This window comes from Rhinatrema bivittatum, chromosome 8, assembly GCF_901001135.1.
Source record: "Rhinatrema bivittatum chromosome 8, aRhiBiv1.1, whole genome shotgun sequence".
NCBI classification, from domain to species: domain Eukaryota; kingdom Metazoa; phylum Chordata; class Amphibia; order Gymnophiona; family Rhinatrematidae; genus Rhinatrema; species Rhinatrema bivittatum.
In genome coordinates, this window is record NC_042622.1 from 219,757,592 (window position 1) to 219,826,749 (window position 69,158).

Sequence of the window (69,158 nt, forward strand, 5' to 3'; positions counted from 1 at the left end):
TGACCTGTTGTCACACTATCACACAAGTTATCATGTAAACCGATGTGATACCCATGTTTGAATGTCGGTATATAAAAAACAAATAAATAAATAAAAATAAATGAATAAAACATATCATAGACCCGGCTCGATTCATCCTCTCTGCTGCTATTACAGTCCCACCTGGTAAAACTGTGGTGCCGAAGAGGCTTCGTAGCAAGATGCTAGCCTGGGCTCACGACTCCCAGTTGGCCGGACATCCTGGACGAGACGGCGGTATTATTGGTGGCCTGAGAAGCGCAAAGATATACGAGCGATTGCCGATTCACGCCCAATCTGTGCTTGGCACAAGATTCCAGCAGGAAAAACCTGGGGGCTATTACCACCTCTTCCAACTCCCACGAAGCCATGGACACACATCTCCACAGGGCAACACAGTGATATGGGTAGTATTTTTATTTATTTAAAAACTTTTTTTTTTTATTTATTTAAAAAAAAATATATATATATACCAGGTTCGTGAGGCCCTTGATGTCCGGAGACGAGGCACAAAATGAGAATACCTCCTAGCTTGGGAAGGATTCGGGCCTGAGGAGAATTCTTGGAGCCTGCTACGAACATCCTAGATAAGGATCTTTTCAAAAGCTTTCACACTGATCACCCAGGAAAACCCAAGCCTTCTAGGGGGAGGCTTAAAGGAAGGGGTACTCTTATGGCCGCCGGCCGCAGTGGTACGCGACCCGGGACCGGCCACTCACCCACACCGGCGGGCCGCTCCCGAAGTGCCTGCAGGAGCAGGCAGCCGTCCCCGACGCTCTCTTCGCGGCAGGTGCCGCTGCTGAAACTTGGCCGTGTCTTGGCCCGCTGTCCTCCTGCGTGCTGACTCCTCCCCCGCCGGGCCTTCCTAGAGCCGCGCGCGCGGCTGTAACATTGGATTTAAAGGGGCCACGACAGGAAATTGTCGCGGCCCCTCCCTGGGGACTCCTCCTTCCGGAATGCTATTTAAAGCAAGGTCTACCCCTCAGACCTTGCCTTGCTTTCTTGGCTTCTGGTCCTGAGTAGTGTCAGTGCTCCGAGTTCCAGTTCCGTTCCTGTGCTCCGCTACCTGTCCTCCTCGGTCCTGTTCCTGACCTTCCGGTCCCTGTTTCTGCTCCTCTCCTCGTTGGACGGATTCTTCTGGCTTCAACCCCTGGACCAGCGTCCGACCACTCTTCTAGTTTTGACCCCTGGACAGGCTTCCGACCATTCTCCTGGCCTCGACCTTGGACTGTACTTCAACCTTTCTACCTTCTTGAGGGGCTCACCTAAGTCCAGCTGGCCCCACGCACCCAAAGGCTCAACCCGCAGGGAACGGGGCTGGTATTGGTGAAGCTGCAGTTGGCCCCTGCTTCAGTCCAGTCTCACCTTCCGACACTAGGGACCTAAGAGGGTTTACTCTCTCAGGTAGCACTAACTCTACCTCGGACAAAGGGTCCACCTTCAGAACCGTAACATTAAGTGTATGTCTAGAACAGTGTGAGTCACTGTGACTCACACTGTTCTAGACACACTGAGTGTGTGTCTGGATAAATTTGAACCTCTGCTCTAGGTAGATACGTGAGTGTGTGTCTGTATAAGTTTGAGCCTCTGCTCTGGGTAGATATGTGAGTGTGTGTCTGGGTAAATGTGAGCTTCTGGGTGGATGATTAAGTGTATGTCTAGAACAGTGTGAGTCACTGGGTGGATATATGAGTGTGTGTCTGGATAAGTTTGAGCCTCTGCTCTGGGTAGATATGTGAGTGTGTGTGTATAAATTTGAACCTCTGCTCTGGGTAGATATGTGAGTGTGTGTCTGGGTAAATGTGAGCTTCTGGGTGGATGATTAAGTGTATGTCTAGAACAGTGTGAGTCACTGGGTGGATATGTGAGTGTGTGTCTGGATAAGTTTGAGCCTCTGCTCTGGGTGGATATGTGAGTGTGTGTCTGGATACGTTTGAGCCTCTGCTCTGGGTAGATATGTGAGTGTGTGTCTGGATAAATTTGAGCCTCTGCTCTGCTTCTGGGTGGATGATTAAGTGTATGTCTACAACAATGTGAGTCACTGGGTGGATATGAGTGTGTATCTCTCGCTGAGTGTGAATATTTCTGGGTGGATATGTGTCTCTGGGTAGATATGTGAATGAGTGTGTGTCTGGGCAGGCATCAGCCTCTTGCCGGATATGTGACTGTGCATCTGGCACTGTAGGTTCGGGTGGGTGTCATGGTTTTGAGGTGTTGGGAGTGGATTCTTGGGTACTGTGGTGATGGCCACTCCCACGGGGAGGAGTCCCGTGAGGAACCACAGTACTAGGCTAGACTCTAGACACGCAAACACAGAGATTTGTCTTTTATTATACAGCAGAATGATTCCACCAGAGGTGGCAGTAGTGAGGTGATCCAGTGGTAGCAGTCCAGAGGCCCTCGGCAGAGGAGACCCTCTCGCAGTGATAGTAAAGGGAGTGCAGGATGCAGGTTCCCAGTGCTGATCTGTAGATGAGACAGACTGACAATGTTAGATTGCTCACTAACAGGCCAATACAGTAAAGTGCGGCCGCGGTTATCCTGTTTCTAACCCGCTTTCTACCCACAATTTGGCCGCGTAAGTCTAACCCGCGATTCACTATCCATTTTTACCAATCTTTACCGCTTCTTTAAATCGATGCATATCCCTTTCCGCACGCGGCATGTATATGATATGTAAACAATTGGATTAGCTATTCCCTCCCATACAGTAATGTGTGGCCCGATTATCGCCTTTTTAACCAACTGTTTTGCCGCGTCTTTAACCCGCTAATTTACCGCCTACCCTGACCCTGGCATTAGAGGGATGTGACAGCAATAGGCAGACTCCGGTCAAATAAATGGGTGGGTTGGAGCAAGTGAGTAACATGGTGTGGCCTGGTTCTCCTACGCTCGGGCCTGGTTCTCCTACGCTCGGGCATCGGGGATTGCCAGTCCTCTCTCCCCCCCTCCCGAAGCAAGGCGCAGGGCGAAAATCGACTCGACATGTTATTAAAGTAAATAGAAATTGTAACAAAAGTAAACTTACTGCATGCTTCCAGCAGCCCCAGTCCTCGCGCCCACCGCAGCTCTCCTGCCTCCTGGGGGCAGCCGGTGGCGAAAACGGCTTCCAGCAGCCCCGCCGGCGAAGGTTCATGAACGCACGTCCAATTTGGGCGCTCAAGCAGTGAAGGCGCATGAGCGCACGCCGTGACCTGAGCGCCCAGATGGACGTCCGAGGTCACGGCGTGCGCTCATGGAGCGCTCAGGAGAAACATGGCGGATTGCCTTGCCATTGCCTTGCCTTGCCATTGCCGTTCCGGGGACACCGGAGACAGCGGCATGCAGACACGGTGGTAGCCATCTTCCCAAGGCTAGCGGGGAAAGCAGAGAGAAAGGTGAGGCACAGAGGTCGAAGCCGTCTGAGACTGACGGACGCAACAGTGGAGCCCTGTTTTCAGGAGGTTTGGGGAACTCCCATTCTAAAGGAATTTGGAGCTTTCTGGATTTTCTTTCCAAGCCAATCAGAGGTGGGAGGCAGGGCCAATCAGAGGTGGGAGGCGGGGCTAGGGAAGGGATGGGGAGGAGCCTATTTTAAGGCCGGGGAAGAGGCAGGGGAGGCAGAAGGCCGCCCCACCTCCTTAAAGAAAAAAGGAGGAAACATATCAAAAGAGGGGAATTTCTTTTCTCCGGCGCCCCCTAGTGAGGGCACCGGAGACCAACAATAATAAATCAACAACCTCTTGGGGTAGGGGGCCCACGATCTGCCGCCAACTGTGTGGGGCATGGGGCGGAGGGGGGGAGTCGCCGACTATCAAACAGGGAAAGGGGGGATCCCTTTTGGGACCAGGAGGGGCCTTCACCCCTTTTCGCTTTGTGTCTGAGTGAGGGGTGAGGGAAGGGGGGGAGGTCATCCAAAACGTGCACAACTGAAAAACAAATTATAAAAAAAAAAACCCTCAAATCTTTAGGATTAACTCAAAAAGGAGAGGGGAGGGAGGGGCCTATTTTGAAGACCGGTGGAAAGGGGGCGGGGGCGACCAAAGGCTGCCCCCACCCACTTAAAGAAAAAGGGAAAAAAAGTGAACAAAAGAAGGGGAATCATTTTGACTGGCGCCCTCTGCTGGGGGCACCAGAGACCAATAGGAAAAAGTAGTAAGGAGGGGGAGGGGGGCCTTAAAAGAGGCCACAGGATACCCTGTGGCCCATACCCACCTCTCCTCCCTTACATGGCTAGTGTTCAGAGGAGCCAGCTGCAGTCTGTGCCTCCTGTGGGCTGCACTCATCCTCAAGCTCTCAACGCCGCGGGGAGGGGGGAGGGGGGGGGGGCAGGCACACAGGCTCACAGCCGGTGTGGCCTCCCCCCATCCGGTGCTGCAGTTTTCCCCTCTTCAGCGAGGGGGAAGGAAAAAAAAAGGGGGGGGGGCCAACAACCTCGGGGTAGGGGGCCCGCAATCTGCCGCCGATGGGGCGGCAGGGGGGGGGGGAAGGGTCGCCGACTAAAAAATTCAGGGCAGGGGGGATCCCTTCTGGGACCGGCGGGGGCCCCCTCACCCCCTTCGCTTTGTGTCTGGGTGAGGGGAAGGAAGTGTGTGTGTGTGTGTGTGTGGGGGGGGGGGGGGGGGGACGACACCCAAAACGTGCACAACAGAAAAGCAAACTATAACACAAAAAACTCAAATCTTATTGATTAACTCAAAAAGGGGAGGGGGGAGCAGAGCACCCCGTCCGCCTCCCACAATGGATGATTAAGTGTATATCTAGAACAGTGTGTCACTGGGGGGATATGAATGCGTATCTCTCGCTGAGCGTGAATATTTCTGGGTGGATATGGGTCTCTGGGTAGATATGTGAATGAGTGTGCGCCTGGGCAGGCATCGGCCTCTTGCCGGATATGTGACTCTGCATCTGGCACCGTAGGTTCGGGTGGGGCCGTGTTTTCAGGAGGTTTGGGGAACTCCCATTCTAAAGGAATTTGGAGCTTTCTGCCCTTATAAGGGGATTTTCTTTCCAAGCCAATCAGGGGCGTGAGGCGGGGCCGGGGACGGGAAGGAGAGAAGTGAGGCAAGAAGGAAGAGAAGAGCGCCTATAGAGCCGATAGGTAAAGGGGAGCGGCTGCGCTTATAGAGACCGGCGGAGACTCGGCGCATCAGAGGTAGTGGAGCCTTCCGCACCATGAGCTCTGGATTTACTAAGGGCCCGTCCTATGGCCTTTCTGCCGAAGTCCGGAACCGGGTAAGAGGAGCTTGTGTTATAGCATGGCCCTGCCTCATCCTAAACTCTCCATCCGCCCGCGACTGTAAGCTCTCCGGGACAGGGGCTCGTGTTGATCCTTTCTGTCATTTTCATGTAACGTGTCCCCGTTTAGGGAACAGTACAAATGCTAATACTAATCACCTCCTCAGCCCCTCCCCCTCCCCTCATCCTCTGCTGTCACCCCTCCCCTTCATTCCCGGAAATCCATTCAACTACTGTTGCCTTCTACCTCGCCATCAACAGGGATGGATTAAGGGTGTCTTGCGGCTTGGCCATGGCTTTCCTTCACCCGCTCCCCTCCCTCCCACAAACACACACAGCACACGCTCTGCCATTACTCTTTACCTATACCCTGCATGGGCTCTCTTCTAGACTCCCCCAACCCTTAATCAGTCGCTAGCCATTACCGCAGAACTTCCATCCTTCTTTTCCCTGCCCCCCACCCCCCCAAACGCACACCCCTTTACATCCCCAAAACTCCCATTCCTCCTCCTCCTCTCCCTTGGAATTAGGATGCCCTGTCGGCCACCGTTGAGTAGCAGCAATGACTGCCTGAAGTTGGGAGCTGTTGAAAATACTGACTTGACACAGCTCATCTCGCTATCGGGCCGATCCAATACCCTGCGCTAGCCGCTGCGCGTGGCTTAACATGCCATTGGGTGCATATCCATAACCCCCCCCTATCCAATATGGGATTTAGCGCGTCCAAAATGCACGTCCAAATCACCGTGTAGCCAATAGCGCTCATCACGTGGAAATTCATGTAGATGAGGCTATTAGCTAATCCCTGCGATCCAAAAAATGTTCCCCGCAGCCAATGCCCAGGGCTGGCATTAAGGTATGCCACATTTTGTGCATTGGAAAAAAAAAAAAAGAAACTTTCTGTGATTCCGCCTAATAGCACCGTAGCGATACTAAGGCGCAGGAACAAAATAAAGCAGTGATTTATTTTAAAAAAAAATCTGGGCATCTTATATCTTGCCGTGTATCTTGTGCGCGCTTATGCCGGTGGCGGGAGAAAACGAAGGCTCCTAGATTGAGCGTCCGTTTTCCCTACCTGCTTGTCAGCCACCTCTCCAAGCGCCTCCTTTTTAGCACGACCCCCCCTCATTTAAATATTCCGTCGTGCGCCCAGGAGAGGTGGTTGGGCGCACCTTATGAAAGCGGGTGCTGCACAGCGAGCGTCCATTTATTGGATCGGCCTGTACGAGGGGGCAGGCGGTAATACCACGCTCTCCTGTGTTACGGTCAGGGGCGCTAAGAGTGTAGAGGAATTTGGGAGGAATCTTGGTTTAAAAAGCTCTTTTTGGGGGATCATTAAAAGGAAGGCATTGCCCCCTTCTGCTCCGTGCATGGATAAAACCCTATGATTATTGTGGGAAGGGCTGTTGCCGGTCTCAGTAGCCGGGGACGGGGAGATTCATTCTTAGTTCTGCAGTGTTTGCGGCTCCAAATGTACATTGGGACTAGTGCAGCGGAGTAGGGGGGGGGGGGGGTGGTGGTTTAAAGAGGTGCTGCTGTCGAAGATGTAATGAACTCTTTCCCCCTCAGCTTGCCCAGAAGTATGATAACCAGAAGGAGGCAGAGCTCAAAGCTTGGATCGAAGACCTCACGGGAATGACCATTGGACGTGATTTCCAGCAGGGCCTGAAGGATGGTGTCATTCTGTGCGAGTGAGTAATATCCAGGGAGGGAGATTGGGGGGGGGGGGGTCTCTTCCCTCCCGTCATGGGCTGGCAGGCCAGTCCTGCTTTCTCTGATTCCCCCTTGTGCTGTGGGTTGGGGTAAATCCTTTTTTTAATTCTCTGCTCTTCCCCAGGCTGATGAACAAGTTACAGCCTGGCTCTATCAAGAAGGTCAACAAGTCGAAGCAAAACTGGCACCAGGTAGAAATGAGCAGTTGTTTGGTTACTTTGCTTTCTATCTCCTCTCCCCTCCAGCTCCTGATCTGATCTCTCCTCCATTTCCTCCCCCCCCCCCCTGCTGCCAGTGAGAACTGGCTGAGACTTTCTGCAGGCTGCGCCTTCCTGAGGTTTGAGATGCGGGTACAGCTGTGCCCTCTGTCCTTGGCTGCTGTGTGCGCCTTATGCCTGGGATGCTGGGGTGGGAGGAGACATTGGGGGGGGAAAGGAGGGGCAGTGCAATATTTTGTGTGCAGAAAATGCGTGCCCAGCCACCTCTCCGGGCGTGCGATGCAATATTTAAATTAGGAGTCGTGCCAGATAGAAGGCGCTGGGGAAAATTGTGCGTCCCTAGCACCTCATCTGCAACGGGCGCACAGGGAGAGGTGGCTGTCAGTGCGGGTTGGGAAAACGGATGCTCAGTCTATGCGCGTCCGTTTTTTTTTTTTTCTCCCACTACCGGCATAGACACGCACAAGATACACGGCTTGGACTGTATATATCTTGTGTGTGTGTGTATATTGGGTGTCCAGAATTTTTTTTTTCCAAAACTTTTTTTTTTTTTTCACCTAAATCTGCTTTATTTGGTTCCTCCTACTTAGTATCCACTACAGTACTATTAGGAGGAATCACAGAAAGCAGGATTTTTCTCTTTTTTTTTCAGTGCGCCCTTGAGTGTGGTATACCTTTTACGCATAAAATTTGCTGCATTTGCCACGCGGGAAAACTTTTTTGCATCGCAGGGATTAGCTAATAGCCTCACTACGTGGAATTTTACATGCGGTGAGCGCTATCAGCTACACGGTGATTTGGAGATGCATTCTGGACGCGCTAATCCCCGTATTGCGCATCCATAACCCCCGATGCGTTAAGCCACGTGCTAGCCGCTGTGCGCGGTGTTGCATCGGGCCCCCTGGGGTGGGGAGGCACCTTACTCCTGTCGGCTTCCTCTTCACCTGCTGCCCCCTGCCTGGATCTGCTCTCTTGATGAGTGTCCTCTTTCTCTCTCTCTCTCTCAGCTGGAGAATCTTTCCAATTTCATCAAAGCCATGACGACGTACGGCATGAATCCAGTGGATCTCTTTGAAGCAAACGACCTCTTTGAGAATGGCAATATGACCCAAGTGCAGGTCACCCTGCTGGCTCTGGCAGGCCTGGTGAGTGCTCCCCTGCTTTGAATCCCTGGGTGGGTGCTGCGGTTCATTTTCATACTATCCTGCCGATTCCCATTTAGAACTGGACAGGATGCCAAGTGGCAGCTTCTTCCCTGGAAGATATGAAGGGTTTTGACTGACTGCAACCAATTTTTTATTTTGGTTTTTTTTTTGGAGGGGAGGGGGTGTATGTGATCTGTGTCCATGCAAACGGATTCTTCCTTGCATGCAATGACAACCTAGCTGCCCTCACTGGACATAGGATTGTCCCTGTCATATTTTTTTTTTTTTTTTTTTTAATATCCAGTGTGGCTGCCTTATCCTGGGGTTCCCAGCCTGCCTGCTTCTCACGTGGCAGGATCACTGGTGTCTCTTGATTTCATGTGCGAGCTTAGCCCGGTCTTTTTGAGTCTGCCCTTTTTTTTTTTTTTTTTTACAAATGTTTACGGTTCTTTTCAGGCAAAAACAAAAGGCATCCAGAGCAGTAGTGACATTGGGGTAAAGTACTCTGAGAAACAGGAGAGGAACTTCAATGAGTCTACCATGAGAGCTGGCCAGTGTATCATTGGTCTGCAGGTGAGTGCTGCTCATTCCTGTTTCAGGCTCCAGTCAGCCCCATCTGTACTCGGGCGGGGGGTGGTGCTTAGCAGGGGCCAGAGCGGCTTGGAGCTGATCTGATCCGGGAAGGAGACAGCTTAGACCCTGCTGACATAACTGTGGCGGCTGTAGTACAGCGTATTCCTCTTTATCTCTCCTCCCTCTGTGCATCAGATGGGCACCAATAAATGTGCCAGTCAGTCGGGAATGACAGCCTATGGCACTAGAAGACACCTCTACGACCCCAAGAACGAGATCTTGCCACCCGCTGATCACGCCACAATCGGCCTGCAGATGGGAACGAACAAGGGGGCTAGCCAGGTGAGGAGCACTGTTGTGGGAGGACTTTCGGGTGGCACTGAGCTGGGCGTAAGAGGCTTGAAGATGTGATGCTGACGGCACTTGCAGGACTGATACCAAATCAATTTCTTTTCCTTTATTTTACCTACCAGATTAATTCAGAACCCACTTGTCTTGACTGGTTTGGCAGAACTAAAGGAAAGGAAATGTAACTGGTTTAAGGGTTGTTTTTTGTTTTTTTTTTTAGTTACACTGTTTTAAAAGGTTTTTCTTTCTTCATACTATTATTTGATTTATATTCCACTTTTTGGCACTCTGGAGCACATTACATTCAGGGACTGTAGGTATTTCCCTATCCCCAGAGGGCTCACAGTCTAAGTTTGTACCTGAGGTAATGGAGGGTAAAGTGACTTGCCAAGGTCACAAGGAGTGGCAGTGGGATTTGAACCCTGGTTTCTACTGCTGGTGAAGCAATGGGGGAGCTTCAAACCACCGAGTCTGTCAGCCCGCCCTTATGATGTCACTGGCCCAGCCTTCCCCATTTAGTGTACCGTGAGCGTAGTCATTGGCCACCAGCTGCAGGTGGAAGGGGGGAGAGAGAATCCTAGGAAGACAGGGCTGGGAAGGACCCCAGCAAATCATCTAATTCTCTTCTACCTCCAGATAAGAACACAAAGGGGCAACTAACCCAACCCCCAGTGCTGCCTGAACCTGTGTCCTGCTGCCTTTCACAAACTGACCTTCCTGCTTAAATCTTTCAGGTGGGCATGACGGCGCCCGGCACCAGGAGACACATCTACGATGCCAAACTGGGCACCGAGAAATGTGACGAGTCTTCCATGTCCCTGCAGATGGGATACAGCCAAGGAGCCAACCAGAGCGGGCAGGTCTTTGGACTTGGACGTCAGATCTACAACCCCAAGTACTGCCCCCAGGGCAACCCTGAAGACCTGCCACAGTGGGAAGGAGGGGACGAGAGCGGCAGGCAGCAGTACCAGTACTACCAGCAGGAGGAGGGCGAGGACTATTGAGGGGGAGCTGGGCGCCCTGCTGTGGGATTCAGCACGGGTGATCTTCTTGCAAGCAGCTCACGTCTGAACGGAGGGCGGGGCCGGCCCCTGCATGGGAAGGGAGGGCACGGTGCAGTCCCCCCTCTGATGCTTTGGGGTAGCTGTGCCCATGGTGCTTAGAAACACAAGATGGGCCGCTCCCCTCTCCCCTCTCGGGCATGGAGTGGGTCCGGATCCCCCCCCCCCCTTGCTTGCTCATCTCTTCCCGCCCCTCTTACTGAAAATGTAGCAAGAGCCAAAGAATCAAAAACTTACGCTAAAAGGGGTTTTAAGTGCCTTTTCCCCAAAAGTAGTGAGGTCCAAAAATAAAGAGAAGTTGACTGGGTTTAGTAAAATATTTATATAAAACTTAAAAAAAAAAAAAAAAGACTGTGCCTTTAAAGCAGAGCTCTGGGACCAGTATGGATCAGACTGGAATGCTGGGGGCGCGCAGCTGCCGATTTCTCATCTCCTGGCTTTTCCTAAAGTGAGATTTCTACCTTTGCTGAAACTTTGCAGCGTGTAGGGGAGGCGCGGGAGCGCTGTTTATTTAACCAGTCCCGAGGATGATGGAGATGGTTTTGAAGGAAGAGTTTTAACCGCCTTCCATGCTTGCTGCTAGAGGGAGGCATTAACCTGCTGCCTTTCGAAGGGGTAGGAAATTAGCAGCTCCCTCGGCCGTGCTTGGCTGTATATCCTCGTGTGTGCGCGTAATTTTTTCCACTGAAGAGGGAGGGTCGCTGCTCTCCTTTTATTGCCCCCTCCCTTTGTCTCTGAGCTGGGTTTCCTCCTCTGCTGCTGCACACCCCTACCTCTTGCTTTCTCATTCCTGTCAGTAAAGGATAAAGGAAACCGGCAGCAATGGAGAAGAGCCTAGGTGCTATTTTTGGGACAGTTCAGCCCCCCACCTGTGCTAAGAGGGCGCCTGGGGATCCATCCTCCTCGATTCAACGCATGATGGGCAATTGTTCTCGTTGCCTAAAGCCTCCATTTTGTTTTGTATGAGAGAAGCGCAGCCGCCGTCGTCTAGCGCACAGCTGTGACCAAACTGCCACGTCTGCCAGTGGCACAAGCCAATGTGACAGAAATGTTTAACAGTCCTGTTCTGGTTTTCTCCTGCTTATTAAAGAATGAGAATTATGTATGTTCCGGACAGTGTCAGCCTCTCGTCTCCTGCCTTTGGCACGTGGGGTGGGGATGGGGAGGCTAACGCTGCGCGGCGGAGGTTGTGGTATCGAACCTCGGCTCTGCTCCGGCCCTGTAGCCGTGGCTTAATCGCGTCTCCTCCTGGCCTGCAGTCAGGAAACTGCACCTGCTACGTCCTTCCGCTGATTTAAAGGGGAGGAGATTCTTTAGTTAGTTCACCGATCTGCACCAAGGAAGGCGGCCTTCTCGCTTTCTGTGTCCTACTGCAGTTACTCTGGCCCTGAGGCAGCTGCTGGGGCGAGGCGAGGAGATGCAGCCAGAGGATCCATTCTAGAATAGCTCCCTCCTGTCCTGTAATCACTGGGTTCTGCTGCGTGACGCAGAAGGCTCCTTCCTCACCCACACCTACACCCTGGGAGAGGACTAGAAAAAGAATTGAGAATATTAGGCTGGTGCAGTGTCCCTGCCCCCGACCAGAGGAGAAACTGAGACTACGGCAGCCCACGCTGGTGTCCCTGAGCAATGGGTGATATAACTGAGAATATTATAATTGTGTTGCCTGAGTGATGGTAGGAGGGGAGGATACTGCGTTCCCCCACTCACCACGAATTGGCCTCTACCTCTTTTGGAAAAGGGTGGCTGGGTTTCTGTCTCCTGAGTTAAGGGTTCCAGCAGCGGAAGGAAGAGCAGAGCCTGTTGCCTGGTTTAGGATGGCTGTGGTGGCGCACGTTTTATGAGGGTGAATGGAGCAGGTTTCTGAGCTCTTCGTTTGTGATTATGGAGGCAAAGGAGAGCAACCTTTGGGCCACCTGCTAGTTTGCCGAGTGATTTTGGCCTAAGCCCTGTCCTTCCCCCTCTGCCCGTCTCGGGTGCATGTTTTCTCTTGCTCTTCCCTGCGTTGCTCCCTCCGCTGTAAGGTCTGGCCCCAGCGCGGTGCTCTTGGCAGCAGGCAGGTTGGTCTGACGCAGAGCACACAGGACCTGAGCTATCAGCGTGTGGTTTCTGCTGCTGCTGTGCTCTGTTACTTGCTGTAGGAGGAGGGCAGTTGGGATCTGCAGGTCTGCAGGAAATTCAAATCGTGAAGGATTCTCATTTACAACCTGTGAGCAAAGAGAGAAAGAAATGGGAACCATTCCACTATCACAAAATAAAACCCTCAATCCTATAGTAAAGCAAATCTATCCCTGCTCCTCGCCCCCTAGGGGTTGTAGTGCAGCACACCTCTCCCTGCCCCTCGCCCCCGACAGGCTGTAGTGCAGCACACCTATCCCTGCCCCTCGCCCCCGACAGGCTGTAGTGCAGCACACCTATCCCTGCCCCTCGCCCCCGACAGGTTGTAGTGCAGCACACCTATCCCTGCCCCTCGCCCCCTACAGGCTGTAGTGCAGCACACCTATCCCTGCCCCTCGCCCCCTACAGGCTGTAGTGCAGCACACCTATCCCTGCCCCTCGCCCCCTACAGGCTGTAGTGCAGCACACCTATCCCTGCCCCTCGCCCCCGACAGGCTGTAGTGCAGCACACCTATCCCTGCCCCTCGCCCCCTACAGGCTGTAGTGCAGCACACCTATCCCTGCCCCTCGCCCCCTACAGGCTGTAGTGCAGCACACCTATCCCTGCCCCTCGCCCCCTACAGGCTGTAGTGCAGCACACCTATCCCTGCCCCTCGCCCCCGACAGGTTGTAGTGCAGCACACCTATCCCTGCCCCTCGCCCCCGACAGGCTGTAGTGCAGCACACCTATCCCTGCCCCTCGCCCCCTACAGGCTGTAGTGCAGCACACCTATCCCTGCCCCTCGCCCCCCTACAGGCTGTAGTGCAGCACACCTATCCCTGCCCCTCGCCCCCGACAGGCTGTAGTGCAGCACACCTATCCCTGCCCCTCGCCCCCGACAGGCTGTAGTGCAGCACACCTATCCCTGCCCCTCGCCCCCGACAGGCTGTAGTGCAGCACACCTATCCCTGCCCCTCGCCCCCTACAGGCTGTAGTGCAGCACACCTATCCCTGCCCCTCGCCCCCGACAGGTTGTAGTGCAGCACACCTATCCCTGCCCCTCGCCCCCGACAGGCTGTAGTGCAGCACACCTATCCCTGCCCCTCGCCCCCGACAGGCTGTAGTGCAGCACACCTATCCCTGCCCCTCGCCACCGACGGGTTGTAGTGCACCACACCCCTGCCCCTCGCCCCCTACGGGCTGTAGTGCAGCACACCTATCCCTGCCCCTCGCCCCCGACGGGTTGTAGTGCAGCACACCTATCCCTGCCCCTCGCCCCCTACAGGCTGTAGTGCAGCACACCTATCCCTGCCCCTCGCCCCCCACAGGTTGTAGTGCAGCACACCTATCCCTGCCCCTCGCCCCCGACAGGCTGTAGTGCAGCACACCTATCCCTGCCCCTCGCCCCCTACGGGCTGTAGTGCAGCACACCTATCCTTGCCCCTCGCCCCCGACAGGCTGTAGTGCAGCACACCTATCCCTGCCCCTCGCCCCCTACGGGCTGTAGTGCAGCACACCTATCCCTGCCCCTCGCCCCCAACAGGTTGTAGTGCAGCACACCTATCCCTGCCCCTCGCCCCCTACGGGCTGTAGTGCAGCACACCTATCCCTGCCCCTCGCCCCCTACGGGCTGTAGTGCAGCACACCTATCCCTGCCCCTCGCCCCCTACGGGCTGTAGTGCAGCACACCTATCCCTGCCCCTCGCCCCCTACCGGCTGTAGTGCAGCACACCTATCCCTGCCCCTCGCCCCCTACCGGCTGTAGTGCAGCACACCTATCCCTGCCCCTCGCCCCCGACAGGCTGTAGTGCAGCACACCTATCCCTGCCCCTCGCCCCCGACGGGTTGTAGTGCAGCACACCTATCCCTGCCCCTCGCCCCCGACGGGCTGTAGTGCAGCACACCTATCCCTGCCCCTCGCCCCCGACGGGCTGTAGTGCAGCACACCTATCCCTGCCCCTCGCCCCCTACGGGCTGTAGTGCAGCACACCTATCCCTGCCCCTCGCCCCCGACGGGTTGTAGTGCAGCACACCTATCCCTGCCCCTCGCCCCCCACGGGTTGTAGTGCAGCACACCTATCCCTGCCCCTCGCCCCCTACGGGCTGTAGTGCAGCACACCTATCCCTGCCCCTCGCCCCCGACGGGCTGTAGTGCAGCACACCTATCCCTGCCCCTCGCCCCCGACGGGCTGTAGTGCAGCACACCTATCCCTGCCCCTCGCCCCCTACGGGCTGTAGTGCAGCACACCTATCCTTGCCTCTCGCCCCCGACGGGCTGTAGTGCAGCACACCTATCCCTGCCCCTCGCCCCCTACGGGTTGTAGTGCAGCACACCTATCCCTGCCCCTCGCCCCCTACGGGCTGTAGTGCAGCACACCTATCCCTGCCCCTCGCCCCCTACGGGCTGTAGTGCAGCACACCTATCCCTGCCCCTCGCCCCCGACGGGCTGTAGTGCAGCACACCTATCCCTGCCCCTCGCCTCCGACGGGCTGTAGTGCAGCACACCTATCCCTGCCCCTCGCCCCCTACGGGCTGTAGTGCAGCACACCTATCCCTGCCCCTCGCCCCCTACGGGCTGTAGTGCAGCACACCTATCCCTGCCCCTCGCCCCCTACGGGCTGTAGTGCAGCACACCTATCCCTGCCCCTCGCCCCCTACCGGCTGTAGTGCAGCACACCTATCCCTGCCCCTCGCCCCCTACCGGCTGTAGTGCAGCACACCTATCCCTGCCCCTCGCCCCCTACGGGTTGTAGTGCAGCACACCTATCCCTGCCCCTCGCCCCCTACCGGCTGTAGTGCAGCACACCTATCCCTGCCCCTCGCCCCCTACCGGCTGTAGTGCAGCACACCTATCCCTGCCCCTCGCCCCCTACCGGCTGTAGTGCAGCACACCTATCCCTGCCCCTCGCCCCCTACCGGCTGTAGTGCAGCACACCTATCCCTGCCCCTCGCCTCCGACGGGCTGTAGTGCAGCACACCTATCCCTGCCCCTCGCCCCCTACAGGCTGTAGTGCAGCACACCTATCCCTGCCCCTCGCCCCCTACCGGCTGTAGTGCAGCACACCTATCCCTGCCCCTCGCCCCCTACGGGCTGTAGTGCAGCACACCTATCCCTGCCCCTCGCCCCCTACCGGCTGTAGTGCAGCACACCTATCCCTGCCCCTCGCCCCCTACCGGCTGTAGTGCAGCACACCTATCCCTGCCCCTCGCCCCCTACCGGCTGTAGTGCAGCACACCTATCCCTGCCCCTCGCCCCCCACCGGCTGTAGTGCAGCACACCTATCCCTGCCCCTCGCCCCCTACCGGCTGTAGTGCAGCACACCTATCCCTGCCCCTCGCCTCCTACCGGCTGTAGTGCAGCACACCTATCCCTGCCCCTCGCCCCCTACCGGCTGTAGTGCAGCACACCTATCCCTGCCCCTCGCCCCCGACGGGCTGTAGTGCAGCACACCTATCCCTGCCCCTCTCCCCCTACCGGCTGTAGTGCAGCACACCTATCTCTGCCCCTCGCCCCCTACCGGCTGTAGTGCAGCACACCTATCCCTGCCCCTCGCCCCCTACCGGCTGTAGTGCAGCACACCTATCCCTGCCCCTCGCCCCCGACGGGCTGTAGTGCAGCACACCTATCCCTGCCCCTCGCCCCCTACAGGCTGTATTTATTTTTATTTCCAACTTGTATATCCCGGGCACAGTGCAGCTCACCTAACCCTGGCCCTCACCTCTGTAGTCTTGCACTGTGTTCCACTAGCTTTGCCTCTCCCCAAGCAGTTTCCTGCATGAGTTTGCCTTCTCTGCTCAGTGTTTCCTCTCCTTATATACGTGAGCAAGGGCTGCTTCTTCCTGATCCTGAAGAGGATTCTGAGCATGAAATCAATCCATGTCTCACTTTTACGGTAACTGTGAGTTTAGACCCAGGTCTTACACATTTGGAGCTTGGCTGAAGTCTCTCTTTTTGAATCTCCTATTTTGTGGGGGTTCTCACCAGGGTGGATTGCAGGAAAATATCAGCCTGAGGATTTTTTTTTTTAACTGGACCACAGGCTAAGTGACTCCTATGTGTACTTTCTATACGGCCTATGCTTTAATAGCTCCCAAAACCCTTGAGAAGTGCATCGTGTCCCAGAGCCTGGCAGCCTTGAGTCAAAAGATCTCCTACATAAATTTCACATTTTTCTTAAATAACTAAGTAGTAGAGTATACCTTAGACCAGGGGTGAGCAAACCCTTCCCTCCAGCCATGCAACGCAGTGGGCCCCCCACAAGTTTGGTTATAACTCTCACATATCTCCTGGATGCCTGACCTGGTGGTGAAATTTCTTCCCAACCAATCAGTTAATGAGACAACCAGTGTCAAACATGGGCACAAATGCTCAGTAACACAGATTTTCAGATTGAGGAAACTTTATTGGCACACGTACGCACATGCACTCTCTCAGAAGCAGAGACACACACGCACCCTCTGTCACTGCTAGTCACATGCATGCACCTCCTGTGTCAGAGAGAGAGAGAGTGTGTGTGTGTCTGACATATCCATGCACTCATGCTCCCAGACACACACACATTCTGCTGATGTGCTACTGCTTATGTGCTCACAAGTGAATGACCCAGGCCCAGCACTGACCCAACATTACGTAAAGTTCTTGCTTGCTACCAGCCTGCAGCAGCCTCCTCCCTTTCCCCACCCCCACTCCTCTGCAATCCACTCTCCAGGAGACTCACTGGTTATTCCCCGTGCCCTCTCAGAGTTCAGCCCAGCCACCTCACATTCAGGCCGATACAATAGTGTGTGCTCAGCGGAGCGCACTGTTTAACCTGCAGTTGGACGCACATTTTGGATGCTTATCCACAACCCCTTATATCATAAGGGGTTTAGCAAGTCCAAAACGTGTGTCCAACCCCCCCCCCCCCCCCCAAAAAAAACCCCCAACTAATAGCGCTCACAAATGTAAATGCATGTTGATGAGGCTATTAGCTATTGGCCCCAGAAACAAAAAAAAATGTGCGACAGATCCACACATTTGTCGCTCAGAAATCAACAGAAAATACTGCTTTTCTGTATATTGGGGCAATATTAAGTCGGAGGAAACAACAGGTTAAAAAAAAAAGGCGTGCCGTGGTCAGCTTAGGAAAAGGGACGCTCAATTAACGAGCGTCTGTTTTCCTAACCCGCTGACAGCCACCTCTCCTGGGCTTCCGCTGCCAAGGAAGCGCTAGGGGTGCGCAATGTCCCTAGTGCCTCCTTTTAAGCGCGACCCCTCATTTAAATATTGTATCACGCGCCCTGGAGAGGTGGCCGGGCGCACGTTGGGAAAGTGGGCGCTAAACACGGAGTGCCCGTTTTCCGCACGTCTTTCTTGTTATCAACCTGATAGAGTCTTGCCAAGGAGGGGCAGTAGGGGCTCCCTCCCTCCCTTTTTGTGACTGTAGCTAGCAACCACTTCTCTGGCCCCCTACCCCATTCCTTCTGACTGGGGGCTACAGCTTCTGCTGCCTTTATGGCTTCCTAGGCTTGCCCTGCCCATCTAATTCAGGGGAGAGGGGACCAGTAGTGATCATGCTGTTCCTCTGGGGCTTAAAAAAAAAAGGACATTTAAGCCGTGGCCAAGACCAAGGAGCGCTACTGACCCAAAGCAGCACAGCCACAGATGGAGTCTTGCTTTCCCATGTGGAGCCAGTGGAGTTAGGACTGGTGCAAGGGTGGTCTGGCCATTATTTGCTTTTATGTCTCGGATGAGGGTCTCCTTAACCTTAGGGTAACCTGCATGCAGCAGTAGTTATCCACCTTGCTGGCAGACTGGATGGATCACTGTGGTCTTTATCTGCTGTCATTTACTAATGTCAGCATTAGGCACCCTAATACAGCCTTGCACCCTGTCCCTGCCCCCATTTAAAAATTATGCATTTATAACAGGTTTTACATAAAAAAGCTTTACAGTTAAAATCTCACATGTATATTATATTTACATGCACTGCTGTGGTGCCAACCAGAAAACCCCACAAAAAAGCAAAGGAGACATGCGGAACGCATCTGGCATTAGACCTTTTATCGCGTTTGTTGGGTGTGGGCTTGATCCTCAGAAAGCCATGAGTAAACAATTACAATTTCCAATAGACTACAGTAAGCCTTCCATACCAAAACAGCACTAACTGGCCACACTCAAACAGTATCAACCTTACCCGTGAAAAGGCAACATTACAAACATTACAGCACACCCTGAACACCAATACATCTCTTATTAAGAAAGCAGAACAAGCCAAGCTGCTAAAGAGCCCTAGACAGAAACTGCAAGCTACCAGAACACCTCGCCTCAGTCACAAATGCAGACAGACCCTCACCAAATACAGAATAAAGTATAAATCCAAATGTGCAGACAAAAACTGAACTGGAAACCACAAGAAGTCAGCCTTTGTATGCAGCGCAACAATGGAAAAACACCACCATCCCTCAGAAAATATCAAATAAAATCAAGAAATATAAAACATAAAATCAATAAGAAAATTATACTAATGAAAAGAATAGTTTAAAACAGCTGACAAATAGAACAGCCAATAATTAAAAAAAAACCTCATATAAACCTTTTTAAAATTTCTTAAACTCTACTACAATATTTCAAAACAGCAAATACATCAAATAAAAAAATTGCCTGCTCTCCATACCTGAAACCTTTGATTCTGATCACCCTGAGATTGTCATGGATGAGTTAAGAATGGAGAATGTGTACAGCTTTCCCCTCTCTTTCATATACACACACGCTCTAACACACACACAAATTCATTCTCACACACTTAAATGCACACTCACTGACTTGCTTACACTCTCACTTGCTTGGTAATTGTAGTAGGTGGAGGGAGGAACGGCCCGAGGAGCAGAGAAAAATGGATGGAGGGAAGAAGGGAGGAATGGCCCAAGAAGTGGAGAGAAGCAGGTGGAGTGAGGGAAGAATGGCCCGAGGAGTGGAGAGAAGCAGGTGGAGGGAGGGAAGAATGGCCCAAGGAGTGGAGAGAAGCAGGTGGAGTGAGGGAAGAATGGCCCGAGGAGTGGAGAGAAGCAGGTGGAGTGAGGGAAGAATGGCCCAAGGAGTGGAGAGAAGCAGGTGGAGGGAGGGAAGAATGGCCCGAGGAGTGGAGAGAAGCAGGTGGAGTGAGGGAAGAATGGCCCAAGGAGTGGAGAGAAGCAGGTGGAGTGAGGGAAGAATGGCCCGAGGAGTGGAGAGAAGCAGGTGGAGTGAGGGAAGAATGGCCCGAGGAGTGGAGAGAAGCAGGTGGAGGGAGGGAAGAATGGCCCGAGGAGTGGAGAGAAGCAGGTGGAGTGAGGGAAGAATGGCCCGAGGAGTGGAGAGAAGCAGGTGGAGTGAGGGAAGAATGGCCCAAGGAGTGGAGAGAAGCAGGTGGAGGGAGGGAAGAATGGCCCGAGGAGTGGAGAGAAGCAGGTGGAGGGAGGGAGGAATGGCCTGAGGAGTGGAGAGAAGCAGGTGGAGGGAGGAACGGCCCGAGGAGCAGAGAGAACAGGAGCTACCACGATGATTGCGCTAGGGGGAGGTAGGGCTTGAAAATCGCAGGCCCAGGACATACTGCCACGGAGAACTTAGGGGGAGGTTCTCACTAATAAGAAGAGGGGGGCCTGGTGTGGGCTGCTGCAACCATCATCAACCACGTGACTGACCCAACCGGCCCACCGGGGCATGCCCGAAGCCCCAAGGGGGCCAATCCATCCCTCTCCCGGCTGCTTACCATCTCTGTGATCCTCCGCTTTCCTGATGGCTGCAGGATGACCCTTGGAAAGGAAGGTGGAGACCTGGAGCCTGTCTTTGGCAGGGACTGACTGGCCAGTGATCCGTCCTCCAAGACCTGTACAAGGCTGACCTTCCTCTGCACTGTCTGTGCCCTCTTTTCCTGCTTGGAGCTGGTCTGGATGGGAGGCAGGCGAGCAGAAAGCTTCTGAGCCAGCGTGGCCCCAGAGCTCTTGCTGGGGGCCTCAGTAATGTGATCACTCTGGCCTCCCTCCTCTTCCTTTCTAGAAGCAGGTGTTTCAGACTCCCTGCTGCCTGTACGGGAGTCCTCTGCCTCCCACACCTGCCCCAGGGCAGACTGGAGGTCAACCAGGATCTTTCGCACCTTCGTCTTTTTCGGGCTGGGAGTTCTTGGTGTGGGTGGGGGGCCTGTACCCTCGCTGGGAGGATCTTCTAGAGCAGGTCCCTTCTCTGCTCCTCCCTCTTTCTGTACATGGCCCTGCTTCGCCGGCGCCCAGGGGCTACAGGTCTTCAGGAAGTCCTGGGACCTTTCCAGACCCGCACCGTGTGGTTTCACATAGGCTTTCACCTTGTATAGTCCTAGAAGAAGTTGGGACACTGTTTAATGAGGGCCCCTGTAAAAAATGTATAATCGCAGTACAATAGTCGAGAGCTCTAGAAGCCCTAGTGGCCCTGGACAGAACGAGAGCCTCAGAGGAGTTTGGATAGCCAACGGACCAATGGGAAGGCTTGCATTTATTTATTTATTTCAGGTCATCTGCTATTCTGCCTTTTCCCAAAGCTGGTCTCAAGGCGGACTGCAGTAAATTGAAATGAACGGAGGCAAGAGAACAGCTTACAGGCAAAATCAGAAGGAACGGAGCAACCGGATCCAGTAATCCCACGCTGAGGCCCGTGAGCTTTGGGGATTCGTTCTGTTTCTTTAGAGTTCAGACAAGCTAACTTATTAACATAAGGGCCAGCAGAGAAAGGCCAAAATGACCCCCTCCAGTCTGCGCAGGAGCGACTCAGCGCCCGACGCCCGCTCTCCGTGTTGCCTTTCAGAGAAGTGAGTGCTGCTCCACGCGGGCTACCCCCCCTGCCGTCTAGGAAGCACAATGCAGTCATTGCTGCCGTTTTGGGTCGTGACTGGGAATTTGTATGTGCATCTACCCAAAGTGGACCGGTCGCCACTGGGCAGACTGGATGAGCCACTCTGCTCCTTTATCTGCTGCCTCTTACTATGTTGCTATATTGTAAAAACCCCTACGAAGTGTACATTTGTAGATGCTTTTGTTTTTAACTTGCCGCAAGGAAAGCTGCAGCGGAAGGCCCAGCCCAGAGCCACTGACGGGGAGGTATGACTGCAGCCTCAGAGCACATTACCTCCCGCTCGGCTGTATTTCCCTTGAAATAATTAGGCAACCCCCTTGGGCTCAAAGCTCTCTTTAGCTCTGGTGGAGCTTGGATTTTATGCTAAGTCCCAGCTCCCCAGGCACCTGCTATTTGGGAGGTGTACCTGCAGCTTGGGGTTTGCCGTCGGAGACAGGCAGGGCCTTGTCCAGCCCTCGGAGCGGAGGCAGCCTGCGTAGGCCCTGGTTCATTCTCCTCCTGACGAAGCTGGACTCCATGGTGCTGTGAGGGAGCCGCAGTTACCCTCTGCTCAGGATCTCCCGGGACCTCGCATCTCCTGTGGGCTCTTTTCACCTGTAGAAGGAGAAAAAGAGAAGTGGAAGGGACAGTAGAGGCCAGAGTCTAACTAGGGAGCCAGGAGTTAATAGGGGGGAAGGTCTGGCTCTTGGCCGCAATGTGCCAGGCAGGCTGGTGCTATCTGTCAAATCTTCACTACGGTGGGACTGCATCCAATTGTTTGTTTTTAGCATTACTTATTTTTATTGTATTGAACAAAAAGACAACATAGAAACGTAATAAAGTCTACTGCCATCTCAGGTACATTTTACTTCGTTGGTACCCACTGAAACAACCAGAAGACTTGGCAAATAAACAGAGTGATTCAAAGCAAACCCAGAAAAACTTAGTATGCAGGAAAAGAAAGCAGAATGGAGCGCGCTGCCTGGCAGGACATCTGCTGGAAGGGGGATACAGGCCCTCAGCATTCCAGCCTTGCTGGTTCCCTTATCGGCTCTTAATCTCCCCTGGAAGGGACCCAGATTTCATTTGCAGACAGGAAATTCTGCTACTTGGCAAACAGGCTCTTCTAGGGAGCAACAGAGGCCGTCCCCTTACAGCAGGCATCTGGCTAAGTCTTCCACAATCTCAAAAGAATATGTTTGGTGCAAAGGAGAAGCCTCATCTCTGCTATTTCTGGGACTCCCTGGCCCTGGCGCAGCCACGGAGAAGGCCAGCATGAGAACCTGACTGGATCGGAGTCGTTTTCAGTTCAGCTATTGCATCCTGCACACCGTTCCAAAAAGCCCGCAGACCCAGACATTCTTCTCACTCCGTATGTAATAGATCACACACACACACACACACACACAACTTCATCTCCTAGGGTGCAACTTCCTTCTCCCATGTTGTGTTAATGGCCAAAGCAGAGATCCTGAGAATAATTACACAGAATACAAGTTTGCACCTTTTACACACCTAACACTTTCCAAGAAGGTCATGTCAGTGACCTTCCCTTAAGGGAAATATCTTTTGTTGCTCAAGGTAGAAACCTAGTGAAAGGCAGCAGGTAGCCACCTATTGGTCCATCTCTCCTGGACAGGGAGTGCCCCTCTTACCTAACAGACTGCTTGGGAGGCTCCTGCAGAATACAGCAGCTTTGTGGCTCCAGGCCCCTCTGTGCATGTTGCAACCGAGGCTGCTAGGATCCCAGCACCTCCTGAGATGCCTGGCAGCATGGAATGACCTTGTCCCTGGCACCCCGGCAGTCCTAGGGCAGGTGTCCCTGAAGCAAAACTTCTCTCTGGCAACCACGGTAGCCAAGACAGAAACCTGGGCATTCACCGCCTGCCTTTTCTGCATTACTTCAGGCCTGCCCCTCCCTGACAGAGGAATGCAGTGCTTCAGACACCTTGTGCTACACCGGCCAGCTTTAGAGGAATTCAGAGGGTCAAGAGGAAGGAGAAAGCAGGATATGTGTGTTATTTTCCATTCCTAATGTTTCCAGAGTTTGGCTGGTCCCGGATTTCTCCTGATCTCTTCTTATCTGAACTGGAAAGAGGCCGAAAGGTCAAACAGGTCAGCAATACCAATAACCCCAGCAAGCCCAGGCACAGCAGCCCCCCGGTAGAGGGTTACCAGATGGCTCCAGGTCATCCGGTTCAAATTAAGGCAAGTGCCAAACAAACAAACAAGATTAACATTCAGAAAAACGTCCATCGCAAAAGAAGCTCATTCGTATGTCTTTTTAAATCATTTCTAAAATAAAGTTATTTCATAAATCCATCCCATTAAGAGAAGTTGATCACAGGTGCAAAACAGGACAAATTACACAAAAAAAACCCGACAAAAGACAAGCCACTACACACAAACATACAACATTCAATCGAATCAAACAACAGGAAAGAATTCCTGAAGAAAAAAACTTTTATTTGAATACTTCCGATAAAGCTTTAAATAATTTCCTCTAGAGCACTGTGATCTCTTCTGAAGAAATGTATGATACAGCCAGGCCTTCAATGAAGAAAACCAGTTTCTCCAAAAGTGTGCTCGGTCCTGGTTTTTGCCCTGCAGGGGTTTGTAATTCTGACTCTCTTGTTGAAATCGATAGCGATTTCAGAGCCACAGACTCCATGCAGGCGATAGGGCAAACCCAGGACTGGCCTAGGAGTCATCCGGTAAGCCTGTCCCGCTGGTACCAGGCTAAGCACCGCAGTCCGAGCAGCGCCACACAAGCGTCAGCTGCACTAGAGCAACCGCTCTTTACAGGGCTCAGAAGTGTCAGGGCTGGCTTAACCCCTGGGCAAACTAAGTGGCCACAAAAAAAGTGGCAAAATTTTGGGGAGCAAAGCAAAAATACTGAATGGCGTATTCATGAAATAATGTAAGTCAATAAACAGGTTTCAAGAGTGGGAAAGAAAAGGTCCAGATCTTCTAACCCATATCACTCTTATCAACTATTTAGTGTCTGCAGGGCTGGCAGATCAGTGGCACGGGGTGGGAGAGAGAAAAGGATGGGGATTCTATATAGCGATTATAGCTCACGGGGGGGGGGAGAGGAGAACCAGGGCAATTACTACCAGGGGCTATGGGGGCCTGCTGCCAACCTTGAACAAAGTATTGCCTGATTTCAGCCCTCTGCCTCGCAAGCTGTGGAGATTTGTTGCTTATAAATGATTTACAAGGTGTTGTCCACTCATTGATTTCTAATTGGTTAGGTTATTTATTTTTTTATTAACTAGCAAAAAATGCCCGACATTGCTTGGGTAATTTGGTCGGTAACAACCTGTGTGTGTGTGAGCATGTGTGTGTGCACCTGTGAGGGTATGCATGCCTTTGTGGATGCACCTGCCTGTGTCTGCCTGTGTGTGTGCACCTGTGAGGGTATGCATGCCTTTGTCTGTGGATGCACCTGCCTGTGGCTGCCTGTGTGTGTGCACCTGTGAGGGTATGCATGCCTTTGTCTGTGGATGCACCTGCCTGTGTCTGCCTGTGTGTGTGCACCTGTGAGGGCATGCATGCCTTTGTCTGTGGATGCACCTGCCTGTGTCTGCCTGTGTGTGTGCACCTGTGAGGGTATGCATGCCTTTGTCTGTGGATGCACCTGCCTGTGTCTGCCTGTGTGTGTGCACCTGTGAGGGTATGCATGCCTTTGTCTGTGGATGCACCTACCCTTGCGTGCATGTGTGTGTGTGCATTTGGGGCACCTGTGTGTGTGTGTGTATGTGTATGTCTGCCTGTGCCTCTATATGTTTGTCTCTATGTGTATCTGTTTGTGTCTACCCGTGTGTGTGTGTGTGTGTGGTATGTGTGCCTCTGCCTGTGCATGTGGGGGCCTATGCCTATGTGTGTGTGAATGCGTCTACCTGTGTCTGTGTCTACATGAGTGTGTGTGTTTGTGTCTGCTTATGTGTGTGCTTGTGTGAGTATGCGTATGCAATCCTGTGTGCGTATGTGAGCTAGTGTGTGCATGTGGCCAAGCCTGTGCAAACTTGGGTGCTCTTGTGCACACTTGTATGTGCTTGTGCGTGCTTGGATGCACTTATATGAGCGCGTGCAAACTTGTGTGTGTACTTATGCCTGTCTCTCCCTGTGCATGGAAGTGTGATAGACAGGGGCTTCGTAGACAGAGCATATTAGCTAACATTCCCCAACCTTGCTCATGTTATCTGGTCAATAATAGTGTTACGTTTGCAGGCTCACAGGCTGCCCCTGCGAGCCAGCGCACTCATCCCAAGCTACCGCCGGTGACACAGCCTCACGGCAGGGTTGCCACCGCCATCACAAACGCAATGTTTCCTCTAAGTGTGCGCCTAGCCTTATAGGCCCTACAGCGGGAATTCCTCCAGATGTTGCAGGAAGATGACATCACACGGCCGGGTGTTTAAACTCCATCTGTGCCACAGACTGACAATTTCAGCATCAGGTCGCCTGCCTTCCACAGTAGTGAGTTGCTACTTCGCGTTTCTGATCCTGTTGTCCTGCCTGCTTTGTCTCTCCAGCCCTGCCTGCTTGCCTGCCTGGTCTTTCCCAGCACAGCCTGGCCTTGGACTGGCTCTCGGATTTGACTTTAACCTGGACCTTGACTATCCTTGCCTGCCACCTGCCTCTGACCCTAGCCACGACCAGGACTTCCCACGCTACTACATTTCACAAGAATCACACCTAAGTCCTGCTGGCCCCCAGAACCCAAGGACTCAACCTAAGGGGAAAGGGGCTGGTATAGGTGAAGCCCTAGACCGGTCTCGCACCAACCTAATCCCACCAGGTGTTGGGTAGGACCTTCAGGACCTTCCTTGTAGGTCCACAGCAACGAGGGTCCACAAACCTTGCAAACAGCCTGGGTGTGTTTATTTGCCTGGTCCTGTGCCTGCGTGTGTGTGTCTGGCTCTGTCTGCCTGCGTGTGTGTGAGTATGGGTGCCTGTGTGTGCATGTGCCTATCTTTGTGTGTGTATGTGTGTGTGTGTGTGTGTGTGTGAGAGAGAAAGACAGGGCTTTGCAAACAGATCATATTGTCTTCACTGGCTCCCAATCAAACACAGAATCCTCTATAAATCCCTATCATTAATCCACAAAGCCATCTATAACTCCACTCCAATGGACCTCACCATCCCTTTACAGCTTCACTCCACCTCTCGTCCGACTAGACAAGCTCAGAAGGGCACGCTAAGAGCCCATCCTCTCAAGACTTCACTTAGCAAAAGAGCTATTTCCACTGCTGGTCCTAATCTTTGGAACTCACTACCACCAGACCATAGAATTGAACAATCGACTCCCACCTTTAAAAAAAGACTAAAGACCTGGTTGTTCAACCAAGCATTCTCTTAATCTTAAACTCAATATCTAAGCTTTGATCTCCAGGACGTTCCACTACTCTGTATATAATTACTCCTATTAAGTTATTATTATTTATTTTTTTCCAAGTTCTTTTTACCCTGTTCATTGTAAGACATTATTCTTTATACTGTCAATCTATTGTTGTAATGTAAACCGAAATGATTAGTAACTTTGTTACCAGAACTTCGGTATATAAAACTGTTAAATAAATAAAAAATAAATACAGTGCACCTTCAACTGTTTCAGAAGCCACCGAGTGACCATAGACAGACACAACAGTGTGACCAGACCAACTGTGCGACTGACCAACCAACCAACCCACATAAATCTTGTATGAAACGTGCCCATTGTTGTCTGGTCTATAACAGCCTGTGTATGCCTATGTGTGTTCCTGTGTGTGTGAGGTGCCTGTGTGTGTATCTGTGTGTGTCTATGCCTGTGCCTGTGTGTGTATGTATCTGTGTGTGTCTATGCCTGTGTGTGTATGTGCCTGTGTGTGTGTGTATCTGTGTGTGTCTATGCCTGTGCCTGTGTGTGTCTATGCCTGTGAGTGTATATGCCTGTCCGTGTGTGTGTGGGGGGGGGGGGGGGGGGGGGGGGGAGAGACAGGGCTTTGCAAACAGATCACATTGTCTTTGCACAGTGCACTTCAGCTGCTCCTGGAGCCACATAGTGGCCACAGACAGACAGACACAACAGTGTGACTGATGGATTGTGTGACTGACTGACCAACCAACCGACACAAGTCTTGTATGTATATACTAGTGAAAAGCACCCAGTGTTGTCTGGTCTATAACAGTTTGTGTGTGTGTGTGTGTGTGTGTGTGTGTGAGAGAGAGCCTGAGCCTGTGTGTGTTTGGGCGAGCCTGTGTGGGTGTGGATGCCTCTGTCTGTCTGTGTGGGTGCCAATGCCTGTGTGTGTTTTTGGGGGAGCCTGTGTACGTGTGTGCCTGCGCCTGTGAGTGTTGGGGGGCCTCAGCCTATGTGTGTGGGGATCTGTGCCTGTGAGTATATGTCTGCTTGTGTGTGTGTATGCTGGCTTGCACGTGGATGGCTATGCCTGTGTGTTTTTGCCCTGCCTGCCTGTGTATATGTGTGTTTGTATACATTTGCAAGCCTGTGTGCATGTGCGAGCTAGTGTGTGTGCATGTAGGAGCTTGTGTGCACACTTGTGCATGCTTGCACAAGCTTGTGCATGTGCTTGTGTATGCTTGTAAGAATTTGCATTTGTTCTCATTCACTTGAGCAAATTTACGTGCATGCTTGTGTGTGCCTATGTGTGTGTACCTTTGCCTGCCTGTCCTCGAGTGTAAGAGTATGAGAGATGGCTTCACAAACAGTGTCACCGACACGAGTGACTGACAACCGACACAAACTTTTTAGTTATCTATATATATAGATATTGATATATACAGCTCTCAGGCCCTGAGCTGTTTTTTTTTCCTGTTTAATTTCCTCACCTAAAGATCTGTGCTGGGTCCGGGACAGGCCAAATGAGATGAGAGGTGAGCTGGGGATAGGGGGAAAAGGTAGCACAAGCCTCAAGGTTCACCTAAGGTGCTTAATACACTTGCACTAACCCAGAGACGTAGTGATAGATACAAGTGAGGTCTGTCACTCCTGCATTACTTTGGTCTCAGTAGAGGGGTTTAAAACATCAGATCCTTATATTAGGATAACAATGCCTGGAATTGCAGGAGAGCGTGGGTTACCTTTCTACAACAGAAGAAGCCCCTTTGAAATCTGTTTATTTAGTTTAGCACAGTCTAAGAATACAACACAGAATGCCCATAGCTTTGCAATTCCTATTGCCTTATATCTCTTTTAGTCAAATAATGACATTAATATTGCATCACAGCATTTTTGCAAAAGCACACTGTCATCCACATTCTTACAGATTAATCACAAACTATGCCCAAACAACTTACTCAAGCATATTACGAAACACTCCTGGTAATACTTCAAGCTGCCGTTGGGCAGCCAATCTGGTAAAAGAAGGAGGAGTCAATGTCCGAGGATGCTAATTTGCAAAAGAAGATACATGGCTTTTCCATGAAGTGTACTGCTGCTGATTCAGAAAAGGGAGTAAACTAAAAACCGTAGCAAAACATAAACTTTTTCTTGTATTTATTTATGTTACATGCACATTATATTCTGTTGAAGAGTGCTATATTTTTTTTTAAATGTATAAACTTGATCACCATAACATAAAAGTAATGCATCCGTTAGGGATATAAATACTATTGCAGCCGCTGAGAATGTCGTGCTCGCTTCGGCAGCACATATACTAAAATTGGAACGATACAGAGAAGATTAGCATGGCCCCTGCGCAAGGATGACACGCAAATTCGTGAAGCGTTCCATATTTTGTTACTCAGAATTGGTTGTCTAATCTCAACAATAAAACTATGGAACTGCTTGAATTTGCATGTCATTTTTACTAATCCTGAATAATTCATGAATTTTCATGTTATCCTTTCTAATCCTGAACTATAAAAACATGTAACAGTTCTCGAATTCGCGCGTCATGGTTGCTAATTCTGAATAATTCATTAGTTTTCCTGTCATCCTTGCTAATCCTGAGTAACAAAATATGGAACGCTTCACGAATTTGCGTGTCATCCTTGCGCAGGGGCCATGCTAATCTTCTCTGTATCGTTCCAATTTTAGTATATGTGCTGCCGAAGCAAGCACGACTATGTAGACCGCCGCAGCCTTATTTATCTCCCTGAACTCGTAAACATTTTAGGGTTGTGGTGAGGCTGATTATGACAAAAGATTATTACTCATTAAACACAATATCTACATCACGAAAATTATAGACTAGTGGTATTCTTCCTTTCAATTACTTATATATTTTTCTTTTTTCCTTACATAATTCAGGCATAGCGTGTTTCTAACGTGTCAGTGTATGCATATGCTAAATAGGTGCAAAGATGATGACGTACCACTGAGTCCTCCAGGAGCAGGCGGATTGCTGCTCGCCTCCATCCCAGAGTTCCCCGGGCGGCGCTTGTCTTGGCAGCCTCACGGTTCGTTGTCAGGTCCTGACAGCGCAGGAAGCGGAAGGAGAGTCGAGGCCGGGGCCCCACGGGCGAAGAAGAGTGCTCGTATACCGGGCCCGATTGAGCGATGTGGAGACCGTTCCCAGGAGAGGCGGGAGCCTGAGAGCACGGTGTCCGCGCAGACAAACCTCAAGATGTCGGAGAATCAGGGCCCCCCCAACAATCCCCTGAATAACGGGAACCGCGCGCGGAACCCGGTGCTGAACCCGAACCCGCTGATTAACGTGCGGGATCGACTCTTTCACGCGCTCTTCTTCAAGATGGCTGTCACCTATGCCCGCCTTTTCCCGGCCTCTTTCCGCAGGGTCTTCGAATTCTTCGTGTTGCTGAAGGTGAGAGCCTGGGGGGGGGGGGGGGTGGTCCCTGCCCAGGAGAGCTTGAAGGAGAGAACGAGACTTTCCCTAGATCGGAGGTCCGAGGCTGGGGAAGGGAATAAGGGTCCCTGCCCCAGCGAGCTTCCGTCCGAGACTGAAGGAGAACAGAAGTGCCTTGCTGGGTCAGAGCAAGGTCCAGCAAAGCCCAGCATCCTGTCTCTCACAGTGGCTGGCATGGGTCACCAGTATTTGGCACGTCCCAAAAAAGTAAAATTATTTACGAAGTCTTGCTGGCTAACCGTCCTTTATTTACTTATTCCATCCACTCGTGATTTTATAAACCTTCATCATATCCCCTCTCAAGTCTTTTTTTTTTTTTTTTTTTTCCCGAGCTGAAGAGGCCCTAACCTGTTCAGCTCTTCATAGGGGAGCCATTCCATCCTCTCTAATTTTTGTCACCCTCCTCGGCTCCTTTTCTAGTTCCATTGTATCTTTTTGAGATGCAGCAACCAGAACTGCACACAATATTCAGTGTGAGGCTGCACCATGGATTGATAGAGGCAATATAATGTTTTCCATTTTATTCTTTGTTCCTTTTTGGATTATTTCTAATGTTCTGTTTGATTTTTGTCTCGCCACCATATACTGAGGTGAGGATTTCAATGTATTATCCTTGGTAACATTAAGATCCTTTTCCTGAGTGACATCCTGAGTACTAGTCCTTAATGGGAATAAGGGGGAGACATGTGAACTCTAGTTGCAGAAGAGAGTTTGGGATTAATGATAGAGGTTGGATTGTTTGGGGAAGGACTGTGTCCTTCCCCAAACACTTACACTTGGATGTTGTCAGACATCAGTTCTCCAAGCTTAGTTGACTTTTGAAGATTTACATACAATGGGCAGTCATGTTATTTTCAGCCTCTGTTTTCCCCTGTTTGTGGTAGTAGACATAGAGCTATCCTATAAAGTGTTTCTAACATGCAATTTATTTAATGACTCTGGGAAAGTTACTATGCAAAGAATAATGGATTGTAAGAAGCTAGGGAGGGGATTGGTGCTGTAGGATTACTGGAGAACTCTGATATTCAACAGGGTAGTGTAACTAGCTGAAGATAATGTTTGAACAAGATCAGTAAGCAGTGGTAGGGGTGGGAGAGGCAATGGAATTGAGAGAGATAGGTAGTTAGGTAGCTGCAGAGCAAGACAGAGTCAACCAAAGAGAGAGAGTGTAATCAACAGCCAGAGAGAGAGAGAAGAAAAAAAAATAGGCAACCAGAGAGAGAAAGGGACATATTTACCTGTTTGGCCAGTCAGGCTGCCTGATATGGGTTGCATAGTCCAATTACAAATAACACCAAAACCTAGAACTTCACAACTGAAATGCAAACAGTGAAGCTGTGTGTGCCCTGCATCCTCTGCCATGCCTGAACCTAAAGGTTTTTGATGTTTGAGGTAGATTGTGGAAAACTTTCCCTCTCCACTTCAGCAATGCAGGGTTGTTTTTCTTAATTCTTGAAAAGATTGGGCAAGGAGGCAGTTACTTGAGATACTTTGTGCATCATCACTGCTGTCTCTTGTTTTCTCTCACCTGTCTTGACACAGGCTCTCTTTGTGCTCTCTATCTTGGCTTACATCCACATCGCTTTTTCTCGCTCTCCAATCAACTGTCTGGAACATGTTCGGGACAAATGGCCCCGAGATGGCATCCTGCGGGTGGAAATCCAGCATAACTCCAGCCGGGCCCCCATCTTCTTGCAGTTCTATGAGACTGAAAACTTCCCTGGAATGGTGAAGGAGGATGAGGAGGAGGAAATGAGCGTGGACATGTTTGAAAACAGCTCAATTAAGGTACCGTGACTAGAGAGGGGGTAGTGATGGCTGCCTAATGCCAGTTTTGTTCTATCAGTGTTGGGTGTAATCTGGTATTCCGAGAGCAGTAGAGAAGAGGAGGTGACAGGGCATATAAATATAAAATGAAATACTCTTGTACAGCGCATTGGGAGACCTCACCTAGAATATTATTTCTACTTCTGGTGGCCATACCTGCAAAACACTGTAGGCAGGCTGGAAGCAATCCAGAGAAAGGCAACCAAAAGACCAATGAGATGGGATTTAAGGAGAGAAAAGGAGAACCAGTGTGTATATGACAGACAATAAGATTTGCCATACTGGGTGAGACCAAAGGTTCATCAAGCTCCGTATCCTGTTTCCAACAGTGGCCAATCCAAGTCACAAGTACCTGGCAGGATGTCAGAAGGTTGATAGATTCCATGCTGCTTATCCCAGAGCTAAGCAGTGGATGTCCTTTAACCCCCTGTGATTAATTGGAGCATCATTTTGTTACTTCCTATTTAAAATATAGGGTAATATCCTTTCCCCAAATTCCCCAAATTCCTGCTACCCAAGAGTTGGGAGACCTGGGGTAGATCCAGAGGAAGACAACCAAAAAGCTATCTGGTTTGCCCTTCTGAGAGGAGGGAGTGGAGATATGATAGATGTATGATGGACAGGATGCTTCAGAATAAGATATGAGGCACTGTTGCTACTCACAGGAGCTCACATTGTCACTCCTTTCAATCATTTTCAACAGTTTGAGTTAGACATTGAGCCAAAAGTCTTCTTGAAGCCTTCTCTGGCTAGCAGCACGGAGGCCATGACCCACATGGCCCAGAATGAAAGCCAGGAACTCTCCTTTAGTGAGACGACTGCTAAAGGCGTACAGCCACTCAGCGAGACTGTCTCCGAGTTTGAAATGTTGGCCAAAGCAGGTAAATATCTCCCTTTCTCTCTCTGGCTGTTGATCACCCGCTTTCTATTTGGTTGAGCTCTTCTTGCTCTATGGCTGCCTAACTACCTATCTCTCTCAATTTCACTGCCTCTCCCACCCCCACCCACTTCTCTCACTCTCTCTTCTTTCTCTCTGTGTTCTCTTTTTCATTCTTTCTCCTCTGTGCCTCCAAGCCTGCTGTCTATTGACTTCTTTCTCTGTTGTTGGCTTTTTGCTTTATCCCACCATCCCCCTCCCAACTTCTCCTTCTTTCTATGCTGCCTCTCTGTTGTCTTCTCTGCTGCTCCAAGCCTGTTGTTTGCGCTCTGCCCGTACTCTCTCCCAAGGCTCTTGTATAGTAGTTGCACTGGTTGGATGTTTTGAGTCTGAGGGATTATTGGAGAGGGTGGTGGGGGAAAAGGGGTTGACACCCTGCTATAAGCTCTTTTATGGCAGAACTTGTTACTTTTCACAGCTGATGGAAGAGAAAAGGGCACTGAAAGCTGAGGTAACACCATTTCCCTGTACGTACCCGGATCAGTCCAGACTCCTGGGTTTTGCCTCCCCTTCAGCAGATGGAGACAGAGAAGTTTTTGACTGACACTGTCACTTAAATTGAGGTGCCACCTGCATTTCATCAGTATTTCTTTGTCTCCAGCAGATGGTGGAGGTGCAGAATCCTGTAGTCTGAAAAAGAAAGCTATTTAAAAAAAAATAATAATAATAATAGACAGATTTGTCACTCTACAGCCTCCCAGGGGGTAGTCAGGTCCTGGTGGGACCATCCCCTCTGGTACTGAGGCATCTGAGCAGGGGGTCTGAGACCTTGGAGTTCATTCTTTGCAGCCGCCAGGGTTGAAACCGGGGAGCCCGGTTCACTCACCCTGCAGGGAAGAGTCAGGAGCCTGTTGCTAAAGATCACTGATTTAAAAAACAAACAAAAAAAACCAAAACCTCGCCAGCTGGGCCACGCTGAGTTGAGCTGTGAGGGGCATTCCTGAGGTAGGCTGTGCACCCCGACTCCGTCGTTTCGCTCTTCGGGAAGTTTTTTCTTCTTCTCTGCTGTTCCGGCGCTCTTCTTCCGCAGTCTCTCCTCCGGCTGCCTTGCGCATGGTGCAGCCTGCACTGCCTGCGGTGCTGCGTGGGCATGCCGTCCTCTGTGTGGAGTGTCTCCCGGGGGGGGGGGGGGGGGGGGAGTACCTCCGGATCAGTGGCGCGAGGGATCCTCGAAGCATCTGTTCCCGCTGAGCATGGGAGCAGAGGTCATTTTGGCTACGTTCGCACAGCCTGTGGAGGAGGAAGGGGATTTCCCTCCTTCGTTGTCGCCACATCCTGAGGTCTCCGGGGGGGGGGGGGGGACCAGACACAAAAATGCGGCGGTTGAGGATTTTTCTTCTGCGGAGGAGCCCAGCAAATGGAGACAGAGAGAGTTTTACTGACACTGCCATTTAACCTAAGGTATCACATTCAGTCCCTCAGAATTTCTCTGTCTCCAGCAGATGGTGGAGGTGCAAAGCCTGCAGTTTCCAGTCTGAGTTTTAGGAAGGAAAAAAAAAGGATTGTACTACAGATTCCAGCCTCCCAGGGGGTTGTTAGGTCCTGGTGGGGCCATCCCCTCTGGTTTAAGAGGCAGACGAGCCTTTTCAAGTTCACTCCTTGAGTAGGGGGGGTGCCGGTACACTCGCATTGGGCCTGCAGCCATTCTCTGAGTAAAATGCTTATTTCTTTTCTATTTGTTAAAGATTTTATTGGGAAAAAAAAAAAAAAGAGCATAAGAGTCCCTTTAAAGTCCGGACGGGCAGCTTGTGTAGTTGGGGGCGGCCATGGGACGGCTCACTGTTGACCCGACCCTGCTCCTTAATCGTTCGAGCAGCTCGGTATTTCTCCCTATTCCTTTGGAAGCTTTCGAGTTTACTGCCTGGCGCCAGTGTTCATGCCACGTGGCGCAGCCTGTGCTGCCCGCGGGGACACACGCGAGTCTCTCGCGCGACAGTAAATGCTTCCGGTGCCTCTCTGGTAGGGAGGGCGCTTCAGGGAGCACAGCAGCAGTGAATTCAGCCAGGTGCTGAGAGCCTGGGAGGCGCTCGCCGATGCGACAGCCTGCCAACGGTCCCTTACCGATAAGCGCAGGAACGGCAGCCATTTTTCGTAAGTTCAGGCCGGCCGCACGGGAGGGGGAGAGGGATGGGGATTTTCCTTCCCTGTTATCTCTGGTGGTGGTGGCCTCTGGAGGAAGGGCTACCAAAATTATAAGGGGAATGGAACAACTCCCCTATGAGGAAAGACTAAAGAGGTTAGGACTTTTCAGCTTGGAGAAGAGACGGCTGAGGGGGGATATGATAGAGGTGTTTAAAATCATGAGAGGTCTAGAACAGGTAGATGTGAATAGGTTATTTACTCTTTCGGATAGTAGAAAGACTAGGGGGCACTCCATGAAGTTAGCATGTGGCACATTTAAAACTAATCGGAGAAAGTTCTTTTTTACTCAACGCACAATTAAACTCTGGAATTTGTTGCCAGAGGATGTGGTTTGTGCAGTTAGTGTAGCTGTGTTTAAAAAAGGATTGGATAAGTTCTTGGAGGAGAAGTCCATTACCTGCTATTAAGTTCACTTAGAGAATAGCCACTGCCATTAGCAATGGTAACATGGAATAGACTTAGTTTTTGGGTACTTGCCAGGTTCTTATGGCCTGCATTGGCCACTGTTGGAAACAGGATGCTGGGCTTGATGGACCCTTGGTCTGACCCAGTATGGCATGTTCTTATGTTCTTATGTTCTTAAGGCACTGATGGGGGCCCCTTCAGCAAGTGAGGAGGACCCCTGGGACGTCTCTGATGCTTTCTCTTCTTCTTTCTCTTCAGGTTTTGTGATGTTTTTGCACAAAGCCTATAAGGCTCTGAGGTCCACACGGCACAAGTCGGAGTAGGGGGCCATCATGCTGCCAGCCAAGAGATCTGGGCCATGAGGGTCAGGCGGCTCCTGAGGACTACAGTGCTGCCGCCCACCACGGATAGCTCCTCCGATGTTTCGGGAGCTGATGACCAGCCAGCAAAGGATCCTCTGGGATCGGATCTGGGCTTTTTAAAGGACCTGTCTATTGACGGCGATGATCCAAACGATTCCACAAGGAGGAGCTAGGTCCCCTGATACCGGTGGTCCTAGAGGCACTTGGTATGGACGTTCTGCGGGAGGACTCCAAATTGGGATCAGTGGACCCAGTCATAGTTGGCCTCAGGGGTCCAGCGAGGTCCTTTCCGTTTCACAAGTTCGTCAGCGCATTACTGTTTAGGGAGTGGGATACTCCTGATACAGGCCTAAAGGTCAGCAGAGCCATGGATAAACTGTATCCTTTGCCAGAACTTTGCTGGAACTTCTGAAGGTCCTGAAGGTTGATGTGTCTATTTCAGCGGTCACTAAAAAGATGACCATTCTGGTTTCCAGGTCTGTGGCTCTGAAGGACCTTCAGGATAGGAAGTTGGAGGTGCACCTCAAGAACATTTTTGAGGTGTTGGCCCTTGGTGTTTGGGCTGCTATGTGTAGCAATTTTATGTTGAGGGCAGGCTTGAGCTGGGTACAGCAGTTGCAGTCGAACAGGTCCTTGTCTGAATCTGAGACCCAACAGGCAGAGCAGCTGGAAGCCATTGTAGCTTATAGTGCGGATGCCTTGTATGATCTTCTCAGGACCTCCTCCAGGACAATGGTGTTGGCGGTCCTTGCCCAGTGGCTCCTCGGGTTGAGGAATTGGTCAGCCGACGTTTCATCCAAGTCTCAGTTACGAGCCTTACCTTTTAAAGGGAAGCTGCTCTTTGGCAAGGACTTGGAGGAGATGATAAAGTCTCTTGGTGAGAATAAGGTCCACAAACTGCTTGAAGATTAGCCGAAAGAGAAAAGTTCCTTTCCGTCTTGTGTCCACTTTAGAGGGAGTTGACGTTTTCGGCCATCCAGTGCGTCTGGAAGTACGCAGAGGCACATCTCAGACAGCCGTCCTGGAACCAGTTCTTTCGGGGGAGTAGATCTGGCAGGGATGGATCCTTTCAGGATGGAGGGGGGAGTCAAATCAGCCCAATGATGCGAGGCTAGTTTACTCCTTGGTTCTGGTGATTGGGGGCTGGCTGGCTGGCTCTGTTCTTTGAGGATTGGACCAAGATCATGTCCCACCAGTGGGACATGATCTTGGGTCTTAAGCGTGATAAGGCATGGTTACGCTTTAGAATTTGCTCAGCTGCTAAAAGATTGCACTTACAAAGAAAAGAAACTGGCGGTCCGAGAGATCATGTGTCACCTGCACAAGCTAGGAGAGGGGACAGGTCGTTATTCCATTTATTTCATAGTTCCCAAAAAGGAGGGCACGTTCTGTCCTAGCCTCTATTTAAAAAAAAAAAAAAAAAGTGAACGTGGCCCTGAAGATTCCTCGATTCCGAATGGAAACCCTGGGGTCGGTGACTGCCTTGGTGCACAAGAGGGTGTACCTAGCGTTTCTGGACTTAACAGAGGCGTATCTGCACATAGGGATTCCGCCAGATCATCAACGGTATCTGAGATTCTTGATTCTAGAAGAACATTTTCAGTTTTGTGCCCTGCCTTTCGGTCTGGCGACTGTGCTGCAGCTTTCCGGAGGGATGGGGTCCTGGTCCACCCCTATTTAGACAACTGGCTGATTCGGATAAAATCGGAAACCCTTTGTCGGCAGGCAGTGGACTTAGTCCTCTAACGCCTGCGGTCATTGGGGTGGATAGTCAATCTGTCCAAGAGTCATCTTGTCCCTTCCCAGAGTTTGGAATTCCTAGGTGTGCGTTCGAGACGAGGGTGGGGAAGATATTCCTCACCGAGGAGCGGATTTCCAAGTTGCAAGCTCAAGTTCACGGATTGTTGAAATGCAAGTACCCAAGGTCTGGGATTACTTACAAGTTCTCGGGTCTATGGCTTCCACCTTGGAAATGGTTTTGTGGGCGTTCGCTCATATGAGGCCTCTACCGTCGGCCTTACTGTCTCACTGGGACTCTCTGTCTGAGCAATTTCAGCTTCCTCTTCCCCTCTTGGAGTGTGCTCGATCCATTCTTTCCTGATGGCTCCTCCCAGACACGTTATGTCGGGGTGTAGACCTGGACATTCCGGTCTGGACGATCGTCTCCACCGATGCCAGTCTCTCCGACTGGGGAGCAATGTGACGGAACCAGTCTGTGCAAGGGCGGTGGTCAGCGGAGGAAGCCTTGATGTCCATCAATCGTCTTGCAGGACCAAGAACACAGCTCTCGTCACTAGTGTTCTTACCCCTAGTGGGAGGAAGGCCGGTGAAGATCTTGTCGGACAGTGTGACTACAGTGGCATGTATCAACTAACAGGGGGGCACCAAGAGTCGAGCAGTAGCTCAAGAAGCCCGGACTTTGATCGCTTAGGTGGATCATTATCTGAAGCGATTGGCAGCCTCCCACATAGCAGGCACTGACAACGTGCAAGCGGACTTTCTGAGCCAGCAACAGCTTGATCCTGGAGAGTGGGAGCTGTCAGAGGAAGCGATGTGCCTCATCAGTCGGAGATGGGGCATGCTGTGCGTGGACTTGATGGCGACCTTCCACAATACCAAGGCTCCGCGTTTCTTCAGCTGGCAAAGAGAAAGAGGAGCAGGGGGGGTGGATGCCCTGGTTCTGCCTTGGCTGGTGGACATCCTTCTGTATGTGTTTCCTCTGTGGCCATTGGAAGATAAGATCGTAAGACGCATAGCTCATCTGCCGAATCTTCTGCACCAAGGTCCCGTTTGTTTCGACCAGGCAGATCACTTTTGTCTAGTGGCTTGGCTTTTAGAGGCAGCGTTTGAGAGAGAGAGAGAGAGATTATTCAGAAGGAGTCATCGCTACCCTATTGCAATCTAGGAAGACTTCCACGTCCCTGGCATATGCAAGAGTCTGGAAAGTGTTTGAGGCCTAGTGTTCCGAGCAGAAGGTGGCTCCCATGCAAGCTTCAGTGGCACATGTCCTGACCTTTTTAACAGGAGGGTTTGGTCAAAGGTAAATCTTTTAATTCCCTCTGGGTTCAGGTAGTGGCTTTAGGCTGCCTTCGAGGTAAGGTTCACGTAGTTTCTCTGGCAGCTCATCCGGACATTGAGTGTTTTCTTCGGGGAGCGAAGCATTTGCACCCTCTTGTTCGGAAGCCTTGCCCTTCCTGGAGTCTTAACGTGGTCCTAAGGGGCCTGTGCGCCCCTCCGTTTGAACCTCTAAGACGAGCCACTATGAAGGATCTCACCTTGAAGGTGGTTTTCTTGGTGCCAATCTGCTCGGCGCGCCGAATCTCCGAGCTTCAGGCACTGTTGTGCAAAGAACCCTTTTTGAAGATTTTGGATGAGGATGTGCCCTTGAGAATGGTTCCATCTTTTCTGCAGGAGGTGGTGTCGTGTGTGTGTCCCCCCCCCCCCCACACACACTTAAACCAGTCAGTAGAGCCTCCCGTCCTTCCCAAATCTGTGTCCTGTTTCCTCAAGCTATGGAGTTAGGACAGTTAGACGTTGCGGTACCTGGAAGTTATGAACAGCTTTCATTTGTCGGATCATCTTTTTGTGCTTTGGCGTGGTGCCAAAACGGGTCATAAGGCTTCAAGAGCCACAATTGTGAGGTGGTTGGAAGAGGCAATTAGCTCTGCGTATATCTGTCAGGGTTGCACATTCTTCCTGTTCTCAGGCGGCCTTCCGGGCCGAGTGTCCCCTGGTTAGGGAAGCTTGGGTACATCCCAGAAGTCTGGACTGATCCGGGTACTGTACAGGGAAAGGAAAATTGGTTCTTACCTGCTAATTTTCGTTGCTGTAGTACCACGGATCAGTCCAGAGTCTCGCCCACTGGAGGAAAGGGAGATTTGGAGAGACCGCTCAATCAGTTTTTGTGTAATTACTCTGAAGAATGGCACAGGTTTTTTATTAGTCCTACACAAGGTTTTTGTGTGGGCGCGGTTTTCAGTTCAAGTTTTCCTCTTCCCTCTGCTCGTTCAAGGGGGTTAGTTATTAAAGCTGTTGGTCTTGTTTCTTTCATTTCTGGCTTGGGTACAGATTAATACTGAAGGACTGAAGGTGTGGCACCTTGGGTTAAGTGTCAGTGTCAGTAAAACTTTCTCTGTCTCCTTCTGCTGGAGGGGAGGCAAAACCCAGGAGTCTGGACTGATCCGTGGTACTACAAGAACGAAAATTAGCAGGTAAGAACCAATTTTCCTTTATCAGTGACTCTACCATGGCAAAACATCAGACTGAGTCACAAACTAATAGACTGCAGGTATAGTGCTTTCCACCCTTTTTATAAAGCATTGAGCCTCATCCGCGATGTGACGCTGGGATTCTGGGGCTCCCAGTAGCAACTGTGTATCGTGGAAAGCCACATCGTGCTGTCGGATAAAGTGGCTTCTTTGTAACAGTAACTGCATAGAACTGAGATTTGTAAGGGATAGGGTTTGGTCTAGCAGTTTCCTCCTCTTTTGGGCTTCCAGCTCAGACAGAACCACTTGGGATTTTTATAGTATCTCCCTCCTAACTTGGTCCTGTCATCACAGCTACGATCCTGGGCCAGCGGTCACAAGCCAGGATTCCCTGTGGCCGTCTCTCTTGACTTCCCCCTCCTTGGTTCCACTGTTTATCTCAGCTGTCCTGGTGCAGTGCAGTGTCCTGGAAGTGAGGTCTTGGGCCCGGAGCCTGCGAGTTGCTTTTTCACTTGGCCTTTTCAGACCTTTCCATCCAGCTTTCATCAGGGAGCCGCTATCATGCACAAACTCTTGGCATGTTCCTTCTCATCTTGTTCTGGTTTCTCAGATGTGTTCTTCCCCAGTGAGCCTTAGTTCCATTGGGCAAGCAGGATGTAGCCCCAGGCAAAGCTGCTTCCGGTGCTGCTGTCTGTACCATGGCAAGCTCCTGTCTATACAGCCAGCAGCTGGTACCATAAACAATACTGGAGTTCAGCCCTCAGAGGGGGCAATACCCAGCCGGTGATAACACAGATTCTGTCTTGCAGTATGGCCACAGGAGGAATATATTGTGGAATATTCACTGGAGTACGGCTTCCTGCGCTTATCCCAAAGCACCCGCCAGCGGCTGAACATCCCAGTCATGGTGGTGACATTGGGTGAGTGAATCCTTAGCCTGGATCTGCCTCGCCTCACAGGATCTCACACTCTTCCAGTTTGATTTTTGCTCACTTTCTTTGCCTTGTCATAGTTTATCAATTCTTTTTCTTTTAGAGGTCAATATTCAAAAATCTGCTGAGCAAGCTGGATCTGGATATTGGGTGGCACTGATCTTGCTAAATTTTAGAGGCACAGATTTAGGACAGATATGTGTGCGGCCGGAGTTGTCTGCACAGGTTTAGCCAGGATGCACAGAGTATTGCGCTACTCTACTAAATTTTAAAAGCTCCAGCTCGGCCCTTTTCTTACCCAGCTATATATATGTGCAAAAAGCAATTTTTCTTGCCAGGTAATGGGGGGAATTTTGAACAGGTAAGACTTATCTGGCTAAAACTACTACTATTGCCACTACTACTACTATTTAACGTTTCTATAGCGCTACTCGACATAAGCAGTGCTGTACAAACAACACATGAGACAGTCCCTGCTCAATAGTGCTTACAATCTAATCAAGACAGATAGACAGGGCAAGAGACTTGGAGAGTTTCATATAGTAAGGCAATTGTTAAAATTAGTTAATGAGGCTGAGGTGAACCATCCGGCTTAAGATTTAAAAGCAGTCTCTAGAAGGTGGGTATTTAGATGGGATTTGAGCAAGGCAATCTTTTGAATATCAACCTCTGGCCTCTCTGAGCTATTCTTGTGTTTTCTTAAAGTAATCTTATTGTCAGAAATGTTCATTTCTTCTGGTGCCAAAAGGAAGCCCCAGTGAGCTACTCGAGTGTGTGTGTGAAGATGCAGAGCTTCTGACCTGGCAATGATAATTGAGTCATACATGCTGAGCTGACGTAACATTAAGGCTCGGGCGTGTCCTTGTCGCCCGTCTCTTACGTTTAAGCTTCTGGTGCACTTTGCAAGGAAGTTCTCTTGGTAATTTTCAGTTCTTTGAATACAGGACTCTTCCTTAGTGTCTTGGTGAAGCGGTTGGGGACAGGGAGGCAGCTGTTTTGGCTGCCTGGGTCACAGAATTTTCTCTGCACAGAGACTGAGGGGTCCGTTCTTGATGTGTTTATCTGGCAGATCCTATGCGTGACCTTTGTTTTGGAGACCGCTTCAGCCGTCTACTCCTGGATGAGTTTCTGGGCTATGATGATATTCTCATGTCCAGTGTGAAGGCCCTGGCAGAGAACGAGGAGAACAAAGGTATGGCATGTAGGGAATCCTTTGAGGCACGAGTGCTGCCTGGCCATCTTGGGGATATGTTCAGCCTGCATCAGCTGGTCTGTACAGAGAATGTAGTGCGGGGGACGTACACAATCCTGCCTCATTGCACACTCCTTTCCCGACAGGGTTCCTGCGCAATGTGGTGTCTGGAGAGCATTACCGCTTTGTCAGCATGTGGATGGCTCGCACCTCTTACCTAGCTGCCTTCATTATTATGGTCATATTCGTAAGTAGTTGTGGCTGCAGTTGTGTAGATGTGGGGACTGTGCAGGGCCCCACCTGTCCAGGCTCACCTTTCCGTTTTCCCTTTTCAGACCCTGTCCGTCTCGATGCTGCTGCGTTATTCACACCATCAGATCTTTGTTTTCATTGGTAAGTCCTGTCCGTTTTGGACTGTTTTCTGTCTTATGTTTAAGATGCCCTAGAGTGTAGAGGTGTGGTATCCATACTGGTTCTGGGAAAAAAAAATGGATTCTTTGCAGGTTGGTAGAGTATGAGAATTTATCCCCAGATGATGATGATCTCCAGGATCGGAAGAAGGAGCCTGACTCGCAGCTTCATCTGTGGATAATTCTATTGGACTGGGCTGGGAAGAGTCAGGTCCGTGGGCTTATTTACAGCTTGGTGAGCGTGCAGGCTCTGGGGGGGATGTCTAAGAGGACTCTGCTCTGCGCTGTGACAAGTTGGTACAAGGTTGTTCCTCAGAGAGCAGCCGATCCCTTCATCACCTCCTAGCTCCTGCTCTGGTTTCTCACTTGCCTCTGTGTTTCTTGCAGTGGATCTGTTACAGATGCTGGAGCTGAACATGACCATCGCCTTCCCTGCTGCTCCCTTACTCACCGTCATCCTAGCTCTCGTCGGTGAGTTTCTCTGTGCCCTGGACTGCAGGGGAGTTCAGAGACCTTTTGTGGCTTCTCCAACCAGACCATATTTCCCTCTCAGGCCTGACACGGTGTACTGGCAGTCTCGGGCCACGTCTGCAGCCACCAACTTTGGGGGAAGAAGCTCCAGAAGTGCTTTTTTTGAACGGGAGACACTGCCTGTACTTTCTCCTCTTTCAGTTCAGTCTGAACGCGCACAGCTCAGAATTCATGGTAATACTGAGTTTTGCCCATCAAAGTTCTGATGCTTGGCAACTATGGTGGCATTAGCTTGGGGAAGCCAAGGGAAGCCTTTTATTTCTCGTTGGTGTCAGGCGGTGTGAGGGCAGGTTTTCTCTCCCCCCTGCAGCCGTGGCGCCTTTAGGGTTGGGACTAGCCCTTCCCGTGGGAAGTGTCATCAGCAGGGTTGAGGGCTGCTCTTTTCTGGGCTGCTCTGCTCTGTTTTAGTTTCCTGCCCAGGATCCAGACATTCTCCGTCCAAAGCACCCTTGTTTCATGGAGAGCAGCTACTGAGTGACATAACCGATATATGTTTCCGGCAGGTATGGAGGCCATCATGTCCGAATTCTTCAATGATACAACCACGGCCTTTTACATCATTCTGATTGTGTGGCTGGCAGACCAGTATGATGCCATCTGTTGTCACACCAGCACCAGCAAGAGGCACTGGCTGAGGTGAGTGTTCCCCGCACTGCCAGGAGCAGTGAGCATTGCATGCGTGCTGACATCTCGGACGGAGGTAAGCGCGCTGGGTGCTGCAAGGGGGAGTTAAGAGGACCGGCTGGGACATGGACACTCCTGTCCTGGCTGGAGGTAAACGCACTGGAGGTCACAGCTGCTGGCCCCAGGTGCCAGCCGGAGGTAAGAGCACTCACCCAGATTGCCAGGGACAGCACTGGCATGCAGATCATGGGCTGCCTCGTATAATGGTCCGTCTTTTGTCTTCCCAGGTTCTTCTATTTATACCACTTTGCTTTCTACGCCTATCACTACCGATTCAATGGGCAGTACAGCAGCCTGGCACTGGTCACCTCCTGGCTCTTTGTGCAGGTATGCAGCAGCCTGCCGCTCGGGTGCTAACTTGGTGTCCCTTGGGTGATTCTGGTCTACGCATGTACCCCAGAAAGCTTAGTAAAGTCTATAACAGAGTGAGCTGCTGTGCAGAGGAAGAGGGGCTGCTTTGGCATCGGGATGGGGGCAGCAGGACCCAGGAGCTCAGAGGAGAGGAAGAAACTCCAGGGATTGGGCCCAGAAAGGACTCCTGCATGGGCTGGTGTGTGGCTATATCTGATATTTGGAGAGTGATGCTTCCCCCCCCCCCCCCCCTTTATTTTGCAGCATTCGATGATCTATTTCTTTCATCACTATGAACTTCCAGCTATTTTACAGCAGATACGCATTCAAGAGATGTTACTGCAAAACCAGCAGGCAGGGCAGGGGAACCAGACCACGTTACAGGACAGTCTGAACAATAACAGCACCGTGGCTGCCGCAGCAGCCCCACGTGCAAACCCGGCCACTGCACTCGACAGCCCCCAGGCCCTGGACCAGGCTCCTGCCACCAGCCTGGCCACAGACTTGAACTGGGCGGCGGACCCGGCAGCTGTTCTTACCGAATCTTCCTTCATGTCGCATCTGAGCACCTCCCTGCGTCGCGCAGCGGCTGACGGGGCCGCAGTGGACTCCATGGTGACATCTGCAATGGCCAATGGGGCCCCAGGAGAGACTGCAGTGCTGATGGCAGCAACGGCTGATGGGGACCCTGCGGTGGCAGCAACGGCTGATGGGGACCCTGCGGTGGCAGCAACGGCTGATGGGGCCCCAGGGGACTCTACGGCTGCGATGGCAGCAGCAGCCAGGGCTGATGGGGCCCCAGGGAGCTCATCAGATGTAGTGTTCTTTGGGTTAAGCAGTGATTGTTCTATTACAGCCACTACAACTTCACAAACGAGTGATCCCCAGACTTGCAGGGGACCACAGGACATCATGGATGCCAGTACCATGGATCAGACTGAATCCAGCGCTTGCACTGCTGGAAAGGACTGTGCCTCGGACAGAAAGCTGCTCCAGGGGTCTCAGAGCTGTGGCCCTAGTCCCGATACCAGAACCTCTAAGGAGAGACCTCCCCATCCCTCCCAAACTTCTGGAGACGGCACGGCCTCCTGTGTGGAGCTCGGCAGCCCTTGCTGAGTCTGTGCTTCCAATGACATGGCCCACTCTCTCTAATCTTTACTTTTTATTATTTTTAAATTGCTCAGAATGAATAGCTCGTTTAATCACAGACACTCAAATCACTGTAGCTTGCATTACAGGCAAGGGGGCTCCAGGAGTGGGTGGTGTGTCTCTCTCTTTAGGTAAAGCCATTAGCAGGAAATGAATGTTTGTAAGCCTCCGTCAGAATGCTGTTCTCGGCTGGGGTTTCGTGATGATTGACATGTGACCTGGCCTCGGTTGCACTCTGGGCTCACAGAAGTGAGTGAGAGGTGAGATGTGCTGCTTGTGCAACAGACTGACGGCTGCTTGGAAGCCTCTGGCGAGAGCATTCCAAACCCAGCCGCAGGCCCAGATTCTGCCGCTTCCCGGAGCCCCTACTGTGCTTCTTCGCTAAGCATTGGGGAAATAGAAGCTGCAGGCTTCGTAGAAAAGTGGCAGAAGAAGCGGCATTGGCAGCTAGGCCCCCCCCCTCCCCCCCTTCACTGAGGGTCTTACGAAATTTTAGACTTCCTGTAGCTATAAGACTTCAGGAAACCTTCAGAATTATTTGTTAGTCTAGTGATTTGAACTGTAAACCACTCAGATCAGCTCAATTACCCTTGAATCCCAGCCTAGACTGAATTTGGTTTCCCCCCCCCCCAGGCAGGCTGTTGGAAAGAGGGGACAGTTTTGTCAAGCCTGGGCTGGGGAGGATGCGCTGTCATTGTTCTTTTTTTCTGCACTTTGCTTCGTGTGTGTCTTGCTCAGGTTTTGGTGCTTTTCCCCATAGGCTGGGACACCTTGAAGCTCTCCGTGCCAGGTGTTCCCTTCTGGATTTATACAGAGAAATTGTTCAGCTTGGTTCTGCAGACCCAGGTAGCTGTAAATGAGGGAGAAGTTCTTTATAATCCAGTGAGCTTTCTGCAATATAAAAAAAAAAAAGAGGGAACAGAACTCTTTGTAAGCCCTTCTTTCTGATACGGATTATGCTTCCTGGCCAGGCAGATCCGAGGTTTCCTTGGGGGATGGGGGGCTCACCGTTGCTGGGCGTTGTGCACTGTGCTGAGCTGCTCCACCTGTGTTAGAAAGCACTACGGCTATCCGAATGCACAGGGAAGGAAAACCAGGCTGCTCTACCCAGGGGTCTTTAACAGCTTGGTCATAGCAGACTCCTAATACTAGGGAAAGGAGTTTGGGCAGATGTGGAAAACCACAATCAAGCTCCTTCCCCGCTCCCCCCCCCCCCCCCCCCCCCCCCGGCAGAGCTGCTGTTTCAGATAAAGACAGAGTGGCAGGAATCTGAGTAGGTTTTTATGACAAGGAATTAAATAAATGAAAGGAGAAATAGATGATGTGGAAATGGTTCATTCCATTCAATTTAATAGTGATGTATAAAATGTGTTTGTATATATGATAATAAATATATCTGACTATTTGGTGACTGTTTTCATTTGTTCTGCATTGATCACACCAATGTGGAGGTGGTGCAGTGGTATTATGAGACAGAGGTAAGTCTGCTCAGGAGTATTGACCTTATTAAATGGTAGGGAGGAATGGCATGGATAGGTTTTCGGGATGTAGATCAATGCTGCTCAGTAACAGCTCTTGGTTCCTGTTCGTACCCCGGATCAGTCCAGATAAGTGGATTTACACATCCCTACCAGCAGATGGAGACAGAGAACAAAACTTTGAGGCACTGCTACATAAGAGAGTGCCACCTGCAGTCCCTCAGGATTTCTCTGTCTCCAGCAGATGGTAGAGGTGCAGAGCTGCAGTCTGGACTTTGTCTCCAGCAGATGGTAGAGGTGCAAAGAAGAAGAGGATTCAGCTCCCTGAGGTGTTAGGTTCCTTTGAGGGCCATCCCTTGGGTGGAACAGAGCCAGTTGGGGGTGGGGGGGGGTTGGTGACCCTCTCAGGACTCTGCCCTTCTTTGGTGGGGGGGGGGGGGGAGATAGCCAGGGGGCCTGGTTCCTGCTCCCCCTCTGGGCCCTTCACTCCCTCTGTGTGCCTGGCTCCTCACCATGTGGTCTCCAGAAGCAGGGAAGTAGTAGTTTCCCATTTTCTTTGTTCCTGTTTCTTTAATTTAAAAATAAATAAAAAGACAGAGCAGTGCAGCAATGGCAGCATGTGGGAGCAGGGCTGAGGAGTGGCTAAGTTTTGTTTCCTGCGGGGAGGAAGGCAGAAGGGATCATGCCGAATTGTCTGCCTTCATCAGGGCTGGGTGCTGACCGTTTCAGCACCGGACAGGTTGGAGCGATCGTGTCGGCAGGGGTTATTTTTAGGCCTGACCACGTGTGCAGGCCTGACCGCCCCAGCATGCTGGCTCCCTCACAGTGTGGCAAACTGTCGTGTCTGTGGTTTGAGGCGGACTTGCCTTGATTTGGCCTCGTTTTGCTGTGATTATGCCTCTGCGGGTGGCAGGAATGTGAAGGCAGCTGGGCCGATTCTGGGGGGGGTGGGCTGGAGGAGATGGTGACCATGCTGGCAGCATGTGCTGAGACTGTCTGCCATTTCAGTGCCTTGGGACTCCCACCCTGTTTCCGATAAAGAAGGATCCTGCTGGTAGCGGGGGATGGACAAATGTTGACGGGGTAGATGTTGCTGCTCAGAACTCTTCCTCCTCTGATCCAGAGGCATTTTCAATTAATTTTGTGCTCCTCATAAGGCTTATCTAGCCAGGAAGGATTTGGTGTCTGAAAGTCCCGGCTGGTTAAGAGGGCTAGGAGACCTGTGGAGTCAGGAGGGATCCTGAGCGTGCTGGGGGTTCAACGGTCCATGGTGGAGAAAGAGTCGGAACAGATGAACCAGATCAGTTTTAAGGGGGTCTGGTGGATCCGGCCAAGGACCCTGCTTATGTCATGGGGGGATTCGCTTCAGGATCTGCACCAGGACACAGTGGATGTGATAGGGGATCCAACTCAGGATCTGGATGTGGTTCCGATCACGGAGGGTGATGACCAACGTGTGGTCTGCCTCTTCCTCAAGGAGGAGCTGGGTTCATTGATTCCCCAGGTGCTAGAGGAGCTGGGAATTAAAGTTATCCAGGAGGATTCTGATAATGAAGGGGTGGATCCAGTCCTAGAGGGATTAAGGAGACCCCCTAAAGCCTTTCTGTTGCCAAAGACTGAAGGAGCTGGTGGATTGGGAGTGGGAGTCTCCTAAGATGGGCCTGAAGGTGGCAAGAGCTTTGGCAAAGCTATACCCCTTGCCAGAGCACATCCTGGGGTTTTGGAGAATTCCTAAGGTGGATGCAGCTGTGACAGCAGTCACTAAGAAGACAGCCATTCTGGTAGCCGGAGTGGCAACTCTAAAGGATGTCTAGGATCGGAAACTGGAGATCCTACTCAAAAGATTGAGATTTCGGTTTTGAGTCTTCAAGCTGCAGTCTGCGGAAGTTTGATGCAGAGAGTCTGTTTGTGTTGGGTGCAGAAGGAATATGACCAGCTGTTAGGGACTGCAACTGAGGCAGCGCAGGTGGCCCGCTTGGATGCGGGAGAGGTCTATGTGGCCAATGCTCTATACAACATGATCTGGTCCTCCGTCAGGTGTATGGTCCCAGCGGTGGCAGTGCAGAGGCTCCTATGGCTGCAAAATTGGTCGACAGATGTGTGGTCTAAGGCACAACTGTCAAATCTCCCCTTCAAGGGAAAGCTGCTCTTTGGGGAGGACCTGGAGCAGCTCATGAAGCAATTGGGAGAGTCAAAGGGTAATAAGTTGCCTGAGGACAGAAAGGGCCCTAAGAAGTCCTTTCTGCTGTGAGCTTGTTTTTGAGATGTAAAGTTTTGTGCAGGCAGGAGCCCTGGAGCAGCATCACAAAAGCAGAGTTCTGGCAGGCAACAACCTTTTTGGAGCCAGCGCAGACCTCAGAGGGACAGTGGTTCTCAAGAGGTTGGCAGAAGCAAGATTGGACAATGAAGGTGTATTGGTCCACTCCTCTTTGGTGGCCATTGGAAGGCAGCTCTCCCTCTTTTACAAGGAGTGGACCAAAATCACATCGGACCAGTGGGTCCTAGAGGTGATAAAAGACGGCTATGCCTTAGAATTTTCTCATCTGCTTAGGGATGCCTTGATGGTCTTTCACTGCATCTCCCAGTGCAAGAGAGAGGAGGTGCAGGATACTGTTGATTGGTTGCAACTCCTCCATGCTATTGTACCAGTGCCCCCTCAAGAGAGGGGGCAGGGTCAGTATTCTGTATACTTCGTGGTTCCAAAGAAGGAAGGGATGTTTTGGCCCATTCTCTATTTGCAGAAGGTCAATGCTGCCCTCTGGGTGCCATGATTTCGGATGGAAATGTTGCGCACCATCATAGCAGCAGAATGCAAAGGGGATTTTCTGGTGTCTTTGGACTTGAGGGAAGCTTATCTTCATAATTTCCATTCGAGCCGATCACTGGTGGTTCCTGAGATTTATGGTTCTGAAACATTTCCAAAGCTGGGCTCTTCCCTTTGGATTAGCACCACCACCACCATCACAGGTGATGGTGGTGGTAGCGGCAGCATTCAGCAAGGAAAGTATCCTGGTGCACCCATACCTGGACGATTGGTTGATTCGAGCAAAGTCAGAAGCAGAGTGTGTTCACTCAGTCCAGTGGGTACTGCAGTTTCTTGCATCATTGGGCTGGGTGGCGAATCTAAGAAAGAGTCGGCTGACACTAATCCAGTCATTGGAATATCTGGGGGCAAACTTTGATACCAGATTATGGAAAGGGTTTCGGACTTATGGAGAGGGCAGTCAAGTTGCAGGGTCAGGTCCTGCGACTGCTGCGCTTGTCGGTGCCCAAGATCTGGGATTACTTATGGGTCCTGGGTTCCATGGCGTCTAGGTGGAGTTAGTTTCGTGGGCATTGCCCACATGCATCTTCTGCAGGGGGCTCTGCTATCCCATTGGAAGCCGCTTTCAGAGGAATTTCAGCTTCCTTTGCTTTTACTGGAGGATACCAGGTCCAGTTTCTCGTGGTGGCTGGCTTGGCACAATCTGGAGAAGGGAATGGATCTGGAGGTGCCCTATTGGGTCCTGGTGACCATGGATGCCAGCCTCTCTGGTCGGGGGGCAGTTTGTCAAGGGAGATCAGCTCAGGGTCAATGGTCGCCGGAGGAGACAACCTGGTCTGTCAACCGCCTGGAGACCAGGGCAGTGCGTAAGCCCTGACTGGCTTTTCTTCCACTCGTTCGAGGCAGGACAGTGTGAGTGTTCTCGGATAATGCAACGACAGTGGTGTACATCAATCATCAGGGCGGTACGCAGTCATCTAGTTGCGCAAGAGGCACAAGAGCAGTTCATCTCGACGGAGAAACATCTGGAAAAAATAACGGCCTCTCATGTTGCAGGGTGGACCATGTGCAGACGGACTTCCTCAGCAGACAATGCCTGACAATGGAAAATGGGAGTTGTCGGTAGAAGCCTTCACCTTGCTTCAGGCAAGGTGGGGATGGCCAGCAGTAGACCTCATGGCATCTCCAGGAAATACGAAGGTGGCTCGGTTTTTCATTCGCAGAAAGGAGATCAGTTTGGAGGGCATCGACGGTCTAGTTCAACTGTGGCTGACACAGCAGTTTTGTATGTCTTCCTGCCGTGGCCTCTTATAGATCGAGTGCTACACCAAATCAAGCATCATCCAGGCAGGGTGGTTCTGTTGGCACCCGAGTGGCCATGCTGGCTGTGGTTTGCAGACTTTCTGCGGCTAGCTCTTGGTGGTCTCGTTCGTTTGAACCATCTAGAAGGCTGTTGTGGCAGGGACCTGTATTTTCAGACCATGAAGATCGCTTCTGTCTAGCAGCTTGGCTTTTGAGAGGCAGTGGCTCCGTTTGAAGAGTTATTTGTAGCCTGTGATTGCAACTTTACTTCAGGCAAGGAACCTTCCACGTCAATGGCTTATGTCCAGGTTTGGAAGGTGTTCGAATCATGGTGTTTTCTCAATAAGGTGCAAGCTATGAAGGTGGACATTCTGCATATCCTGGCCTTTTTGCAAAGTGGTTGGCCTATAATTCCCTTCGAGTATAGGTGGCAGCCTTAGGGTCCCTTCCAGGTAGGATTCACGGAAGACCGGTGGCATCTCATCTGGATGTGGTTTGTTTCCTCAGGTGAGAAGCATCTGCGTCCTCCAGTGTGGAGAATGTGTCCAGCTTGGAACCTTAATGTAGTGCTTAGGGTGGTCCTCCTTTTGAGCCTATGCGGAAGGCGTCGTTAAAGGATCTAACCCTGAAGGTTGTTTTCCTGGTGGTAATCTGTTCATCCAGGCATATATCTGAGCTACAGGCATTATTGCATAGGGATCCCTTTCTGCATTTTTCGGAGGATGGGATTTCCTTACATAGGGTGCATTCCTTTTTGCCTAAGGTGGTGTCTTCTTTTTACCTTAACCAGGTTGTCGAGTTACCGGCATTTCCAAATTTGTCAGCAGAGGCTCCAATGGCAAGGGATCTTCACTTGTTAGATGTTCGCCATATTGTTTTGTGCTGTTTTTAAGATAAATGCCTTTCGGAGGTCTGATCATCTGTCTTCTTCAGTGGAGCAAAGAAGGGGTGTAAGGCTTCCAAGGGCACTATTGCAAGGTGGTTGAAGGAAGCAATAGCTTCGGCTTCCAGCTGTAAGGGCCAGCTGGTACCGTAGGGCTTGAGAGCGCATTCCACCATGTCCAAGTAATCTCATGCGTGGAGTGTCAACTGCTTTCTCTGCAGGAGATTTGTCGTGCAGCTACATGGTCTTCTCTACCCCCTTTTACCTGACATTACCACTTGGATGGGCGATCACCAGATGGAACTTCATTTGGGGAAAGTGTGTTGCATGTGGGTCTTTCGAGTTCCTGCCCAGAATAGAGGGGCTTGGGTACATCCCCTTGTCTGGATTGATCCGGGGTACAAACAGGAAAGGAAAATTAGGTTCTTACCTGCTAATTTTCATTCCTGAAGTACCACCGATCAGGCCAGAGACCCATCCCCAACTTTCGAAAGACTTCCTCGCTTCTGGATGTTGCTGAGCTGATGTTTGATATAGTCAGAGTAATGTACGGTGTACATAGTTGGATATATGTTTTGTGTTAAATCAAGAGGGCCTAGTTCCAGGGGCTTCAACTTTTGTCTCTGTTCGCCCTTAGTGGGGGTGAAGGTTTGTTAACATAGCATTGAGCTGTGGCCAAGCCAAGATGACTGAGGGACTGCAGGTGCCATTCTCGGTTATGTAGCAGTGCCTTAAGGTTTAGTTCTCTGCCTCCATCTGCTGGTAGGGAGGCATATACCCACTTGTCTGGCCTGATCTGTGGTACTTCAGGAACAAAAATTAGCAGGTAAGAACCAATTTTCCTTTGCAGTGTAATGAGGAACATGGTACATTTGCTCTGATTTTCAGGCAGGGCTGAGCAGCTGAGTATCCCAGCCAACATTTTTTTTCATCTAAAACCAAGCTGTAGGTGGTAATGAATGCCAAAGAAGCTTATCTAGTTTGTTTCTTTGCCCTGAGTTTCCTCCTCCTCCTCCTTTGTAATCTAGCACAGAGCCAGGACTGTTTGCTGGTGCAATGAGCTTTCATTTGCAATTAACTGAGTTTTCCCCTGCCAGCTTACTTTAGGCCTTGGCACCTGGGCTTTTTCCAGAGTCCTAAATCTGGCCAATAGGTGTTGCTGTTGCATGAGTAGTAGCACTTCCTCTCTTCAGGCACTGTGAACACATATATATAGTGTGTATGTATGTATATGTATATATGTGTGTATATTTATATCTATGTGTATGTATATTAGTGTGTATATGTGTGTGTATGTATATATGTGTGTGTATGTATGTATATCTATGTGTATATATTATAATGTGGGCATGCAGGACCTCACTCGCTCGCAACCACCCCCTTACAATCCAATAATCACAGACACATTTCATTGTGGGTAAAACAAGGCCGCAGCTTTAATCATTCAGTGGTCCGAGCTTATATCCACACATTAACACCAACAACTAGGACTTTGGTATTGCCCAGCCCCCACCAGACTATCCGCCACCTTCCGGCAGGATAGCCTAACCAGCCTCTCTGTTACACTCTTTGGCCCCAACACGCCAGGTTCCGACTCCCGCCACACTCTCCTGCAAGGAGCCAACCCAGGTGTACTCCCGCCTCCAACTTGCAAGGAGTCTGGCCAAGCGGCCCCCCGCCTCATCCGGCAAGGAGCCACACCCTGACAACAGCCCTCAGTTGTCAACCACCGTCGGCTTTACCAAAATCCAAATAACTTGAACAACAAAATTGAACAGTTATGGCTCGGACCAACCGCCCCCCGCTGCGACAAATCCCCCAAACAAAACTGCAATTCCCCAACAACAATCGCCTAGGACTAAGGGTGGGTGGGAGGGTCGCGCGAACCTTCTGCCCCTCTCTCGCTCGCAGCTACCGACTGAAGCCCGCGTTACTAAAACTGCTTAACCAGCAGTTTGAATTTTCTCCCCACCTATCCCAGCTCTCCACGCTTACTCCTTCTGCCCCCCCCCCCCCCTTGCACCTAAAGCCAATCACTGCATTCCACGACTCTATGACACTCGCCTTCAGTCCCCCCCTCCCCCCTCCTTCACGTACTTCACGTTGCAGCCCTACTTGTGTCCCCACGTTGTTTTCACCTCCGTCTATTCCACCTTCCCCCCCCCCCCCCCTCTCCAACCACACGCGCCTCGCCTCTGAAGTGAGCCTGCGCCCACATTACGCCGCCCGGCCGGACACGGGGTCCGGCTGGTCTTCCAGTGTGTATATGTGGGGTTGTTTTGTAATTGGTTCATTGTCTATTCCACCTATTTAGTTTCATGAGGATCTAAGCCCTACACGCATCATTTGTAAAATTCTTTCGAGCAGGTAGAGCATGGGAGCAAGACATCATGAGTAGTAAGGAGGTTTTTTTGCAGTATGTTTTTGTGATTTTTCAACCTGGCTGGTTGTAATGTAGGCTTCTTTGTTTTATAAATTCTTTTATTCATTTAACCAATGCTGGGCATAGCAGCGTATGAGCGGCCTTCAGTAGGACGTACACTCGCACACGGTTCTGGTTGAGTTCACTGGTTTCTTTATCTGTTCTACATTTTTCAATTTTTATTTATTTTTTCCCAATTTATTATTTCCTAGCGTGTAGCAGATGGACTCAAAACCAATGGGTATAGTGTGCTCCTGATTGCAGTTGGAGACGGATCAGATTTCAATCTGACGTCAGCCCTAGTACATACACCCGTGCAGGAAGTACAGCTCTTCCGAAGTGCTGCCCTGTGCGTTTTAAATATGCTGGCAGCACTGCTACAGAGAGGAATAGTGGTATCAGCTTTTTTTTTTTTTTTCTTTTTCTTAACAGCTGTTTTGCCTAGGGTGGAAGCAAGAGGAATGAGAAGATGCAGTGGGGAGAGGTGGAGGAGGCAAGAGGCAGATATGGGGAAGGAGAAAGGAGATAACAGGAGGCAGATGCTAGGAGAGGAGGTGGAAAGACAGGATGTATGAAATAAATAAAGAACATATTTGTTGTGGTGTTTTCCCAAGCACTTTATTTTGCATATATTCAGCCTGTGTTTGTATCTGGCGGAGCAGTGGCGCAACATCCAACTATGGGTCCGTTTCATAGATGATGTCTTTTTCATTTGGACTGGGTCTTTAGCATCAATGGAGTCATTGTCCCTGTGGATTAACAGACTTGATCTGAATTTGCGCTTCACTATTATTTCTCATACACAGTCTATTCCTTTTTTGGACCAATGGGAGTCCAAACATCAACATCGGCTCACCACCACCATTTTCTCTAAACCTACAGATTGTAACAATTTGTTACATTTCCATCCATTTAATTTGCGTAGTAACATTCTGGTAGGTCAATTTTTCAGATTATGTCGCTTATGTGAATCAACTACAGAGTATACAAGTCAGGTTGGTATCTTAGCAAGGGTTAACCCTTGTAAGGCAATCAAGAAAGCATGTACACAGGGTCTATATGCCAATTGTCGTGACCTCTTATGGCAGACTTGCCATTGCCCTATGAATAATCAATCCATGTGTGTCCTTCCATTTTCTTCCAGGTTGCACCAGATACAAGGCATTATATTGAAACACTGACACGTGTTAGCCCTTCACCGGTGTTTATTAGAAAGACCCATTTTTGCCCACACTAGGGGCTGCAACCTGTGTGACCTATTAGTCTCACTATAACCCCATGATGGCTCCTCACCTGTATCTTTTGGACGATTTTCATGCAATCAGTGCTCGGTTTGCACTCATGTACATAGGATCCAAATATTTCACCATCCTACGTTACCCATAACGCAGGAACTTCGAGGCCATTTTGATTGCAGCACATCGCAAGTCATCTATGCCATTTTGTGTCCATGCTCTAAGCAATATATTGGCCTCGCTGAGCTTCCCATATACATGCGTATTATCCAGCGTAGAAGTTGTATCTCACTTGTAAAAGGGAAGCCCCTCTAGTGAAGCATTGGATAGGATAGAATATGGCCATTCTCTTGATCAGCTTAGATTCTTTGTTGTAAAGCATCTCCGGTGCCCTGGGGGGGAGGGGGGTGTTTCCATTTCTCTCCTATTACAGTGGTGTGAGCAGAAATTAATTTATTTCTGGCAGACGCCAGCTCCGGCAGGCCTTAATTCCATGATTGAGTGGGAGGCATTTTTGTAAGCAGACCTCTGTTTTTTTTATTTCAGCCCCATGGTCAGGATACATCTACATCACTTATCCGGTTCGTTTTGAATGTAGCCTCTCTTTGGGATTGTTTTGTAATTGGTTCATTGTCTATTCCACCTATTTAGTTTCATGAGGATCTAAGCCCTACGCGCATCATTTGTAAAATTCTTTCGAGCAGGTAGAGCATGGGAGCAAGACATCATGAGTAGTAAGGAGGGTTTTTTGCAGTATTTTTTGTGATTTTTCAACCTGGCGGGTTGTAATGTAGGCTTCATTGTTTTATAAATTATCTTTTATTCATTTAACCAATGCTTGGTATGGCAGCGTATGAGCGGCCTTCAGTAGGACGTACACTCGCACACGGTTCTGGCCGAGTTCACTGATTTGTTTGTCTGTTCTACATTTTTCAGTTTTTATTTATTTTTTTCCAATGTATTATTTTTGTTTCTTACTTAGAAGATAGGATGCGTGTCCTTGATTCATTCATTGTTTCTAGGCTGTGTTTGAAGTTTTACCCAGTTCGGGATCAGCGATTCGAGGCGGCCGTAGTGAGAGGTATTCCTACACTTCATTCAGCCAGCCATTCTGGTTTCATTTGTACGGTATCTGAACTGATTAAGCTTTAAGGTACCTTGATAATGCTTACATTTAGTTGCCACATTTTCATTTTTATCCAGTGCACACATCCATTTTGGCATCTTTGTTCTCAATTGTTTCTCATTTAGTGGTTGATACAAAGTTTCTTCCATCATCCTCGTCTGAATGCATTTTTTGAAAAACACATTCGCATTCAATACCTCCTGTGCTCCATCCAATTTGACAAGATGTAAAAAGATACCAGGTTGGTCAATAGGTATATTTGTTCTGTACTTTGATTTCTATATTGTTCATTGGTATTCATTTGCTCTGTTTAACATCTATTATGGACATTACAATTAAGTTTGTGCCAACAGTAGGATTTCTGTGGGCAATTACTTGTGAAGGGTAGATTTTTTTAAAATTATTTTTATTTGCCATCATATGTAAATAATACATTGCAGTTACAAAGAAATAACAATAACAATTTTCAATATCTGTAAATCAAATTATCCCCCCAACTGAGAACATTGTATATGCACTGAATCAATGATCGAATGCTTATTACAAATTCACAAGTACAGATAAACAGACAAATATAGGCCATGTATAATCAATAAGGAGCTCCGGTGCTTCCTTATGACTCTATGGTTTGCCCTGCCTGCCTTGAGAGGTAGGGATTCCAAATCCTGTAGCATCTGGGTAGATTGTGATTTTTTTTTACCGCAGTCAATTTGTACATTAAACAATTTCACTCCAGGCGAGTGCTCACCTCCACTTGCAAAAGAATAACAGGCTGCTTCCAAAATAGAGCAAGCTCGCATCTAGCTGCTATAATAATTTGGTGAGCCAACAACCACTTGTTAGTAGGCATATTGGGTGGCATGTTAAGCAGAAAATGCTCAGGAGCATAAGATATAAGTTGGCCAGTGATGTCTACTATAAGACCAATAATTGCTTTCCAGAACCATTGCAAGTGAGAACAACTCCACCACATATGATAGTATGTGCCTTGCCCTCCACAATGTTTCAGCATGTGTCACCTAGCGTTGGCTGTATCTTATTGAGCCTGGCTGGCATTAGATACCATCTCATGAGCACCTTATAACTATTTTCAGACAGCAGGGCGGAGAGCGAACTATGTTTAGTGTTATAAAATATCAGATCCCATTGTTCCGGGGTGAATGTCTTACCTAAATCCCTTTCCCATGCTGTGACATAGGGAGACTTCACCTTCTTTGCATGCCCAAGAAACCCATAGAGAGTAGAAATAACCCCTGTCATACTATTTGACTACACCAGTGTTCTAGTTGTGTCTTGCCCTGTTGAAGCTCTAACCCTATTTTTTCTGCCAGCACAAAGTGACATAGTTGTATGAAAGGGAAACTGGCCTCTCGTCTCAATTGATATTTTTCCATGAGTTCCTGCAAAGTGTATAACTTTTGTATTCCCCAAATGTGCTCCAAGCGGGTTATGCCCCTGCAGATCAATGGCTGAAAGGTTGCAAATGTTCTGCCTGCCGGGAATTTAAGGTTATAATTAAGGGCTGTGCTGTAAAGGTGGCATCGGGATCCTACAAAATATACATGCCATTTTTCCCAGAGTTCTAGGGTTAACCGCGTAGTAGGAAGCATATGGGCAGCCCTGGGCCAAGTGTCCTTGGTCTGCCAGATTCTGATCTGCAAGGGCACATCCCCCACCGTTTCCTGCTCTCTGTTTACTCACAATTGAATTTCTTTATCTTTATGCCAGTCTATGATTGCCCTTACCTGGGCCACTACCCAGTACCATTGCAGGTTTGGGACTCCCAGCCCTCCCCCAAGTGTCGGTTGATACATGACATCTCGTTGTATCCTATGTGGCTTTCTCTTCCAAATATAAGAAAAGATACATCGCTGCCAACATTTCAACATTGCGTTAGGGATAGAGAGTGGAAGGGTTTGAAATAAATATAGGAATCTGGGAAGGATATTCATTTTTACTGTGGCCATCCGACCCAACCAGGAAAGAGATTTGAAGCTCCAGGGAGGAAGACTCAGAACCAATATCAGGAAGCATTTCTTAACGGAGAGGGTGGTGGATGTCTGGAACGCCCTTCCAGAGGAAGTGGTGAAGGCCAAAACTGTGAAGGATTTAAAAGGGGCGTGGAATAAACTCTGTGGACCCATAAATTCTAGAGGATGTGAATGAAGAGAAGAGGCATGGAGGTGGCTTGCGGGAATGACAGCTACTACCTGGAGGTTAATACCCTTATTCAATAAACATACTCACTGTTAATGCGACTCCAACATTGCTCTATGCTTCAACGGCAAGAGGAAAAGTGGAAAAAAGGATTTGCATTCACAAAAAAGCAGGGGAGCAGCTTGCTTGTTGCGGTGGTTACTACCCCCAAACCAAATAAGATTGATACTTCACTTTCAATGCATATCCAGCATAGCTCTCTGCTTCAATGGCAGGGGGGAAAGAAGAAAAGAGGATTTATATTCAGGCAATAACCAACAAGGACTGAATTACATAGTCTGGGTAAACAAATAAGCATGGGTGGAGCTTGCTTGTTACGGCGGTTACTACCCCGAATCAATTAAGCCTGATACTTCACTTGGAATACATATCCAACGCAGCTCACTGCTTCAACGGCAGGAGGGAATAAAGAAAAGAGGATTTATATTCAGACAACAACCAACAAGGACTGAATTGCTCAGGCTGGGTAAACAAATAAGAGTGGGATTAGCTTGCTTATTGCAGCAGTTACTACCCCTAACCAATTAAGCTAGATACTTCACTTAGATGCAGCTCTAGCACTGCTCTCTACAACAATGGCAGGGTTGGAAGGTAACTAGAACCAAAAAGTTACTAATAAGGGCCAAGAGTAACAGATAAGTATGAGAAAAAACATAAGTGTGAAAGCTTGCTGGGCAGACTGGATGGGCCGTTTGGTCTTCTTCTGCCATCATTTCTATGTTTTCTATTTTTCATATTTCCAATTCTTTAGATCAGACCTGGGCAAGGGGCGGCCCGCCTACTGTCTGTGACCGGCCCGCCCGTCTTAGCTCAGAGTTGGAGGCGTGGCCTGATCTACACTGCTGAGAGCAGACGCTTGATTGTGGTGCTCCCGGCATTGGCTCCGTGCGGAGCTCAAACAAACATAACTAGAGCGGATGTGGTACCTAGAGTCAGCACAGAGAAAAGCCTGTAACTGCGAGTGGTACCGGAGTTACATCGGGTACCACGCGCTCCCTCCCCCGCCCCCTGCAGCGGCGTGCCGCCATTACAGGGCCTGAGCGTGCGTCCATCGGCACGAGGAAGACACTGCAGCTGGACCCCACATACCTGCTGTGTAGCAGTATCTGCCGGGATCCGTGACCTCAGAGACTGAGAGCTGCAGTAATCAGTCCTTCCTGCCTGCTATGTAGTTATTGCCCGAATCCAGGGAATATTTAGGGCTCTGTGACAGGCAGCACGTCCAGATACACCAGTGACAGACAGCACGTCCAGATCCACTGGTGACAGGCAGAGCAAGCACGTCCAGATACCGTCCAGATACACCGTTGCCAGGTAGACTGTCCGCTATTACAGAGCCCGGCCGCGCGTCATACGTTGTCCTGCTCGCATCTATTGCCTGACTCCAGGGAAGGGATCGCAGCAGCTACTAGCACTCTGTGCTTGTGACACTCGGGCAGAGAATCGAGACTCCCATCGGAAGATCTGTTGTGGGTTCCAGTGCCTGCCAGTCACCTCTGCTGCTTCATGACGCCACGGAGCTGTACATAAACACCAGCTGCTACTACTTATCTCCGGGTATTGCTATTGCTGCCTCCTCCAATGCTGCCATAACCCCACTAAGTGCAGTCCATGTACATACATCAGGGTGGGACCCAGCTTCACCTACATTCTCTCTACACCACTTCAAGCCAGAGCCCATCTTCTGCAGGATAAGCTCAGTGTCAGCAACACTCTGAACATTACGTTAAAAAAAGTAGTAGTTGTAGTTATTAATCAATTGTGGCGAGTGATCGGGGCCGGTAACTGAGAAGATGTCTTTTCCTAAGGCTCCTTTTGAAGTGGTTTAATGAGCACATAAGTATGTAGAGTGCATCCAGTAAGTGTGGATACAGGGTGGTTATATACAAGTCATACCCAGATCTGATCATACTCGCGTTTCTTTATTGTTGCTGTCTCTGTGCTCTCTTCTTGGGGCAGCATACTTCTGCTATGGTATAGTATTATATGCAAACAGCTGGCTGTGTATTACTCTATTAGCCAAGGTTAGCTGTTAGCCCTTAAATATGTCGGCTAATGTTAAAAAAAAGAAAGATTGATGGAGAATGCAGAGTTTTTAACAAGGAATGGACTTCTAAATATTTATTTACAGAAGCCAAAGGTAAAGCTGTGTGCTTAGTTTGTGGAGAGCAGATAGCTGTGTTTAAAGATTACAATTTGAATCTCCATTACGAGACTAAACACGCAGAGAAATACAAGAACTTGACGGAGGTAGAGCGGGCACGGGCATCTGAAGATTTGCTAGCAAAACTGCAAAGGCAGCAAGGATTTTTTTACAAAGCTCCACTCATCCCGGGATGCAGCCGTCAGGACAAGCTTTGTAATATCCCACAAAATTGCAAGAAACAGTAAGCCATTCTCTGATGGGGAGTTTGTCAAAGAATGTTTGGTGGACTCTGCAGCGCTAATTTGTCCTGAGAAAAAAGAAGCGTTTGCAAATGTGCCCCTCTCCAGGCAAATCGTAACAAGACGGGTCGAAGACATCGCGGGGAATTTGGAGCTTCAGCTGCAAAACAAAGTGGATAATTTTATTTTTTTTTCCCCTGGCTATGGACGAGAGCTGTGATGTCCGTGATACAGCCCAGTTACTTATCTTTGTACGTGGAATAACAAAAAACTTTGAGATGACTGAATTGCTGGCAGCTATGCGATCAATGAAAGGTACCACGACAGGGAGTGATTTGATCACCGAAGTAAATGCATCCATGGACAAACTGGGACTAAAATGGAACAAATTAGTAAGTGTTACAACCGATGGCTGTCCAAATCTGACAGGGAAAAATGTCGGACTTTTGAAGCGGATGCAAGATAAAGTGAATGAAATAAACCCAGAACAGAAATTGATATTTTTGCATTGCATTATTCATCAGGAAGTGCTGTGCAAGTTGGTGCTAAAAATCAGCCATGTTGTAACTAAGATAGTTAATTTCATCAGGGCAAGAGCACTGAATCACAGACAATTTGTTGCACTGTTGGAGGAGCATGAACGTGAACATAGTGACATAGGCTACCAGACAGCTGTGAGATGGCTCAGCCTTGGAAAGGTGCTTAAAAGAGTATGGGACCTGAGAGCTCAGATTCAGGAGTTTTGTGAGACGAAAGGCAAAGACATCCCAGAGTTCTCAGATACGCACTGGATGGCAGATCTGGCCTCTGCTGTTGATGTGACTGCACTAATGAATGAACTAAATACCAAGCTGCAAGGCAAAGGCCTCTTTGCACATTAAATGTTCAGCTTGGTGACAGCTTTCATGAGAAAGTTGAAGTTTCTTTCTAGCCAATTGAAGGGCAAAATTCTCACTCACATGTCAACACTGAAAGAAGTCACACCATCAGCTGATCACCTCGACAAGTATTCATCCATGTTTGCGGCACTACGTGATGAATTTTCCAGAAGATTTGAAGACTTCAAAGCAGTTGAGAGTGAAATGCACATGATTTCTTCTCCCTTTACATGCTGTGTGGATAATGCACCCAGTGATGTCCAGCTTGAACTCATTGATCTGCAGTCTGACAATCTACTGGCAGAGTGTTTTAAATCAGTATCACTGCTGGAGTTTTATTCTTCTCTCAAAGAGGAAAACTTTCCACACATAAGGAGGCATGCTCAGAGGATGTTAGTTCTCTTTGGATCTACCTACGTATGTGAACAAACGTTCTCAGTGATGAAGTTCAACAAATCCAGATACAGATCCTCTCTCAGTGATGATCACTTGTGCGCTGTTCTTCGCATATCCACCTCAGATATTCAACCTAACTTCAATGCACTTGTTCAGGCCCAAAACAGGCTAGATTTCTCTCATTGAACATTTTCATGTTATTGTACTGTTTCATTTACTGTTCTTTATTAAGTTAAAGGGATGTCGGTCTTTGAAAAACTTGCTATTTTAGGTCAAGATGTGATGTTAGTTTTTTAAACACTGTAAAAGTTGACAATTTTCTAAAGTGAACAATTACAAGTTCATTAAAGTTCATCATCTCATCATTAAATAATGATGTAATTAGGTCCTCCATATTTTCATTGAATCTTTGTATTGTTTAACTTACTGTTTGTTTATGAAGGGATAGTATATATACTATATACAGTATTGGGTAGAACTGAGTTAATTATATTAGTCCGGCCCTCTAAAACCATCCCAATTTCTCATGCGGCCCCATGGGAAAATTAATTGCCCACCCCTGCTCTAGATAAATTGTGCCAAAGTGGCTTATAATTCAGCTCGACCAGGTCTTCATAATTCTTACTGATCTGGATGCCTAAATATTTTATGCTTTGTTTAGCCCATTTAAGAGGGAGCTAGGAGTGTAATCTAGCCTGCAGTTCCTCTCCTAATGTCAGGTTAGTACCTTGGAATTTTCCAAATTTAACTGGAACCCCGCAATAAGGCTATAGACACTGGTAGGGAGGTTGCTGGTTGTGTCAAAGTGAACAGTACATCATCAGCAAACATGGTGATTTTGTACTCAGCACCACTGGTCTGAACCACATGAATAGCTTCTGCAGAGGTATGCTGTGAGCTAGCAGTTTTAAAAAGAGAGCGAATAAAAGTGGTGAGAGGGGACACCCCTGCCGGGTGCCTCGGTGAATCATCAAGGGCTCCGAATAAAGTCCATTTACCTTGACACGTGCCTGCGGATTGGAATATAAATTTAATAACCAGGCCAGAAAAGAGTTTCCAAAATTCATTTTACGCAGTAAGCTAAAGAGATAAGGCCAATGGACCATATCAAAGGCCTTTTCTGCGTCAACAGAAAGCAGCACAGCGGGAGTCTCTTTTTCCTTGACCAGCCAGATGAGGTCCACAACCTTTCGCACATTATCTGCCGTCATTCGGCCCATGATAAAGCCTGCCTGATCTTTATGTACCAATTTGGTCATGACACACTGCAACCTGTTCGCTAATATCTTGGCAAAGATCTTTAGGTCAACATTAATCAAAGATATTGGCCTGTAGGACCTGCACAGAGAGGGGTCTTGGCCAGGCTTTGCCAAAATAGAGATCCCAGCTACATTTGCACTTTATTTTATTTAATATTTTTTATAGACCGACATTTGTTGGGAACATCACATCGGTTTACATTGAACAAGAATGTAGCATAACAAGAGCTTTACAGGGAACTGAGTTTAAACCATATAATAGCTTGAAAAAGTAATATTAGGTAACAATGCATAGGAATTTTTAAAGTAACGGGATAACAGTAGTATTAGATAACACTAATATTATGAACATTGTCTAGGTTTTAAGGTAATGAGGTAACAAAGGCTTTAAATTTACAGAATTTACATATATTATATGAAGTTTAAAAGAATTATATGCAATAGAATTGAAAGAGGGAAGTGACAGTTAAGCTTGTAAAATTCATCGTATTGAAGAGTGGTAGGTTCCTAGTAGGTGGAGTAGTAGAACGGTGAAAGGAATAGGAGAGTAGATAAATGGTAATGTGGAGAGGTAAGGGGGTTTACTGGGGGGGGGGGAGGGGAAAGTAAGGGGGTTTCCAGCCTTTAAAGAATTATACCAGTCCTGTAGCAAGGGGGTAACTTGGGAGGAGAATTTTTTTTATAAAATAAAGCCGTATAGCCGTCGAGGCCCGGCGCCTTATGTATTTTTAACTCCTTTATCAGTCGTCGAATTTCCATTTCTGCAATGTCTTTATCAAAGAATTGTCTCTCAAGCTCAGATATTTTGGGGATGTCTATACCATTAAGGTATTGCTCTATGTTCTCTGATTGAATCTGAGAGTCTGCCGTATAAAGGGAACTATACAAGTCCCTAAATCATTGCCACATTTCCTGAGGGTGGGTCAATATGCTACCGTGTTCTGATTTTATTTTTCTATTTGGCGTTGGGCCACCTTTTCTTCAATTGGCGAGCTAGTAAATGACTGGCCTTGTTTCCCCATTCAAACTGGGACTGTTGCATTTGTTGTAACTGAAATGCCATTTTCTCCAATTCTAAGGCTTGTAGCACATCTCGAGCCCGCTGAAGTTTTTTTATAGCAGGCCTTTGCCAGCATTGCCTTATGTATGCTTTCTAACTCCTGTATCTCTTTTTGTAGCTGCGTTTGCTGTTTTATTCGCTCTTTTTTAAGAAAAGCTGCACGAGCAATTAGTCGGCCTCTAAACACTGCTTTTAAACCTTCCCAGAGCAGTGAGGGGTTAACAGGATCTTTGGTGTTATTATCAATGTAATCTTTAATGTCCCCCCCAATCGCTCGCAATACCTTTCATCCCCCAAAAGGGAGTTATTCAGGGTCCAAAATTGCCCTCCCTCCCGATTGGATGGCACCTTCACCGTTAGTTCTACAGGCATGTGATCAGACCAAGTGACTTGTCCGATATCTGCCTCAATATCCCTAATGAGCAAAAATGTATCTATGAGAAAAAAATCAAGTCTCGAATATGAGCAGTGTGGGTTGGAAAAGAAAGCATAATTCCTGCTATAAGGATATTTAATCCTCCAGATGTCCACTAGATTCCATTTTTTCATTAAGCTGTGCAGCCATACCCTGGCTATACCCATATCCGACCCACCTCCCCTGGAATTGTCAACCTTTGGGTCTAATGTTAAGTTGAAGTCTCTGGCCACTATTAAGTGACCCTCTATGGCCTGCATCAAATATTTACTCAACCCAGAATAGAATTGGGCTTGCCCTTGTACCGGAGCATATATGTTCACCAGGATATAAGTAACAGTGTCTAATTCAAATTTGACCATCACATATCTACCTCGTGGATCCGAGTAATGATCAAGTACAGTCCCTTGAAAATCTCTATGAAACCGAATGGCAGCACCAGTATATTTAGCTTGTTTAGTTGCGGCTGCAAAGAATTGAGTAGGATATAGGGGCCACTGCATTAGAGATTCATACCTCTTCCTCAAGTGAGTTTCTTGTAGCCAAGAATATTGCTGCCTCTGAACGGGCTGCTTCCGCTCGCAAAAACTGACGCTTGCTGGGGCAGTTCAGCCCCTTAGCATTCAGAGATAAAAAAAAAGAAAGGTGCTCAATCAAATATGACCGTGTGTGAGAAGATAAGTAGCAAGCCTGTTTGGGCACGTGTGCCTGGACCACGTGTGATGCCATTCTGTTATCGCTATACTAAGCAGACGATCAGTGCTGTATCTCAGTTCTAAAACCCTAGTCCCATTGTACCAGCTATGATGCCAGAGCAAAGCTGCCCACGCAGCAAGAGGAGGTAATGGTGGAAACATTAGAACATAGCCCCCTCCCCCGAGCCATGCAATATACCCCTGAAAACGAAACCATCGGCATGCAAACCCGGTGCATACGCACTCAAGCAACCTGTAAATCGCTTTAGTCCACTTGTAGTGTGACGGCCACGCCTCTCAAGGAACCTGTGATACTGGAACACCGCAGGAGAACCGAGAGGTTCCTTCATCCCTTCCCCCCGCTGTCTGTAGCGTCTTGAGAGTCCCCTGACTGCCGCCGGAGCCTCTTGTGGTGTTTTCCCACTCTCTGCCATCGTGGCGTGTCCGGCCTTCCCAAACTTGGTGCCCGGCTCTGCTGCCGTTCTTCTGGGGCGTATCGCCAGCCTCTGCTAGTTGTTGTTCAGCCTCCTCTGCCTTACGCACCTTGTAAGTGGTGCCCTGGATTGTCATTGCCAGTCCGAAGGGATATAACCAACGGTACCGAATCCCCTCTTTTCTCATTACTGCAGTAGCTTCTTTAAGTTCAGCTCTCTTTTGAATGGTGGTAGGGGATAAAGCCGAGAAAATAGAGATCTGGTGGTAATTCCAAAGCCAGGTTTGCTGTTTTCGTGCAACTGCCAGAATTTTTTCTTTGACAGGAAATCTGTGAAAACAGGCTAATATATCTCGTGGTCTGTCTCCTATTCCGGGCCCCGGCGTGCGGTGCACTCTTTCCAAAACAATCTCCACCTTGTCCTGAGCCTGGGCGCCATTAACCTCATGCGTCAGTAGAAATTCACAGATGGTTTGCCCCACTGCATGCACATCCGAATATTCATCCATTTCGGGCACTCCGCGAAATCTTAAATTGCAGCGCAGCCCTCTGTTCTGCTGCTGTAACTCAGCAATCTCGGCGTCTTGCTGCTCGGCTTTTACACTCTGAGCGTCCTGGCGGGTTTCACCTTCATCTACACGCCGCCCTAGTTCGGAGATATCTTCCTTGACTTTTGAAATTAATTCCAGGAATTCCCTTTTGAAGTCTTTCACATCATTCCTTATTTCACAAAACCACTCTCCAAATTCATCGCGTGTTGGAACTTCACCCACCGCCATTGCACCGGGCTCTGCAGCGATGCTAGGCGCCATGTGCGCCGCTCCCCGGCACTCCGGGTCTCCAGGCCCCGCTTTTTTCCTCTGTGGTTTTGTGGTATGAAAATTGTTTTAAATCGGGATTTATTTTTCGGGCCAGTAACGCCATGGTATCCCACAATTGGCAGCGTGCTGTGGATCGCAATTTCACGGGGTTTGTGGTGTTTGGAAAGCTTTTAGGCTCGGGGGCGGGGGGGGGACGGAGCTCTCGTTCAGGCGGCCTTCTCCCGCGGTGGCCACGCCCCCTCCCCCAGATATTTTCTATTTTGGCAATGCTACTTAATGTTTTGCAATTTCATGTCACGTTTATTTTGGCCATGGGTAAGCGGTTAATGGGGGTTCCCTTGCTTAACCTTATTTGTTACATCTGGTGGGATTCTCTGGGTAGGAGCGGCAGCTTGTGAGTAGAGTGGGAAGTGACGCTTTGTGTGTCATCCTTTTTGTTTTACAAAGATTTTTCATAATGAGCAATTCATTCTATTAAGCGCACGCTGCTGTTTATCAAACTTTATTTTGTACTTTTTATCTTGCCCAGCGGCATTTTAAATCCAGTTGTGTTTCATTCTTTCAAGCAGGAGGGGAGGTTTATGAGGTAACATTTCTTTATTCATTTTCTTTTTGAAGATGTGAGATATATTCAAAAGATTTTTAGTGCTATTAATAACCCAATATGTGGGTTACCTTCATACTAATTTTGCTGGCCTTTTTAAAGTTTATAATGCTGGTGGGCTTTCATCACAACGGTTCATTTTTTTTCTATACATATCCCTTTAACAGATTTTTTTGGTGTCCATCTTGTCAATGTTTCGCCACGTATGCTTCCTCAGGGGGGGAAACAAGGGCCATGTCGGTGCATTTGACATCACACCCAGGAGGAACACCATGTTTATATGTTTTTTTAAATTGATTGTCAAATAAATGCACCACTGTTTACATCTGTCATTGCATTAGTTTTCTTTGGTATATGTTTTGTGAATGTACACTATTGTGTTAAGATAGTGTGATGTGATTATTCAGATTGCAACAACAATGTAATAACATTATGAAACCTTTGTTCGATTACATCACATTATAACTACTTGATGCTCATGTATAACATTTTGAGCTGTAAACATTGCATCTAAATTGTCAAGATGTGTATAGTTGTCTTGTTTATTCTAACATTGTATTAGGGAGGATCTAGCACTTGATTGTCAAAACCATAGATGCATAATTGCTGGTAAGACGATAAAGGTGTTCCATTTATTTTTATTTTTTTTATCAACTGTGATTATATGTTAATAAAATTGTACTTTTTAATGGATTCTATTTTCATTCATTCTATTTTTATTTATAGCAGTGCTTTCTTCCCACTCCTTCAGAGTGTATTGGGGTACATAGATTAAAGGCTTGGGTCAGTTGTGTTGGTCACGCTGTCATTTCTATTTGTGGCCATCAGGTGACACTCAGAACAGTGGAAGATGCAATGTGCAATTACAATATGTCTGTAAATCACTGTTGCAAACAGACAGGCTCCGCCAACCACAGGCAGAGCCACACCCACAAGCTCATGCATCTGCACACTCAGTTACTGACCAGACAATATGAGCAGCGCTAGATACTGTTCACCAATATGCTCTGACTGTGAAGCCCTGTCTTTCACTTTCCCACACACACATGGACAGGCAGGCATGTGCACAACTGTGCATAGACTCACACACACACACAAGAAAGCACAAGCTATTATAGAGCAGAATACCTGAGCATTTTTTAATAGCAATTTATATTGCACCTTTCAGGCACTTCAGAGCAGATTACATTCAGGTACTGTAGGTATTTCCCTATCCCCAGAGGGCTCACAATCTAAGTTTGTACCTGAGACAATGGTGTGTGACGTGACTTGCTCAGGGACACAAGGAGTGGCAGTGGGATTTGAAGCCTGGTTTCCTTGCTTCACAGCCCACTGCTTTAACCCTAGGCTAGTGGTTCCCAAACCTATCCTAGAAGACCCCCCGGCCACTTATGTTTTCAGAATATCCACAATGAATATACAGGAGATAAATTTGCATGCACAGCCTCAATCGCAGGGTGCCACATCTACCTCTACTAGAAGATGAATTATGGGTACTGGGGAAAAGTAGGGGCTGAAATGTATTCTTAAGGATCACATACATTTCTATATTTGGCCACAGGATTTTTTTTTTATTAATTTGCAAGAGCTATTTACAGAGCAGTATATGTTTATATGTAAACAATAAAT

General features: G+C 49.4%; 4 protein-coding genes, 2 non-coding genes and 1 pseudogene across 11 annotated transcripts in view; 4 read left to right on the top strand and 3 right to left on the bottom strand.

Moving 5' to 3' along the window:
• Positions 1 to 5,032: 5,032 nt before the first annotated feature.
• CNN2 (calponin 2) lies at positions 5,033 to 10,687 on the top strand. The gene is made up of 7 exons (XM_029613430.1): positions 5,033 to 5,232; positions 6,805 to 6,926; positions 7,073 to 7,139; positions 8,174 to 8,311; positions 8,768 to 8,884; positions 9,080 to 9,226; positions 9,967 to 10,687. The coding sequence occupies exons 1-7, from the start codon at positions 5,173 to 5,175 to the stop codon at positions 10,234 to 10,236; spliced, it is 921 nt and encodes a 306-aa protein (XP_029469290.1). The 5' UTR covers positions 5,033 to 5,172; the 3' UTR covers positions 10,237 to 10,687.
• A 180-nt stretch (positions 10,688 to 10,867) lies between these two features.
• Positions 10,868 to 29,659, bottom strand: LOC115097508. 2 transcript variants are annotated; one of them, XM_029613429.1, is made up of 4 exons: positions 29,536 to 29,659; positions 21,641 to 21,828; positions 20,123 to 20,721; positions 10,868 to 12,500 (listed from the first exon to the last, which is right to left on the bottom strand). In XM_029613429.1, exons 2-4 carry the CDS (start codon positions 21,750 to 21,752, stop codon positions 12,213 to 12,215), a joined length of 999 nt encoding a protein of 332 aa, XP_029469289.1. In that variant the 5' UTR covers positions 21,753 to 21,828; positions 29,536 to 29,659; the 3' UTR covers positions 10,868 to 12,212. The 2 variants fall into 2 exon arrangements, with proteins under 2 accessions (XP_029469289.1, XP_029469288.1); XM_029613428.1 differs by lacking the exon at positions 29,536 to 29,659 and adding an exon at positions 22,869 to 23,105.
• Positions 28,851 to 28,957, top strand: LOC115098410. Its single transcript, XR_003858500.1, has one exon. It is a non-coding gene; the product is annotated as a U6 spliceosomal RNA (small nuclear RNA).
• LOC115098411 lies at positions 29,175 to 29,281 on the bottom strand. Its single transcript, XR_003858501.1, has one exon. It is a non-coding gene; the product is annotated as a U6 spliceosomal RNA (small nuclear RNA).
• On the top strand, positions 29,490 to 46,559 carry TMEM259 (transmembrane protein 259). Of its 5 annotated transcripts, XM_029613423.1 has the most exons (12): positions 29,490 to 29,984; positions 31,569 to 31,814; positions 32,557 to 32,734; positions 40,717 to 40,827; positions 41,909 to 42,031; positions 42,178 to 42,278; positions 42,367 to 42,424; positions 42,829 to 42,912; positions 43,476 to 43,608; positions 43,884 to 43,983; positions 44,272 to 44,671; positions 44,702 to 46,559. In XM_029613423.1, the coding sequence occupies exons 1-12, from the start codon at positions 29,499 to 29,501 to the stop codon at positions 45,121 to 45,123; spliced, it is 2,442 nt and encodes an 813-aa protein (XP_029469283.1). In that variant the 5' UTR covers positions 29,490 to 29,498; the 3' UTR covers positions 45,124 to 46,559. The 5 variants fall into 5 exon arrangements, with proteins under 5 accessions (XP_029469283.1, XP_029469282.1, XP_029469285.1 ...); XM_029613422.1 differs by having other exon boundaries at positions 44,272 to 46,559; XM_029613425.1 differs by lacking the exon at positions 40,717 to 40,827 and having other exon boundaries at positions 44,272 to 46,559.
• Positions 46,560 to 61,171: 14,612 nt separating this feature from the next.
• Positions 61,172 to 62,428, top strand: LOC115097605 (annotated as a pseudogene).
• Positions 62,429 to 68,692: 6,264 nt separating this feature from the next.
• Positions 68,693 to 69,158, bottom strand: part of LOC115098011 (glutamate receptor ionotropic, NMDA 3B-like) — a 9,896-nt gene continuing 9,430 nt past the window's right edge. The window contains exon 9 of the mRNA XM_029614257.1: positions 68,693 to 69,158. This exon is cut by the window's right edge and continues 533 nt beyond it. The gene's annotated coding sequence lies outside the window, so the exon portion shown is untranslated.

Bases quoted from the DNA above. Each gene is read 5' to 3' on its own strand.
- CNN2 (XM_029613430.1), top strand. From the start codon at position 5,173: ATGAGCTCTGGATTTACTAAGGGCCCGTCCTATGGCCTTTCTGCCGAA. The intron at 5,233-6,804 runs GTAAGAGGAGCT...TTTCCCCCTCAG, and splicing joins CTGCCGAAGTCCGGAACCGG to CTTGCCCAGAAGTATGATAA. The intron at 7,140-8,173 runs GTAGAAATGAGC...TCTCTCTCTCAG, and splicing joins CGAAGCAAAACTGGCACCAG to CTGGAGAATCTTTCCAATTT.
- LOC115097508 (XM_029613429.1), bottom strand. From the start codon at position 21,752: ATGGAGTCCAGCTTCGTCAGGAGGAGAATGAACCAGGGCCTACGCAGG. The intron at 20,722-21,640 runs GTACACCTCCCA...AACTTCTTCTAG, and splicing joins CGGCAAACCCCAAGCTGCAG to GACTATACAAGGTGAAAGCC. The intron at 12,501-20,122 runs GTAAGCAGCCGG...CTTTGCTCACAG, and splicing joins AGCGGAGGATCACAGAGATG to GTTGTAAATGAGAATCCTTC.
- TMEM259 (XM_029613422.1), top strand. From the start codon at position 29,499: ATGCATATGCTAAATAGGTGCAAAGATGATGACGTACCACTGAGTCCT. The intron at 42,032-42,177 runs GTATGGCATGTA...CTTTCCCGACAG, and splicing joins AGAGAACGAGGAGAACAAAG to GGTTCCTGCGCAATGTGGTG. The intron at 42,913-43,475 runs GTGAGTTTCTCT...TGTTTCCGGCAG, and splicing joins CGTCATCCTAGCTCTCGTCG to GTATGGAGGCCATCATGTCC.